Raw genomic sequence first — 72089 nt, 5'->3', positions numbered from 1 at the left:
AGCAAGAGAGACACTTCTTTCCACTCAGAGCACTAGGAATTGCAAAGCAATAATAGTTGTCATTCCAAAAATGCTCTCACTTACTAGCTGTAATTGGGACTGGAAACTCCGTCACTAAGCAACGTCGTCATAAGGCATCAGGTGATTGCACCGATGTACGACAGCAGTCCCAGTTGCCATAGTTAGGCGAATCTTGAGCAGTCACAGCGTCCCAGTCACATGATCTCCATTTCTTGTTGGCTTCCCCATTGAATTTGCTTGTCGGAAGCCAGCAGGGAAGGTTGCAAAGGGCGATCATGTGACCACGGGGATGCTGCAACAGCCGCAGTTATGAGGACCTGTCATAAGTACTCCCTGTTCAGTGTTGTCAGAACTTTGAACGGTCACTGAATGAGTGTGTGTTAAGCAAGGACTACCTGTTTGGACTAGGACATGTTTAAGTTCATGCTCAGTCATGGAAGTTCACCAGGTGACATTTTGAGCCAATCCTTTCCTCTTAGCAACCCTACCTCGCAGGACTGTTGGGGGAAAAATGAGGGGAATGAGATATAGGCCATGAGCTCCTGGAAGAATAGCAGTATATAATTCCAATTAATTAACAAACATTAATAAATCTGTTTTGGCATCTATTTCTCACTGTGCACATAAATGACACTGTACTGAATAGCCATTGTTCATCTCTCCTTGTTTCATAGGCGTATACACACTTCTGAGAAAAGACTCTGCACAAACAACTGCGTAGCTGACTTTGGACAGTCACTGGATTCTGAGCGGATCTTTTCTCAGCAACTGTTTCTCCATTGCTACATCAATGAACTTGAGAACATGGATAAAACCAAGCAGTGTCACAAAGTGCCAGTTATGGACAGTAGTATACATTTCCAAGAAGTAATTGAGAATGGTGGGCGACTGGAAGAGGAGCTGAACTGCCATACAAAATTCAACATTCCCAATTTTGTGAACTCTGATTCCCTGGGTGAAGAAGATGACTTGTTAATTTCTGAGCCATCTATCATTTTGGAGAACAAACCAGTGAGTCAAGTCTCTTGCCAGCTTCTTGACTAAAGAAACTTGAGCAAAATGTCTAAGCTTGCAGCTGGTAGCATCGCTTTCTTTGGATGTACATTAAAAGAAAATATTTTTCTTCTTGGATTCCCATCCTATCTGTCATGTTCACTGTTTCAATGTGCCTGGTACATCGTAACACTTCACATGTCATTTACTGATTGCGTGTTTGATTTACAGGGAAAGGAGGTTTCCATTGCCCGGACTGTTATCTCTGGGTTGAGGGAATGGAATGTGTTTGGGTTTTCTCAAATGTTCAAGGTTGCTTTCCCAGGATGGGTGAAGATGGTTACTGGCACCTGGGAGGGGGTGGTTGGAACGCCTGGGTGCGGGGAGGTCTTACGTTTGGAGCCGAGGGTTCTTAATTTGTATCTGGCGCGCTTTTGCTCATTCTCAGCTTTCTCTGTAGTTGCATACTAATCCTTCAATAAATCAGATTTCCTAAAGTTATACTTGTGAGTCTGGTTCAGTTAGGTTAGGCAACCATTACATAAAGCTGAGAATCCTTAAACCTTTACCGCTAACATCTATCCAGAGCAACCTGTGAAGAACTAAAGTTAGCGATGACTGAGCCTACTCCTTACTCGGGGGAAAGCGAGTATTCAGATGCTGGGGAGCCGGATTCCACGGCCAAGAGAAGTGGAAAAGTGCCCACTCCGGAGTCGGAGGACTTATCAGGGGTTTCGAGTCCCAGTCCTGCGAATGGGAAGGCTGTGAAATCGAAAGTGGTTAAGAAAGCAGAAGAAGCGCCGACTGAACAGGTGATGTGGGATGAGGAGCAGGGACCCCTACCAGGGACGTCTAAGACATCTTGGAAGCAGAGGTACCTGTTGTCCCCGAATGTAGCCAGGGCTGGTGTGAGAGGGTCGGAGGACTCTGGAACCCCTGTGAGAGCACAAGGGTGGGAAGCCAGGTTACAATCCCTAGAAGAAATGATGCTGAAGATATCATTGGCTTTGTGGGACCCACTCAGAGAGAGAGGGGAGCACCATTCCTGACAGTCGTCCCCCTCTCCTCCCCCTTCCCCGGGGGTGAGGATGAGAGATCGGAGAAGGCATCGGGCGGGTTCACCATCGGGCAGTCCCAGACGGTCGTCCCCATTGCCCCCTCGGCGTGCAGAGGACCAAGGAAGAAGAGTGGAAAGAGGGGAGAAGAGACATCCAAAGGTCAGGATTTCAGATCCCCCCCCCCCGACAGAAGATCGATGGGGTCCAAGAGGAAGGCTGGGCAGAAGGAGAGGAAGAAGAGCCCACTGGGTGCCAGATATAGGGAGTTTTCGGTCAAGTTTGATGGGGACCCCACGAAGTTGTCATTCTTCTTGACAAATGCTAAGAGCTATATGGAGGAGTTTGGGACGCTGTTCCCTTCTGAGAGAGCTAAGATAAATGCTGTGGCCACCAAGCTGGAAGGCAGGGCAGCTGATTGGTTCGTACAGTTAACTGAAATGGAGGCCCTAGAATTGGATGAGTTCGAGGAGTTCTTGTGGGCGCTCAAATTGCATTTTGCTGATCTGTTGGCAAAGGAGAAAGCCAAGGTGGCCCTGAGGGAGTTGATCCAGGGATCAAGGTCTGTTGCGGACTACGCCTTAGAGTTCCAAGCTTTAGCTGCAAAGGTGGACGATTGGTCGCAGACGACTCTGATAGAGATGTTCAAGGATGGTCTGCGACCCGAGTTGTTGAGGTGGTCGTTGGGGAGAGCAGATCCCACCACCCTATATGACTGGATACAGCTGGCAGGGAACGTGGAGCAAGCCCATGCAAAGTTTGCTCAAAGTAAGAGGGGTCCCAAGCAGATGGCCATGATGAGAGCTGCCAAGCCCATGGGCACCGCAGCCCGAGCAGGGCGAACGGCGTGGCAGGAAGAGAGGGAGAGCTGCTACGCGAAGGGGCAGTGCCTCCGATGTGGGAAGGAAGGTCACCGAGCGGCAGCATTCCCAAAAGGGAAACCTGAGGAGCGTCAGGGAAAATCATCGGGAAAGTCACCCTCCTTCCCCAGAAAGATGAAGGTGGCTGAGGGCGAAGAAGAAGGAGTCCTGTATTTTGGAGAGGAGGGGGAGCCCGAATTACTCCAGCCGGCAGGAAACGCCAGCCACCTGCTCTAAAGGGCGCCGCTGGGCAGGTGGTAGAGGGAGGGCGCGACTACCCCTCGGTGAGTGGAAACTTTCCTACGTTGTCAGTGAAAGTTAAGTTGGGCTCCCGAACAAGAACTGTCGAGGCATGGGCGTTGATCGATTCGGGGTGTTCCCGCTGCTTGATGCACCTGGACGTGGTGGATGCGCTGGAGTTACCCACGTTCCCCCTAAAACATCCTATGATTTTTACCCAGCTGGATGGTTCGACTGCGGGGGGGAAGCCAGTCACCCATTTTACAGGGATGGTGGCATTGCAGATGGGCAGCCACCAGGAAGGGCTGCCGTTTGTCGTGGCGCCTGTGGGAGGTCCTTTGGTCATTCTGGGGATGCCTTGGTTGGTCCAACAAAATCCATACATAAACTGGGTGCACCGGACTTTGACATTTGGGGATGGGTTCTATCAAATCCCCATAGAGGACGACGCTCCGCAGGCTGCGGTGGGGAGGGCGGCGGCGGCGACCCCACATTTCGTTGCCGCCCTCCTGGAGGGCCTGCGGGAGCAATACCAGAGTTTTGCAGATGTGTTTGGGGAGAAGGAGGCGGACCAACTCCCTCCTCACCGGAGAACTGACTGTGCAATAGAGTTGGTCCCTAATGCGCAACTGCCCAAACCGAAAATCTATGCCATGATGCAAAAGGAGCTGGCAGCGTTGCGGGAATTTGTGGACAAAAACTTAGAGAGGGGTTTTATTGAGCCAGCTAATTCGCCGGTGGGCGTCCCTGTCTTGTTCCGAGCAAAGAAGGATGGGACTCTGAGACTCTGTACAGATTACCGTGGGCAAAATGCGGTATCGATACTAAACAAATATCCTCTGCCAATCATAAAAGACATGCTAGCACATCTGTCTAAAGGGAAAATCTTCTCTAAGCTGGATTTGAGGGAAGCCTATTTCCGTATCCGTATACAGGAAGGGGATGAATGGAAAACTGCGTTCAATTGCCCTCTGGATTCCTTCCAGTACAAGGTTTTGCCGTTTGGGTTGGCAGGGGCACCTGGGGTGTTTATGCAGTTGATTAATGAGGTTTTACATGAACATCTGTTCAAGGGGGTCTTGGTATATCTGGACGATGTGTTGATTTACACTGAAACAATGGAAGAACATGAGCGTTTGGTGAAACAGGTGCTTAGCAAACTGAGAAAGGCTGAGCTGTATGCTAAACTCTCTAAATGTGAATTTCATAAGACACAACTTGACTACTTGGGGTACAGAATTTCTGATAAAGGGGTTGAGATGGACCCTGCCAAAATTCAAGCTATTTTGGAGTGGGAGCGCCCGCGCACGCGCAGGCAACTCCAAAGTTTCCTTGGGTTCTGCAACTATTATCGCCCATTCATCCATGGGTTCGCTGAGATTGCATTGCCTCTTACTGATCTATTGAAAACCAAGGGGCGGGGTGACACACGGAGGGTGAAGAACCCAGGGGCCGTGCTCAATTGGACGCCTCAATGCCAGTTAGCGTTTGACAAACTTAAGGCGTTGTTCACTGCTGAACCTATTCTGCAACATCCTGATCCCAATAAGCCTTTTGTGGTTCAGGTAGATGCATCCGATTTTTCCATTGGGGCTCTCTTGATGCAGGCTGATGCTGCCGGTTGCCTTAAGCCTTGTGCCTACTTGTCCCGGAAATTTTCTGAGATGGAAAGGCGCTGGCATGTTTGGGAGAAAGAGGCTTTTGCAGTAAAAGCAGCTTTAGACACTTGGCGCCACCTTTTAGAGGGGGCTAAATGTCCGTTTGAGGTGTGGACTGACCATAAGAATTTGGAAGCACTTAGCACGCCTCGCAAACTCAGCCCTAAGCAAGTTCGTTGGGCTCAATTCTTTAGTCATTTTGATTTTCAATTAAAGTTCATCCCAGGAAAGAAAAACTTCCTGGCCGATGCGCTTTCCCGTTTGCCTCAAGATTCAGCCCAGGCACCTGACGATGCTCTGGACAGAGCCCCAATTGGGGATGCAAGCTGTCACACGCAGCCGGACCCGTGGGCAGTTGCCCTCAGCGTCAGTTTCACTGGCTGCTAAAACGCCGGCTGTTCCTTCCAATTGCAACAAAAGTTTCTCTCTGAGCTGAAATCTGACACCTGGCTGCAAGCGAATAGAGACACTGTTACTTTTGACAAAGGCTTCGCTTGGAGGCAAAATTGCCTCTATGTGCCCGACAGTTTGAGAAAGGAAATCTTAAGGGGGTCTCATGATGATAAACTAGCAGGTCATTTTGGCTTTGTAAAGACCCTACACCTTGTCCGCAGGCAATTTTGGTGGCCCTCCTTAAGGTGTGATGTCAAAGACTATGTTGCTTCTTGTCCAGTTTGTGCCATGTCGAAACGAAAGGGGGGTAAGCCTCAGGGCTTGCTGCAGTCTGTTGCCAGTCCCTGCCGCCCTTGGGAGGAGGTCTCCATGGATTTTATCGTTGATTTGCCTCCCAGCCAGAGAAAGACTATGATTTGGGTGGTAAAGGACTATTTCTCTAAGCAAGCCCATTTCATTCCCTGTGCCTCCATTCCGTCTGCACAACAATTAGCCCGCCTTTTCCTAATCCACATATACAGAATCCACGGGAGCCCCTCCCGTTTGGTCACCAATTGCGGAACACAGTTTACTTCCCAGTTCTGGCGGGCATTTTTAAAACTGGTGGGCACCAAACAAGCCTTATCCACTGCGTGGCATCCTGAGACTGATGGAGCCACGGAGGCTCTTAATGCCACCCTTGAGCAGTTTCTCCACTCATTTGTGAACTACCAAAAGACAATTGGGTAGATCTCCTCCCCTTTGCTGAAGTGGCATACAACAACTCCGTTCATCAAAGCACAGGACGCACACCTTTCAGTACTGTGTTCAGGCGGGACTTTGTACCCATTCCTGATCTCCCTCAACCCACCATTCCACCTTCGTCTCCTTCGGATTGGGCTGCGCACTTGGCAGATTCCTGGCCAGTGATTCAACAGGCACTGGCTGATGCTCACTCCGCTTATAAGCTGCATGCTGACAAAAAACGTGCACCTCAACCTGCTTTTAAGGTGGGGGATAAGGTTTACCTGTCCACGAAATACATCAAATCTTCTCAGCCCTCAAAGAAGCTGGCCCCTAAATTTGTTGGTCCCTTTCCCATTGTAGGTGTTGTGAACCCTGTCACATTTTGGTTAGACCTGCCACACAATCTTAAATGTTTACATCCTGTTTTTCATTGCAGCTTGCTCAAACCCGTTACCCACTCCGATCGCTGGCATCCCCAGCCTACTCCTCCCGCGCCAATCATGATTGACGGGCAGCAGCACTTTGAGGTGAAGGAGATCCTGGATTCTCGTCGGCTTCGTGGCACGCTGCAGTACCTCCTCTGATGGAAGCATTTTTCCCGCCCTGAGTGGGTGGCTGCCCGCGATGTGCGCTCTCCCCTTTTAGTTACACGCTTTCATGCTGCTTATCCTTTGAAACCTGCGCCTTGATGCTTTTTGGGGGGGCGGTATGTCATGTTCACTGTTTCAATGTGCCTGGTACATTGTAACACTTCACATGTCATTTACTGATTGCACGTTTGATTTACAGGGAAAGGAGGTTTCCATTGCCCGGACTGTTATCTCTGGGTTGAGGGAATGGAATGTGTTTGGGTTTTCTCAAATGTTCAAGGTTGCTTTCCCAGGATGGGTGAAGACGGTTACTGGCACCTGGGAGGGGGTGGTTGGAACGCCTGGGTGGGGGGAGGTGTTACGTTTTGAGCTGAGGGTTCTTAATTTGTATTTGGCGCGCTTTTGCTCATTCTCAGCTTTCTCTGTAGTTGCATACTAATCCTTCAATAAATCAGATTTCCTAAAGTTATACTTGTGAGTCTGGTTCAGTTAGGTTAGGCAACCATTACACTATCTTACCTTTAAGGATTTCAGGACTTCGGCTGATTAAACATGCTTTAGTGTGTGACATGGGATTACTTTGGAATGCATTTCCTGTGGTTCTTAAGGCCCCATGTTTTTACATTATTTACATATTTTTGTTCTTTAGAAAAACAGGTTTGAAGTTGCAACCAGATTCTATTAAGCTGTATACAAACAAAAGCTCTCTATCAACTTCTATAGAATCTTTGAATTCCACAGTTCTCTTAGAACGTATGTGCTGATTTTAAGCAGGCTAACATCACAGTAAAAAAATCTAATGTAAAAGAAGCTGGGTGCAGCCATATTCTGAAATAAAGGACCTTGCCATTACCAATTTAAGCCCTGTGGAAAGTGCTTGCCTTCATTCTTTTGCACTGATGCAGGTAATGTTGCAGCAAGATCGCACTTACGAAGTATCGTGATGTGGTGCAGCCAAGCGTTTTTAAGAAATCCAGTTTTCAGTGTCTTAGGGTCATGTACATCATAGGAATAGATGGGTGTCTGTAACTGTGCTTAGCAATCATTGTACTGTACCAGAGATTCCCAACAAGAGAGTTAAACTGACAGCAATAAAACAAAGATTGTATTGATTCTGGAATACAGTGTTTGCCTTTTTTTTAAAGAAAAAAGAACAAGAAACCCTTCTAGATGCATAATTATAACTTACAGTATTTATAACCTCTTCCTTAAATCTGGTGGCTTCAAACATACTTGATTCTTAGTTATTTTGTAAGACTACACAAGCCAAGTAGTAGCTTAACGTAAAGTGGGCTTTGAGTTGCGTTGCATTTAGCAGTTCCTAAAACACCAAGGGCACCTCTGCTTGCCTCTGTTAACTATGCTTAAGCAATGCTTCAGCTCCCACGGGAGGACTTGAATAGACCTCAGCTTCCATCCCCAGCAGTGCGGTTCTATTCTACCAAGGCAACGCTCTCCTCCGACCGGTCGTTCTATGGGGTTGTCAGCCAACTCCTTCCTCCATGTCACTGGTCACCGTTTTGGGGATTCACTGGAGAGGAAAATGCTCATATAAAGCTTGAACCCCATTGTGTTTTGTGAGGCAGTTCTCAGACATTATTTATTTATTTATCAAATTTGTCACCGCCCATCTCCTCCGACTGGAGGGACCCTGGGCGGTTTACAATACAGAATAAATATACAATAAAATTCGAATAAATATACAATGAAATTTGAATAAAATCCCATGAAAACTAAAACCATTTCTTAACTACCCCAGCTTATAAAATCCAGATGGCTGTGATCTCCTTCAGTCATTATGTAGGAGGGGCACTTCAACGCACTAGCCAACCCCAAGTATGATGACTCTCCTCCCTGCCCTAAGCCCGGTGGCAGAGCCAGGTCTTCAACTTCCTCCGAAAGGCTAGGAGCGATGGGGCTAATCTCACCTCCGGGGGCAAGATGTTCCAAAGGGCGGGCACTACTGCTGAGAAGGCCCGCCTCCTGGACCCCGCCAGATGGAATTCTCTTATCGACAGGGTCCACAGCATGCCCTCTCTGCATGATCGGGTCGGACGGGCTGATGATACGGGGAAGAGGCGGTCCCACAGGTAACCCAGTCCCATGCCATGTAGGGCTTTAAAGGTGATAACCAACACCTTGAATTGGACCCGGAAGCAAACTGGTATCCAATGCAGCTCGTGTAAGCAAAGGTGTTATATGCACCCTTCTAGGGGCACCAAAAATAGCCCGCGCAGCCGCATTCTGGACCAGCTGAAGCTTCTGGATACTCTTCAAGGGTAGCCCCATGTAGAGCGCATTGCAGTAGTCTATATGGGAGATAACAAGGGCATGAGTGACTGTCCGAAGGGCTTCCCGATCCAGGAAAGGACACAACTGGTGCACAACACGAAGCTGTGCAAAGGCCCTTCCGGCCACGGCTGCCACCTGCTCTTTGAGCAGGAGCCGTGAGTCCATGAGGACCCCCAGATTACGCACCGGGTCTGTCTGGGGCAGTGCAACCCCATCCAGAACTAAAGATGACAAAGTCCCGGATACGGAGGGACCCTTAACCCACAGCCACTCCATCTTACCAGGGTTCAGCCGAAGCCTGTTGTTCCCCATCCAGACCCCTACAGCCCCCAGGCACCAAGAGAGGGCAGTCACAGCATCACTTACCTCACCTGGGATGGAGATATAAAATTGAGTATCATCGGCATATTGATGATACCTCATCCCATGGTGACGGATGATCTCGCCAAGCAGTTTCATGTAGATGTTAAATAGGAGAGGAGAGAGAACCAAACCCTGCGGCACCCCACAAAAGAGAGGTTGAGGGTCGGATCTCTCCCCCTCATCACCACCGACTGGGACTGGCCCTGGAGGAAGGAGGTGAACCAGTGCAGAACCACGCTACCCACCCCCAACTCCCTGAGCTGACCCAAAAGGATACCATGATCGATGGTATCGAAAGCCGCTGAGAGATCAAGGAGAGCAAGGATGGATGTATTGCCACCATCCCGCTCCCGCCAGAGATCATCCATAAGTGCGACCAATGCCGTTTCTGTCCCATATCTGGGCCTGAAACCTGACTGAAAGGGGTCTAGATAATCCATTTCCTCCAGAACCCTCTGGAGCTGTAATGCCACCACTTTCTCAACCACTTTCCCCAAAAAGGGGAGGTGGAAGACTGAACGAAAGTTATCCAGTACAGTAGGGTCCAACGATGGTTTCTTGAGGAGGGGTTGTACCAGCACCTCCTTAAAGGCAGCTGGAAACACCCCCTCCCTCAAGGATGTATTAACCATCGCCTGGACCCAACCACATGTCACCTCCCGAGCTGCTTTCACCAGCCAGGAGGGACATGGATCTAATTGGTAAGTGGTGGCATTTACTGTCTATAGAGGATCCTGTCCACTTCCTTGGATCCAACAGGATCAAACTGTTCCCAGATAACATGATAAATACGATCCCTTGGTATCTCCACAGACCCTGCCGCACGCTTGGAGTCTAGCGTGGATCAGACCTGAGCGATTTTGTCTTGCAGATGCTCCGAAAACAACTCTGCACGGCCCTGTAGGTGGGCCACTGCACCCACCTTTCCCAAAAGGGATTGAGTGATTTTAAACAGGGCCATTAGGCAGCATTCTGCAGATGCAATAAGGGCAAAGTATTGGCGCTTCGCCGCTCTTATCGCCACCAGGTAGGCCTTAATAGTGGCTCTAACTAGTGTTTGGTCGGATTCGATCTTTGACTTCCTCCAGCAGTGCTCTAGACGTCTCTTACGCCTCTTCAAAACCCTCAGCTCTTCTGTAAACCACGGGGAGCATTGAGTATGATGAGGCAAGAGAGGCATGAGGCAAGAGAGGCCGCACAGGCGCAATCCTGTCCAAGGCCCCAGCCGGCACCCTATTCCAGGTGGTGGCCAGGGCCTCCGCTGGACCATGCAGCAGATCCCTGGGTATAACCCCCAGCTCCCTCTGAAACCCTGCTGGGTCCATCAGTCACCAGGGGCAGACCAATCGAATGGGTCCTGCCTCCCTGCGGAGGGGGGCAGCATAAGAGAAACTTATTACATGGGTTTCTTCAACATCACTGATAAGCAGCACTGTGAAGCACTGGTTCTTTAACCCCACTGACAGACTGGTGAAATGTTGGCGTTTTTAACCATTCACTGGTAGACCAGTGAAACAGTGGTTGTTCGCTTGCTTGCTTCTTCATCTCCGGTTGGTTTGGAGCAGGAGTGGCTCATGGCTTGAAGAGCGCTGGTGTTCAAATGCCTGAATCATCAGCAAAACCCTTGAGGAACTCTATTACTGGCTGCTCCTGCCAGAGCTCCATTGGTGAAAATAACTGCTAGAGATGAACAATGACCTAAAAGCAAGGAAATGGAGTGGTGCGGGGTGGGGGGGAGGGCAGGGTTCTTTCTGTGTGTGTGTACAAGCCCTTGTGGAAAAGTACAGCAAGGAAGCAAGCAAACCCTAAACCTCTTCCTGACAATTGAAAAGAAGGAGACCACCCCCTGCCAATACCCTCCCTTCTCTCTCAGTGCAGATGGATCTTGGACTTCCAGATTAGAATCCAGTAATGTTTTTGGCTTGTGGACACTCTCTCAATGGGTCTTGCTAACCAAATGCTGGTAGAAGACATCTCTTTGGATGGAACTCAAGGGCTGGGTGAAATCTCTTCTGGCTTAAGTGACAACAATAATGGTGAGGGTGGCCCCCTCACCCCATCAATCCATTAAAGGGCCAGTGAACCATTTATAGTGATCAAGGAAGTCCTGTACTTAGCAGGAGGTTGGACAGATGACCTTGAAGGTCCCTCCCAACTGTGTGATTCTCTGACTGCTGGGGTTTGGTTGACTCATGCAGATGGAAATCATGTGTCTTCAAAATCCACCCGTGAAAGGGAAGTGATTGGTGCTTGCTTTCTGAGTGTCGGAGGTAAAGAAGCAGGGGTTCCAAGACTGGGGCCAAGGCAACTGCTGTCCAGACAGAAAACCTGGCTGGCATTGCAGCCAAAGCTTGGCATCCAGACGGTGCTTGCTTCGGCTGGTTTCATGTCCAGCTGGTATCAACCCAGGGGACAAGGAGCAAAATGCTGCAATGTGGAATTGCCCTAAGGTTACAAGCTAGTGGAAACCAATGGCACTGCCTTGGAAATGTGGCACTTACTTTGAGTAAATAATATGCCAAGGAACTCTGATCAATAAGGAAAGATGTCACATTTAGTCATTACAAAAAAGGAGTGTTGCTAGACCAGAAAGATGGCTCTCATCATCAAACTGGTCTGAATGCCAGAGCATTTTGGGGGGATACAATACCACATGCATTGGAAGGGCAAGGGCTCTATTGCAGATTAATTCAGATTTGCTCCTTGATTATGTGCCACTGAGTCGTTTTCAACCCCTAGTGGCCGCTTAGATTTTCTCCAAGATGAGCTATCCCTAAACGGTTCTTTCAAGTCTCCCAATGATGCACTCATCGCCACTGTAACTGAGTCCACTGACAAAACCTCTTTCAGCCGCTGGAGGTGTTCTGTGGACTACACCCCTTGTCACTGTCTGTGGCAGTCTCTAAGTCCTGGAAAGCCTTTGGGCTTACTTCCCACTTAATGTTAAGGCTGCATTGATGGCTGCTGCCTGTGTGCAAACAGCTGGATGAGCTTTCTTTATCAACACCATCTGGCCATGCTTCAGCCCTCATACCATTCTTTTCTCATATGATGGCAATGCTGCTTGCTGTTAGCATCACCTGGAAGCTCTTCCGTGAATCTCTCCCCTTCCCCTATGTTGCTTGGTCTCTCCTGCCAATGGGCCAAGAGGGGGGAGAAAAGAACAGAATTCTTCTTTTCTAAAGACAGATGCCATGTCCTCCCTGAAGGCCTCTCTCCCTCCTCCCCCGCCTCCTTCTCCACCACTGGAGCCAACAGGAGAGGGCTGCTCTTCTCTAGGAGGGAAGGCGCAGATTGAGGGAGGGGCTTCCTTCCAAAGGACCATGAAGGAATTCCAGGCTCAGCCTGGCTTTCTCATTTGAAGGAAAGCCAACTGGCAGCTGAGACAGAAAATGCTGTCATTAAACTAAGGAGAGAGCTATGAAATACCAGCATATGGAGGTACCATAATCAAAGTGGGAAAGAACTGCGAAGGGAAAATCAGTCTGTCAGGAGAGCAAGTAAAAAGAAAGTTGATGTTTTGTTATTGAACAACATAGCCAATACAGCAGTTTTTAAATCCAATCCAATCCAATTCATCCATCTGTCCATCCAAATCCAATCTAAAATCCAATGAATTATTCTTATGCTAACTATTCATTGCTGAATGCAATAAACAGTACCTTTATATGACACTTCAATATTATTTGACATTATATGACACTAATCTAAAAACTGTTTAGCCCTATTCAGTAGACTTTATTTGATTGCAACGATTGTTTCTACCTTGAATAAGCTGTAATAAGTTATGTAGTTTTAGGTAATTGGCCTTTGACCATAAAGTTCTGCGTCATGCAATTAAAAAGGGAAGAGATTATTATTCTGTATTCCCCTGTGTCCAGTCAGAATGCCATCATTAAGTGGCTTATGCTCTAATTGGGGATTAGGTGAGGCTACAACCAGCTACCCCAGCTTTGATATCAGGCATTTAGCACCACTTCATGGGACAAGAATCCAATAAGAGATTACAAAACGGAGTAGTTTTGTTTTACCTCATATTTTCACACATAAAAATGATGCCTCACAGATTTTACTGCAGTTGTTAGAAATAACTATCCTTTTTGCTGACTAAAATAAAGAAGCAAGACTTGTGAAAATAACCATTATGTTCTGTCCCTATGGCTACCAGTGCCTCATGTCCAATTGCTGAACAAACCTGCCTGTATCATCCAAGTTTCCTAGCAATCTTGTAAGGTTAAAAAACTGGCAACGTTTACAAAAATTTTCTATATACATCTAGTAAAATATATTTATTTTAAAATATGAATTTTAAAGGATAAAAGAAATCAGGTTTAAATTCTTGATTTAATTCCATTTATACAGCAGAAATTGACATAATCAAAAACACTAACCAGCAACCTTTACAGAATTTCAATTTACCTCTATTTTTATTAGAGCTCTCAGTCTCTGATTATCTCAGATGTTCAAATCTTCCAGTAGTTTTCTGGCATATTTGAGCTACCTGCTGGTATAACAACACCTTGTTTCTGCAACTGCCGTAGAACATCTAACATTGAATCTAGTTCAATGCGAAATTTCTCCAGTTCTTGATTCTTCAACAGAGCAAGTTTCCTCCATTTCTCCGTTTCCTGAATCTGTTCAACTTCTGCATTATATCGTGTTTGTTGTATTACCTGTACAGTATAAGAATTTTCTAATTTCAAAACACATGCTCATCAGTATTTCCAAGTCTATTTTATTATCAGAGCATTTACAGAAATAACGCTAAATATTTATTTTAGAAAATTCCCGCACTAAGGGAGATACCTCAGATAAACTAGCAGTACCAGTCCATGGGGCTTAAGGTAACCTCTGAGGTTAGGTTATTCATACACTTCTCTACAGGAAACTTCCTGGGGCTTGTAATAAGTTCAGTTCATGGGTGCTGAAGGGTATTATCCACCAGTATCTTTTAAAAGTGAGGAACATGGGATGGCCCGCTGATTCTAGAAGAATGGCCACCTGGCAACATGTGAAATGGCCTTGAGAAGCAATTCTGATGTAGGCTTCTTCCTGTAAAAACTGTATGAAATGCAGTCTCTGAACTGATTAAAAACCCTTAATTCTAAACTCTAAATTGTGAAGTGAACTTGCTGAAATTGGAAGGGGAAAGAAGTGCATTGACAAATTTGTGACAGTTTCTACAATTCATTTCTTTGCAGGAGCTGGAACTGACAGAAGACTGTTGTTCTCTAGAAGGCAGAGCCAACACTGGCAGGGAGCAGGTGGGTGGAAGGAGGGCTTTCTTTCCTGGGTTCTGACTTCTCACCTGGAAAGGCATTAATCCTTTCTTGTCTAGACCCTCACTCTAGTGACTGAGGAGGAGGTAGGACAGAATTAAGAAAACACCTTTTTGAAGCCTCAGTCCACCCTACTGCAAGGGAAGGTGTTGAATCTCAGGAGCTTGGGAACAATTTGGTCATTTGCACTTTCTGTTTCAGAATCCTGTGCTGCAGGCAATCCATAACTGAATATTTTAACACTGATATTAAATCACAGAATCAGAAGAGACTTGCAGCATTATCCATTCAAGCTGCATTTTTAAATAACCATCTGACTGTTTTTTACCATCTGGAAGTAGACTACAGACACTGAAGAAAAATGGAATGAAACTAGTCTTTCTTTATGTTCCATGGGAGTACTGATAAACTTCAATTTGTGTAACAGGATTTTCCCTTGATTTTTCCCCCAAGGCTGCCCTGGAGGTTCCCCAAATTCTCCAAAGCAGATTTAGAGATTATCTGGGAGATGGAGAATGGAAGTGGGAAGAACCCCTTTTCACTGCATTGATGGAAGGAATTCTACCAGTAAGAGGAGATTATTGGATATAACCTTAAACCCGTAATATTTATTATGACTTTTCAATGTACAAATTAATGATATCTGCATGCTTTCACAACAGGTTAGAATCCTGAAGACAGAAAATATTTACTGTGATTCTGAAAAGCCTCTAAAAATTCAAAATATTTACATTTTAACATTAAGAATTCCTTGTTTACTTACCTGCTGAAGTTCTTGCTCTCTCTGTTCATAACTGGTTTCCAGTTGTTTTATTTTTCGTTCCAGACACAAAAAGCGTTTCATCTCAGGACTCTGATGCTCTCTAGCTTCTTTGAGCTCTTCCAACAACTTTGCCATCTGAAAGGGCAATTTATGAAATGATCCAGCATTTGATTAAGCAGTATTAATTTGATTATTTAACTTCTACAAACATGCATCAACCATATAAAAGCATGATCTATTTCTGGCAGAGTAAAGGATGCAACATTTATAGTCTTTTGTGTGTTCTTCTATGTATCAGCATCACTGGGCATTACTGTACTTACCCAAGATACATATAGATAGTCCTCACTTAACAATGGTAATTGGGACCAACAACTCCATTGCTAAACGACACAGTCGTAAAGCAAAATGTCACATGACTGCTCCAACTTACCACAGTAGTTGTGGCAGTCCCAGTTGCCATTGTTAGGCAAATCCTGCATGGTCACAGTGTCCTGAGGTCACGTGACTGCCATTTGTGACTTGACTTTGCTTGTCAGAAGCTGGCAGTGAAGGTTGCAAATGGTGATCATGTGACTGCGGGATGCTGCAATGTTATAATTGAGAGCCAGTTGCCAAGTGCCTGAATCGTGATCACGTGACCATGGGGATGCTGCGACCGTTGCAACTATGAGGACCGGTCATAAGTCCCCCTTGTTAAGCGCCATCATGACTTTCAACGGTCGCTGAACGAATGGTTGTTCAATGAGGACTACCTGTATTTTTGGCAAGAATTTAGTTTCTCAACAAAAATTCATAATGCATATTATTTCTATTTCTATTTGAATCTTACGGTGTTTGCACCGTTTTTCCTTTAAAGTACTTAAAAGTGTGTACTATAATTTATAATTATTAATCATTTCCTACAGTTCTAAGAAGTATCTACACATTCACATATAAGTATTGCAATTTTATAGATGCATATTTAGAAATAAGTCTCACTGTTTTCAATAGGGCTTGCAGTCAGTTAAGTATGCATGAGATTGCAACTTATCTGATGGTACGACATTCCTGGGATTGACATGGGCTAAGATACATAATTCCTAAGGATTGTTCCAGACAACATGGGGCAGGCTGAATGTTTGACAAAGAGACAGAGAAAATCTCTCAAAATAAACACTCAATGCATACAGAAAAAAACCCCATTATTCCTAATACAGCTTTCTGTGCTGTGTTCCGTTTTTTTTTAAAGGACAATCAATCATGTATTTCCTATATGTGACTAAAGTGGTACTTTCCTAGGAATTATATCATAAATTAGCAAAGTAGATGAGTCTTGATTACTTTTTTGCCTGTCATGAAATATTTTAAAAGTATTCTTTTTATGTCATCTTGTCTGCCTCCTGAGGAATCTGTATAACGACCAAGTAGCAACGGTAAGAACAGACCACAGAACAACAGACTGGTTTAAGATTGGGAAAGGAGTACGGCAGGGCGGTATACTCTCACCCTACCTATTCAACTTGTACACAGAACACATCATGCGACATGCTGGGCTTGAGGAATCCAAGGCTGGAGTTAAAATCGCTGGAAGAAACATTAACAATCTCAGATATGCAGATGATACCACTTTGATGGCTGAAAGCGAAGAGGAACTGAGGAGCCTCATGACTAAGGTGAAAGAAGAAAGTGCAAAAGCTGGCTTGCAGCTAAACCTCAAAAAAACCAAGATTATGGCAACCAACTTGATTGATAACTGGCAAATAGAGGGAGAAAACGTAGAAGCAGTGAAAGACTTTGTATTTTTAGGTGCAAAGATTACTGCAGATGCTGACTGCAGTCAGGAAATCAGAAGATGTTTAATCCTTGGGAGAAGAGCAATGACAAATCTCAATAAAATAGTTAAGAGCAGAGACATCACACTGACAACAAAGGTCTGCATAGTTAAAGCAATGGTATTCCCCGTGGTAACATATGGCTGTGAGAGCTGGACCATAAGGAAGGCTGAGAGAAGGAAGATCGATGCTTTTGAACTGTGGTGTTGGAGGAAAATTCTGAGACTTCCTTGGACTGCCAGAAGATCAAACCAGTCCATCCTCCAGGAAATAAAGCCAGACCGCTCACTTGAGGGAATGACGTTAAAGGCAAAACTGAAATACTTTGGCCACATAATGAGAAGACAGGACACCCTGGAGAAGATGCTGATGCTAGGGAAAGTGGAAGGCAAAAGGAAGAGGGGCCGACCAAGGGCAAGATGGACAGATGATATTTTAGAGGTGACGGACTCGTCCCTGGGGGAGCTGGGGGTGTTGACGACCGACAGGAAGCTCTGGCGTGGGCTGGTCCATGAAGTCACGAAGAGTCAGAAGCGAATGAACGAATAAACAACACATTTCTTTTTAAATGATAAGAAATTCTTAACAAGAGCAGTGTCACAAAACTTCAATCCTTTTCTTTTCAAGAAATTCTGTTTCAAATCTAGTTATTTTTAAAATGAAAAGTTATCTATCATCTATCTATCTATCATCTATCTATCTATCTATCTATCTATCTATCTATCATCATCATCATCATCATCATCATCATCATCTTTCATCTGATGTTACTGGCATTCACTGAAGATAACAAATAAGCAACCCTCACTCTAGTTTGAGTTATTTCAATGTAACAACCCAGTGACACTCTTTCAGATGAAATGGGAGATTCTGGTTTAAAGTTATTCTGGCACAAATGCTGAAGGCAAGAACAGGTGGGTAAAAGTCAGAATGTAGGCATCACAATCATGATAAAATGCAATCATAACCTATTGTATAAAATGCAACAATTCACAGAGTGTTTCTAGAATCAAACTGCTGTAATAATTTTAAAACATTTTAGATTTCAATTTACCTCTTTCTGAAGAATGGCCTCCCTCTTTTGTGAAACTGCACGGGCTCCCTCCTCCTTTTGCAGTTCATGAACTTGCTGCTGAAGGTACTTAATAAGGATCTATGGGAAGACATAAATATTCTCAATGATCAGATTATTCTCAGTTTCCAACATGACATATTTCTTAAATCTTATCAAAAAGATGATGATGATGTGTGGCTCTTCCACTTTAATAACCAGAATTTGAACAAAAGCGAATTGCGTTGCCTTAGCTGTTCTAGTTAAAAAGCATATAACATACAAAGAATTGTTTCAACTGAGTATTCCTTTTTTTTAAATATAATTTTTATTGAAAAAAGTTTTAACAAGATAAAAACAATACAAATATTAGAAAAGAAACAAAGAAAATAAGAAACAGTGCATAAGAAATAAAGAAAGAAAACAGAAGCAGAAACAGAAAGAAAAGATTATAAAGAAGCAGCTTCTGATCTTTTTGACAGCTGTTGTGTGTGTGTTTAAACAAATTTATAAGGCTGCCCAATTCACACACAGTGATTTTACCCTCTCCCTCTAATGTTACATCATAATTTCCTTTTTTCCATAAAGTACCCTTTCTAATCCTTAAACCCATAAATCACAAGTTCATTTTTCTCATTTTCTGCAAAAAATCCATAAACGGTTTTCAGTCACTGATAAATGTAGCTATTGATCTTTCTCTAATCAAATAAGTTAATTTTGTCTTCTCTGCTAGTTCTGTCACCATCTCCAACCATTCCTCCATTCTGGGTATTTCAGAGTCTTTCCATTTTTGTACACATAATAGTCTCGCAGCAGTAATCATATATAAAAATAATATTCCACGGTTATTTTCTAATTGACTGTCCATTAATCCCAGCAAGTAAACTTCTGGTTTCAGTTGAATGTTGATTTTTAAAATTCTTTGTATCATTATAAGTATTTGAACCCAGAAATTTCTGGCTTTTTTACAAGTCCTCCAGCCATGATAAAACGACAAGCTTGTCAGTCAAAAAGAAGTACGTTTTGTTTGTGCAGTATTCTAATTGGAATTTCTTTAAGTACAATCACACCTGCGTTATTACTCTTCAGTCCAGTAGTGAAATGCTGCTGCAAAACTTGATCTCTGGTCTTCTTTCTGACAAAGTACACAAGAATATCCCTTGGTATATTTCTTAGTTTTGCAAATCGCATGTTGATTCTATAGACTTTGTCAATTTCTGCCTCCATGCATCTTCACCCCATTCCAAAAAATTTGTTAGAGATTGAACAATCTTTTCTCTAGTGTCTTCTCCAGGATCCTCTGGAACTGCTCTAAATCTCAGGAAGAATTCTTTTTCTCTCAATTTCAATAACGCCAAATTGTTAAGTCCTTTTTCATGTCTCTGTTTATTATTTGTTTTACTTTCTAAAATTTCCACTTTGTCATTAATTTAACATCTCCCATAAAATGCCCTACAGTTCCTTCAATTTGTTTTGTAACTTCTTTCATCTCCTCTTTCCTCTTTACGAACCTTTCTTCCATTCTCCCTTCAAAAGCAACCAGCTCACTTTTGAGAGATTTGACCGATTCAGAGACCCGCTTTCCCATTTCTTCAAACATTTTTTGTAATATTTCTGGGGTAATTCCTTTTTCTGTTGGTTGCTCTAATGAACCCCTCCTTCCCTCACCTTGTTTTGCAGCTTTTCTGGTGGTTGCCATTTTTTATTTATAATTCAAAAGTGAAAGCAAATTAATTACAAAAATGAAGGTAAAAAGCAGGCTTCTCTTTCACTTCCTCTATACCCTTAGGGCTTTAGTCCAATCTGTCCATAGTTTAGATGACACAATCCATCTCATATTACACTTATCTCCCTATTTTGTAACTTTCACAAATGTTTTTTTCCGTTTGTTGTCAAACAATCAACATTCCCAGGAAAGTCTAGTCTGTTTATTTAATTGATTCCGAGTAACGCCAAAAGCACTTTTGCCAAAATATTTATATTTCAGATTTATATCATCCCCTTTATCTGTTTATAGCTTTCTTGGTCAAAATCCTGATTAAGCTCTTGGCTGTTGTTTTAAAGTATTTTAAAAGTCGTATTTCCTCTTTGTTTTATTTTCTGTAATTTGGAACGAAGTCTAACTCACCCAGGGGCTGTTTCTTTGTCCCCCCGTTTTTAGAAACCTCTCTTCAATTGCAAATTGACTGCATCCACAAGCGACTGAGAAAGCCAGGGTTTGGTTGAACTTGGTTTCCTTAACAAAAGGCTGCGCTTGCGCGTGCGAGCACATGCTTCCTCCTTGGAGACCTGGCAGCTCTACTCATGAGAAAACCACAATCCAAATTCCCAAACCAAAACCAAATTCCATCCCGTGGCCTCCTCACAAGGAACAGACATCCAGGGTGCAGTTGGGCAATCTCTCGGTCTCTTGTTTATCCTCAAAGACTTCGCCAGCCAGAAATCACCAGAAGCCTCAGTTGCATATTTCAATTACTTTCAATTTTCTGTGCTAGATTTTTCTGCCGAGTTCCTTATTATTCAAACTCCACAGCAGCCCGAGAATGTTACTGATATAATGTAGGCTGGAAGCAGTTATGCCCTTCATGCATTTTTTAAAAAACATTCATATTGATACCTGCTCATGACATCCTGTTGTTCCTTGGTCCTAAGTCTTTAAAGCTGTAGCCAGTCGAGGTCCAGGAGGCAAAAGCAGTTGAACAACTCTCACGGCCAGGACGGCAGAGCCGGCAGGGTGAGCGGAGTGCAAGGCAGTGGGAGCGGCTGGGGCTTTGTGCTGTGGTGCTGGGGTGGCTGAGACTGCTGAAGACCCTGGGCCTCTACTTCGTCCCCAGCGCCACTGCTGCTGCGGAGCGCTGCTGTGCAGGGCGGCCAAAAGGGCAGAGAGGTGGGGGAGATAGCCAGGTGGGGGGAGATGAAGCGCCCCTGTGGTCGTAAGTGTGGATGGGCTGCCAAGCGCCCAAATTTTGATCACATGACCACAGGGGTGCTGCAATGGCTGTAACTTTGGAGACCGGGCATAAGTACCATTCTTTCAGTGCTGCCATAACTTTGACTGGTTGCTGAATGAATGGCCATAGCTTGAGGACTACCTGGAGTGAGAATGGAGAACAGTTACTTACAATTTATCATCATGTATCCCCAAACTGCTCCTTTTACGTTACTATTTATAATGTAAAGGTGTATTTTTGTGTATAGGACAATGAATGAGGAAGCTCTTATGCACAGCAAGCTGATTTATTTGGGGGAAGGAGGCTATTTCAAGTGGATGGAGCCCACAGAAAAGGCCTTTGGGCAGTTCAAATTAGTTGGCTTTGATAAGAGTGTGGGGAGACTGCTGGCTTTGCAAGTTGCAAAGATGGCTTTATAGAGAATAAAAGAATTGGAGTATCAGGAAAATCAGAGCCACCTGGGCAGTACAGGTGGTGTCAGAAGCGTGTCCTGAAGGGAAGCCAGATCAATCCTGAATGAGTTATACTCACAGCAGCTCCATGAGCTCAAGCAGGCATTTCCCCAGTCCTCTTCTCTGAGTTTTACAAACTAGAGATACTGGGAAACTGGGGAAGGACACTTGGAAAGTGTGTGCCCTATCACTAAGTTAAAAGCCCTCTCAGTATTTATGGCCATCATCCTATAGGAGAATAGAAGTCACACTGTGAACAGTGTTCTGGATAAGAGGAGGTGGGCTGGCAGGATCTTAGTACGAATGCATGATGACATACTTCTACTTCTTCTTTTATCAGCATACTAGTTTGAACCTTTCTCCTAGCTCTCCCTTCAAAGAGCCAAAAATTGGATTCAGAGTAGTAAGTAACACAGTGGTTTCCATGCCAGCTCATGGGATGGAAAAAAGTACTTGCTGTAATGGCAAGTATATCTGCCAGATACAATATACCATGGCATTTACGATAATGTTGATGCCTGTGTATGCCTGTTTTTGTTTCTGGGTCTATGTGCAGGGGTGTATCTCTCTCTCTCTCTCTCTCTCTCTCTCTCCAGCTTTACCTCCTGAGCTGAAATCTTGCTGTTCAGTTCTGCTGCTCTGGAAGTAGAATATTCCATTGCTTGCTGACAAAGAACCTTCTCCAGCTCCTTCTGGTGTGATACTTTAAGAGCAGCAATATGCTCTCGTGATTCTTCCTTTGCCCTATAAGCACAGTGAAAAAGAAACACTCCTTGCTGCAGTGGTAGTAACCTGCATATACCCAACTCTTCCCAAATAATATGAATGTTGTATCTGGCTCGTATCGACTATATTTTTCAAATGGTCCTGCAGCTGTAAACTCAACCACAGTGTTTCTCCCCGTTGTTCTTTTTTTATACCACTCTTACAATTGAGGTATAAGGAATGGGAAGGAGAAAAAGATGTCAATTTTAGGACCAAACTAAAGATGACAATATTTAAATCTTTAGCCCTGGAGACATACTTATTTTAAAATAATAAAACAAGCACAAGCATCATCATCAACATCAACATCAGTGGAGAAAGGACCAAGTCAGGGCCAAGAAAGAAATGTACTATGCCATTTCTGTGAACTGCAATTCAAATAAATAAGCATTATTTTGCAAAACACATTGGCAAAATATTTGAAATAGTTTGTCTACTAAACAAACATCTCAGGCAAAATTATGTATAGTATGAAAAACAATATATGATTTCTATTCCAATTACTGTAAATAGACCCCTTTAAAAGGGTTCTATGTAACACTGGCTGACAACAAAGTGCTTGTCTAATTTTTTTTCAAACACCTTTTATTTAAAAAAAAAATCTGTGTAAGTTTGTCCTGGTGGTCCAATTGGCTGCAAGTTGTATGTGTTAAACTCCATATATTTATTTAAGGCTAGAATGTAAACCATACTACAGTACTGTAGTTTAGACTATATTTGTAACTCATCTCATTACATGAAAATGAATGGGAAAAATTCAGCTGATGCCAATGGAAGCTTTACTTAAAATGCAAGGAAAAGCTTGATCTAGTCTGGCCCTGCCAGCTGTGTGAGGGGAGCTGCTTCTAATGAACAGAGACTGTCAGCTTTCAGGAATGCACACATGAGGAGGTAGGCAGCTTCAGATCAGCAATCATTACTACTCTACAGGAAGGAGCAACCCTTGATGACAGCATGTTAAAAACTGTAGACAATCAAAAGATTACCTTCTCAGAAGATCTTCAGAATTTGCCAGAGCTGCCTGAGATGTTATCGTTTCCTGCCTTAGTTCTAGTCTCAACTTTCCTAATTCTTCTTTCAAGTGGGTGTTTTCTTGTTGGACTTCTGAAATGTGATCATCAGCAAAAGTGCTGGGCTGGTATATTTTATCTTTGAGATTATCAGGAAAAAACCCTTGATTCCTGGGGTCCTTTTTCTCAGGACTCACACAATCTTTTTCTAGCATTCCTGAAGGTGTTCCTTTTTTATCTACTCTTCTTGCTGAATTTGTATTGGAGAGCATAATCCTCCTCTCTTTTTGAAGCCGTTCAACAGTTTTGGTGAGGTCTTGTATCTCCCGGTTTTTGGCAATAATTTCCTGATTGAGCCGGACCAACCGAGCTTTGGCGTGAGCCTGCTCTACCTGATATTCTAGGGACTGCAGATCTGCATCATCATCTCGTGGATTCTTCTGACATTCTAGCTGAGCTATGTGGCTTCGGAGGGAATTAATTTCAGCCTGAAGATTCTGAACAGTCTCTTGGTGGGCTTCATTGACCCTGCACAGTTCCTGATCAAGGCTGGATGACTTGTCTTGAAGCTTCTGAGGCTCATTCAGCAGTTTATATGCCAACAGTTGTTCAAGCTCCCCAATTCTTTTCTCATATTGAAGCTGTAAAGACAGTAAAGCTTCACCTATATTTGATTTTATTTGCATCCTAAACATCTTACGGTATTTTAACATTATATATAAAAGCAATATAAGGTGGTAGAAATGTGTAAAAATAAACAATGTTTAATAACCTTAAGTATACCAATAAATTAAGGAATTCTAATTTTACTACACAGATTTCTTTTCATCTTTCCATTTTCCCTTTTCATCTGAAAATGGACTGAAGAGTTTTGAGTACTCCTGCCAGCAATGGTAGAATAACCACATCATTCCTAAGTCTGCACAGTACACTTGGCAAGGCAGGAATCAGGGATGGGGGCACTTGATTTCCTCCCCCTCTATTGCCTCCAGTAGAAGGGAATGACTGCAGTTGTTCATATACCTCCTGGTATATATTTTTCTGGGGACTTGGAGAACAGCAGGGCCTCAATTATTCCAAACACGCTCTTGAATCATTCCCTTTTCATCCCTTGCCAGAAAAATGGCCATGGTTCCTGTCACTCTCTGAACTGGATCTCAAAGGACTGCAAGGGCACAATAGTTAATGGCTCCATAATGGTCTCCCAGGGAACACATGATTGTACCCTAAGCAATCACCCAGGGTGGATCCAGACTGAAATATCCAACTATGGAACTTTGCATACCAAGCTGAGAAGAGTATTATCTGTCAGGATAATGTTCTATCAGCTTTCCTAGATGCAATGCCATCAGACCATGCTCCCTTAAGGAGTGCCAATGGTATGAACAGAAATTCAGTGAAGTATGTATTTGGTGGACCACATTATTTTTCTCATTCACTTTGACAACTCTTATTTCAAAAAGGAAGGTTAAAAAAAAGACTCTGATACCAATAGCTGAATAGTGAAAATATTTTAAAAATGCAGCTTGCTGAGCAGCATAAATAACCCATGTACATACACTTGCACAATTATGGCTTCATTTCTATGAAAATTAAAGTCAACTTGTGATGCTACAGTGACAAGGTAGGCTCATTTACATGCATGGTTGAGCATTACATATATGTAAAATGAAACACAAATGTAGGACCTTGTGAAAAGGCACCACAGAGCTTAAGGAAACTTTGATAATTTTGAACAGCATGATGGACAAGAAGAATTTTGTAGGGATTCTGGAAAGCAATAACCTAGGTGTCAACCAGCAGTTTCCCAGCATTATTCTCTGGACATGGCCTGACAAGGAGGATTGGAATCATTGGAAGAAAAGGCCCAATCCTGCCAGACAATTCAGAAGGATACTACCATTTATTTATTTGCTTATTTGACTTAAATTCTGTCCAACTCCAATTGACTCTGGGCGGCTCATAGCATAAAAAACAAAACCACAAAGAGCAATTAAAAGAATAAAACATATAACGATAAACAACATGATGCATCCCATCAGCAACAACCTATCATGCATCCAGCAAGGGGCTCCATCCAACCTAATCCAAAGCCTGGGAGAAGAGCCATGTTTGTAAGGCCCTTCAGGATGCCATCAGAGTAACAAAAGCTGTTGACATAGATAGGAAAACCACGAGGGCCACAGCCCTCCAAGCCAGTTTCCAGCATAGATCATGGTCATCAAAGTGATCAAACAGTTTTAGAACCGTATCTTGCCTGAAAGACCAATTCAAATGGGTCCAGGTAATTAGTGCCCAGAGTTCTCAATCACCTTTCTCAAAATAGAATGTTTGAGACTGGTCTATAATTGCCAAGGTCTCTTGGATCAAAGAAAGCTTCTACTGAAGCCCTGGCTCATCTTCACCAGTCTTTGTAAAAGAACTACTGAATAGTACAGAAAAGCAATAGTCTGTTCTGTACAGATGAAATTGGGGCAAGTAATGTATTCTTTACCACTTCTACTAGTGCAGAGTAGATTGCAACCTACATTGACCTGATCTACTGTATACCAAGAGGTCTTTCACTTGCACTCCAATGGCCATCTTGACAGCTTCATCCTTGTCAGCTGTTTAGTAGATTTTAAAATGAGTATTTAAAAGTTTAGTAAAGTATGTCACCTTTATTTTTTGAAACTGCTGTTCCATAGCACGGAGACTTTTTTTAGCTTCATCGTCTTTACCCTCAAGTTCAGTTTCTAATTTTTTAACTCTTCTTTCAAGAAAATCCACTGTATTAATTTTTGATGAAGCATCACCATCTCCCTCAGAAGCTGCTGTAGCAGCAGCGTATATCAAAGCTGGCAAAGAATTAGGGTGTCTTCTCTTCAGAATCCCTTCCATTTCCTTAACCTTTCAAAAAAGATATAGTAAATTAAAGTGAAAAACCACTTAGGATATCAAGATTCAAAAGGTTTAGAGGAAAAGCATTTTAATTTTACTTTTTAGTGACAGAGAAAGTGTTGGATAGTATTTACAATGAAATCTTAAACATACCTAAGGACGCTTGTTTCATAGTTGAACAGTACAAATATGCAAACATTATAAAAAAAGGCAAAGGTAGAATCCAAAGAGTGTATTGAAAGTGTGTAAGGGCTTGAGCATAACTAGTGGGATTTATAATTGACAATTCAAATTGTAATTTATAATTAACAATTCAAAAATAATTAATAATTGAAAGCTGTCACAATGCTTTATCTCAAGACTCAGCTGTGAAAATGATTTACCAAATGAGACAAGAGAAAAAACCAGAACTCAGTGGCAGAGAAATCCTTTGCATGCAAAAAGTATCAGAATCAACCTCTAACATTTCCACCTAAACTTGGGGCAGATGGACACACACACACACACACTTTCCCAAAACCTGGAGGTAAAAAACAAACTTCAGGAGCCTAGGAAAGTATCAATTAAAAGAATGTGAAGTTTTGTCTTCAACATCTATTGAGTATTGATCCAGATCTGCTCCATATTTGGCAATATAGTCCTTAGCTTTTGGGATGGAATTTAATCTAAATCTCTGCTGTTGATAAGTAAAAATCACACCCTCCAACCTATCCCAATGAAATGGAACCTTTTTCTGTTTCAAAACATCTGTTAAAAAAGAATATTTTTTTTCCTTTTTCTTAAAATCCTGATAGGGATTTCTTTTAAAACAATTATATCAACATTATCAATTTTTAATCTCGAGTCAAAATGACATTGTAAAACTTGACCCCCTGTTCTTTTCGTTACAAATTGAACCAGAACATTGCTTGTTGTGTTTCTCAATGTGGCATAATGTGAATTTATATGAAAAACTTTATCCAATTCCTCTTCCATTTTCTCTTCCTCCCAAGTCAATAATTTTGCCAATGCTTGAGGTATCGTCTTCCTTATATCCTCATCCACCCTTTCTGGGACTGACCGCAATCTTAAACAGAACCCCTTTTCTCTGAGCTCAAGCATTGCAAGCTTATCCAGTTCTCTTTCAAAATGCACATCTCTGGTCTCCATCTTATTTATTTATTTCTCAAATTTGCACTACTGCCCATCTCCCCTCAAGGAGGGACTCTGAGCGGTTTATAGTAAGTTAATCAATTAAGCATTAAAAACAGTAATCATAATAAAGCATAAAATATAATACAATACAATAAAAAATAAAAATCCAGATGGCTACAAAAGATCGCAAAGATGAGGGGCGCACCCTAAGGTGCCAGCCATCACCAGGAATCACCAACCCCCTCCCCACCCCGGTACAGCCAGGTCTTCAGGGACTTCCGGAAGGTCAAGAGGGATAGAGCCTTTTTCTAAAAAGTCCACTCTGTCATTCACTTGTTTAGCATCCCCAACAATCTTTTCCAATTTATCATCCAGTTTTTTTTCAAGGGTTTCAAATTTGGCTTCTAAAGATTGAGTTAGTTTGGCTGTAAATTCCTGAAAGATGGATTTAAAGAACTCACTGTCACCCAATCCACGCCACTGCACTCTCCTTGTAGCCATAGTCTATAGCACCCTCTAGTGTCCAAAAATATAAAATGCAGGCAAGAAATCCTCACTGGAAATAACAATAGAAAAAATAGGATGAAGGAAAACTTCTCCAATTACTTGTGTTGATAAATCCAAGCCAGTCAGCACATTGATAGATTGTGGGAAGAGGCAACTTTCCCACACAAAACTGCAATCCAAAAGCCTAAGCTCTGACACCACCAACATAGATTCGCCAAAAGGTAAAATTTTTATATTCCATAATAAATTCCAAATAAAATTTGCTTCTTAAAAAAAAAGCTCATAATCTAAACTTCCGTCTCTTTGCTAAATATGAAAATCACACAATCCAAGTCAAACAGTTTAAAAAACAAGTCCCAAAAATAATGAAAATCACCAAGAGTGTAGCTATCTCTGTATCTGAAGAAAGCCTATTTTTAATTAAGAAGTAATAAACAAAAAAAAGTGTCTTAGAAATGGGGAGATTGGTTTTAGTGTCCGTTTCTATCCGGCTTTGGCACAGCCTTGAGCCTGGTAGCAGCCCCGCCTCCCAGCTGCTCTACTCACCAGCCTATTGCAAAATCTCCTGTTTTGCGAGCTACCTGCGAGGAACAGCTGTCTGGAGGACAAGTGGGTTAATTTCCAGGATTCTCCTTAATTCTGGAGAATTCCTCAGGCTCTAAGGATCCTGCCCGAGCCCAGAAGAGCTGTGCCGTTGGCTCCGCTTTGGAAGGAGCCGCTCAAGCTATCATTTTTCCCATCGGAAGTCCAGTTAAACCACAAGCCAGTCAGCACATTGATAGATTGTGGGAAGAGGCAACTTTCCCACACAAAACTGTTCTATTTTTCTTGACGTATTTGGATCACCATTGGTTCTAATGCTAATAAAAATAAAGAGAGACATCCTTGTCTTCTTCCCTCAATGCACTACTGTGAAGTAAGCCTGTTCTGAATATTAATAAATGTACATACTAATATAATACAGGAAAAAGGACTACATTACATACCTGCCGCTCAAGATCTTGAATTCGTTTAGCATCTGCTGCCCTATTTTTTAGCCGTGTCCTTTGTTGGGCAGATTGATTCCCAGCTTCACTTCTAAGTTTTTCAACCTGTACAGTACAAGTAAAAGTACACTGAAGAGTGGTCTAAACAATCCATTTATTACTGTAGCACAAAACATTTTCATTTTTCCCCCCGATGGAAGACTTCTAAATGAAAACAGGGAGACTGAGACCTAGAATTGACTTTCTCAGTAGTAGCTTGTCCCTCTGGAACAGCTTGCTTCCCCCTGAGGTTAGGTGCGCCCTACTCTGATGAAGCATCAGGAGACAATGAAAGCAATCCTCTCTATGATAGCATTCAGACTGGTGAATAATTTTTCTTGAATAGATCTTTGTTTTTAAAAAATCCTAGATATTTGACCTTTTTAGCAATAATTTTAAAGCATGTTGTTGTTTATTCGTTTAGTCGCTTCCGACTCTTCGTGACTTCATGGACCAGCCCACGCCAGAGCTTCCTGTCGGTCGTCAACACCCCCAGCTCCCCCAGGGACGAGTCCGTCACCTCTAGAATATCATCCATCCATCTTGCCCTTGGTCGGCCCCTCTTCATTTTGCCCTCCACTCTCCCTAGCATCAGCATCTTCTCCAGGGTGTCCTGTCTTCTCATTATGTGGCCAAAGTAGTTCAGTTTTGCCTTTAATATCATTCCCTCAAGTGAGCAGTCTGGCTTTATTTCCTGGAGGATGGACTGGTTGGATCTTCTTGCAGTCCAAGGCACTCTCAGAATTTTCCTCCAACACCACAGTTCAAACGCATCGATCTTCCTTCGCTCAGCCTTCCTTATGGTCCAGCTCTCGCAGCCATATGTTACTACACCTGAGTTTTTTTTTTATTGATTTGATAGCCTGATACCAACCATATTTCTCTACGTGTTCCATCAAAGTTTTTAAGGAGACTCTAGGTTGGATTGTTAGTACAATATCACCAGCAAATAATTTCAACTTATGTTCTTGCGCAGCTAATTTGACTCCTAGAATTCTATTTTCTTGACGTATTTGGATCACCATTGGTTCTAATGCTAATAAAAATAAAGAGAGACATCCTTGCTAGTTCCTTCAATGCACTACTGCAAAGTAAGCCTGTTAGCAATAAAATTAGCTTTTGTTTTATTATTTATTTATTTATTTTACAGGTGGATTTTATGATTTTAAGAATGTTTAATTTTGTATACTGCAAACCACCTAGTATTGGAGGAACTGGCAGCATATAAATTTTGGAAGCAAGCAAGCAAGCAAATAGAAACAGAGAAGTTGATATCAATAGTGAACCTGAAATTCTACCTTGCCTTTTATTGGACTAACTAGTGAGTTAAACATGACAGAGAAATCAACACAAACATGGCAAATGAAAAAATAATTTACTTTGATTTCATTTTCTGTGTGCATGAATGTTGTAACCTGACATTCTTGAACTATAACAATTTCAACATATTTAGGGCATGGACACTGATTGTGCAGTGGCCATATTCCTGGCCTGCTATAAAGTAAAAGAGACTCAGCATTCTAGCTGGAGTAAGCTTACACTCCAGGCCTCCAACTAACCATTTTTTGGGCTACTTCTCAAAAGAGAAATCTAAAACTCTAGAACACAAGCAGAAGAGTTTTATGTCAGGGTGCAAACCTACAGTGGCTCTTGAACCTAAGACCTAGGGATGTCAAGGCAGAAATCCTGGCTGACTCCATCGCCTAGTTCTGGTTAATAGAGAAAGTCCAGCAAAGCTAGCCACCACTGTTCATATGCCAACAGACCAGCACAGTTCCACTGAAACTCCCTGATTTGCAATCAATCAATCAGTCAAGTTTATTACAGCCCTAAGGCCTGATTTGCATATCTAGGGCCCATCTCCCTTCCTTGCTTGTTTTAGCAGCAAGTGGCCAGACTACTCTGGTGTAAGACATTCTCATTACAGAGAAGCAAGATCTGACCATTACTTCTGCACACCAAGAAAGCAGACAATATGTGTTTTCCCCTAAACACATGAACTTTAGGCTGTGCGTTACTCTGTCTAGTGGGCAATTAGGAGATCTGGCGCCTGTCTCTTGCAACAAAAAGCTTCTGCTTTGCATTTGTTTAGTTCTAGTGAGGTTTGATACTATAATCATCTTTGAGCTGTTTGCAGACACAGTTCCAAAGACAGCAGAAAGCTTCTGTTTGTTGAGCACTGGGGAGAAAGGTTTCGGTTACAAGGGATCATGTTTTCACAGAGTAATTCCTGGATTCATGTGTCAGGGTGGCGACTTTACCCGCCACAATGAAACAGGTGGTAAATCTATTTATGGTGAGAAGTTTGCCAATGAGAACTTCATACTCAAGCACACAGGCCCTGGCATTTTATCTATGGCAAATGCTGGTCCCAATACAAACGGGTCTCAGTTCTTCATCTGCACTGAGAAAACTGAGTGGCTGGATGGGAAACATGTGGTCTTTGGCCAAGTCAGAGAGGGAATGGACATTGTGAGGAAAATAGAGAGTTTTGGGTCAAAGAATGGCAAGCCGAGCAAGAAGATCACCGTCACTGAGTGTGGAGATCTGAAATAACGTTCTGTTGTCTTAACAAATTCACCATTAGTCCCCTCTAAATCTTTATGCTCCTGACTTACTGCTGGGTTTCTACTGGGTTTCAAATTCTGCTCCCTCACAAGTCCAGCTGGACTGAAGACAAATTTGTTTGCAAAATGAAATAAAACAAGTTAAACAAAAAAAAAATACTATAATCACCTCTACTTTCAGCTTATCGATTTCTTCTTTTGCTCCTCTAAGGCGAGCTGCATCTTTATCCAAGAGTTCCTGATTTTCTGCATACCACTGGAGTCTTCTTTGTAAGCGATTAATTTCACCTTTGTAGGACTCTTCCATAATCTTAATTTCATACGATTTCTCAGCTAGGAGGTAAATTTGTGACCAGGTATATCTGACTCATGCATAATCTTTTTATAAACACCACTGTTACTTTTCTTCTTTACTGTTGTTTCAAAGCATCAGCTAATTTTGAATATGAAAACTTTCCACAAAACATGGATCAGTGAAGGCCATGTACTAGATGCAACTTGCCTTCCTCCAAATGAAATAGTGATATTCATTGAGTTTCTTTTTCATGATGAAAAGAAAGCAAAGGAGGTGCTTTGCAATGCACGGGAACTCAAATGAACACATTCTTAACCAATTCTGAAAGCAGCTGCATGTTTTGCCAAGCTGTTTCTGATGCAGCCATATAAGCCTTACAAAAGCAGTGGCTGCTTTAACGTTTTGTTCACACTCCAATATCTTGCACAGTATCTCCTTTAAATGTTGTACACATCGATAGAAAATACATAGAAAAGACTCATGTATAAAAACATAAAGAGAGCAAATGACAAGAAAGTTTTTCTGGGCAATTACTGTCCTTCATTCCAATCCTTCACAATGTAGTAATAAAATATATTAATAATATAATATATTGCATTCATGCAGGATTATCTAATCTCTTCTGAAATATAAAGAACCTGTGGCTTGCAACCAATGTTTTTATTTGTACTTGTATTTTTTTTGTAAGATTTCTACCCTGCTTTTCTTTCAGATGCTCAAAGCAGCATACAAATAGGGCTGGGCTGCACAAACTACTCCAAGGGGTGCTATGCTTGTGACATTCTGGCTAGCAAAATGCCTCTCAACAAAATGCTAAAGTTGCTGCATCCTCTTGAAGACTCCGTGTGGCTGTTCTACATATCTCCATGCATGTATGCATGGAAGACGCTTAGGCTGGGACTGCACTGTTTCTCAAAGGTATCACTTGCACAAACACACTGAATATTAAACAGGTGCAATATTTTCCATTTGTAAGAACATATGCAAAGAGCAATCTTATTCATCGAGACATAGTCTCCATAGAACAGGATGTCACCTGAGGCAGAAGCAATTTGGGCTCTTGCCAGATCTCGCTCCTTCTTCATTTGTGCCAAATCAACTTCAAGGGCTTGCTTATCTTGCTTTAGATGCTTTCTCTCTTCAAGCAAATTGGTTTCTGTAGCCTTCATTCCCCCAGTACAGAGACAGAGAAAAAAAAAGACATACAAAACACATTATGAACCACTGCACTGAGCATTCCATGTGGCTGGGATAGTGGCGGATCTATTCAGAGGTCTATGCCAGGGACACTGTGCAAGGAAATATTCTCCATACTGAGAAACCAGTCTGTCCAAGTGCCCAGGTAGAATTGTCACTTGACCATTTACAGCTGCCACTCCCAACAAAGACAACATAGTGTAGATTGTGTGGTTTAGTTCTGTGGTAGGAAACCAAACAACAAATTAATTTGCAACTTCAGCTCATGATTGAGCAAGTCATTATGGCTCTATTTCATAAGAGTTACATGGAAAATAAAATGTATCTCCTCATATGAGCTCTGTGAAGGAGCAAGAAAGCAAATGAAACAGTACAAACCGGAATTATGAAATCTGTCAGAAAATCGCCCAATTATTAGGAGCGTCAGCAAGAAAAAACTGGTGCCCAGTCACTAAGCAAAGTTCTATTTTTGTAAAGAAGGCTCCTGTAATTTGCAGGCTTGTTGGAAAGATGATGCACACTTTGAATGGAAAAGGATGGTAACCCAGTCACAAAGGAACAGGAAAGTATTGAACAGGAAATTTCCTGTGTTGATCTGTTAATCAGAGTAATATATTTTACCAGTTCAATCTGTTGCTTATTTAGAAGGAGAATTAGAATAGAGGTATTACAAAAATACTTACATATCTACATATTGAGGGTAGGATCTTGCTGGCAATATTTTAAAATATTTAAGCAAAGAAATTGCAAAAGCCCTACCTTGGCTGCTCGAAGTTCTGAAATCAAGTCTGTGAAATTCTGATTCTCAGATGGTTTATCGTTCTGCACTCCACATGACAAAATATTATTTTTCTCCAGCTTCTCCCTATTTTAAATTAAAAGATTACCACTTTTGTACAGTTTTATATTTAAGATAGAAAGTGTCTTTATTTTGGATACTTCCTGCAACTGAATCTAACTTCCATGTGTATATATACACTCCATTGCTGTCTCCTTTCTGGTGCCAGTTTATTGTAAATGACAAGAATATCTCAGAATGCTTGACTTACATGGTACTCCTTCAGAGCAGAATGGGGCTTCTGAACTTCTAAACTGGGATTTCTTGAGTAGCTTCCTTATGGAAGCTATTCAATTTGAATAGCAAGAAGATGAGATTCAGAACTTTATTATTATGTGGCTTATTCAGAAACTTAATAAGAAATCTGTCTTGACTCCAGCTATCTATCTGAAATGCCTTTTCTGCAGAAACTTTTCAAAAGGAAACCTCTGCATGGACTAAGTTAAAAAAACCATCTATCAACATAATCTCACCCACTTAATACAGTTTTAGAAGTGAGGCAGTATTTAAAAGGCAACTCTTATCTATCTATCAACTAATATTAAGACAGTCTTCAGATTAAACCCACTGATTTTGGTGGGAATGGCTACAACTGACTTGCTAGCTAAAAATCAATTAAACACAGAGCACAATTATAAGCATGCTTCTTTGGAAATAAGCCCTACTATGTTCAATAGGAATTACATGTCCAGATAAATGGGTACATTACTCTATTCACTTTATTGCATAAATAATAATGTATGCAAACTTATCATAGGTTTTACCATACAGTTAAATAAACTCACTGTAAAGATGCTAATTGGGTCATCAAACGGTGATTCTCTTTAAACATAATTTCCTCATTTTTCTTGTTATTTAGCTGAAGCTCCTTAACTTGCTTATATAATCGTTCATTCTCCTTAATTAAAAAGTAATAATTATTTAATTACTATGGGTTCATGTGAAAAGATGTGCATTGTTATCTATACTTTTCAATTCAGACAGATAATAGTTTGTTATATAAAATTGGAGAGACTTTATTCTTGATAGATCTCATACAACATTCTCCTTGGCTCAGAAAGTTTATACCACAATAAACATATTAGGCTGCAGCCTGGTCTACAATTTCCTATGAGTAAATCGTATTTCTGAGTAAATGTGTACCACATGGCAGAATTTGTCTTTTAAAATAATTCAAATCTGACAATTTCCTGTTACTTTATGGGACAAAAGTGAAATGTTTCAGGATTTGAATGAGAACCTAATAAATGAATAATTTTGCTTGGAAAGCAGCATAGAACCTATGAACCATATAATTAAAACAGGTAGGTTAAGGTGGTACATTCCATTGAAAATTTGTTGTGTGTATCATTTTTACTTTTAAAATGGGTATACAGTATGTTAATTATGTTAAGTAAGATGATACATGGGGCAGAGGGGACAAAACTATTCCTTAAGCCTCATTTCAAATGGTGTTTCAATGCAAGAACATGTGCTAGTTGAGCATCTGGAGAAACAGAATCTTATGGTGGGGAAATAATTTTTTAAAAATCTCCTAGATGCACTTATATATGTTGGAAATGTCTCCGCTGCGCATAAAAGCTCTCCATTGTAGTAATGCATTCTTTTGTTTAACATTCTGAAAGCAGTGTATGAAAACACAAAGTATAAAATTAAATAATATTTAAAGCAGTACTTCAATAAAATAAAAGCATTTCATATAAACCGAATCATTTTAAAATGGGATGGAAGAGGGAAAAAGGATACCGCATGAGCTCTTGCTAAATTACAATTTATTTTTATTCTTTAACCAGCTTACGTTACTACAGAAGTAAAATAGAGAGAATTAAAAGAAGAAAAAAATTAACTGAACCCTCAAAGCCAAAAACAATTGCCTATTGTAGGGAGCGGACCTGCCATGACTGCTATCTTCAAAGCTAGTGCTACATACCCCTTCCTCATATACAGATCAAATACATTTCATATGCACATAAAAGCTTGAGTGAGAAGTGGGTAAGTTGTGCAAGGTCGTAAGCACTGTTTTTTTATCTCTAGATATTAAATAAAATAAAATGGCGTCTAAGAGAAATGGATGAACTAATAATTCTGACAAGGAAAGCTTGGTAACTGCTGTGATGAGGAAGGCTGAGGGAGGTTTCTCTGGCCATAAGTGAGGAACTTTTGGGTTGGATGCTTAATCTCTGCTCAACGAGAGGATTATCAACAGAGTGGGAATGATCAGAACCTGTCACAGTCAAAAATTGGCAGCAGGATATACTCATTTATTTTCTGATACAAATTATGCAAATGTTGTCTTCACCTATGAGACTATGACATGAAGGAACATACTAAGAATTTTCACTTTTGAAAATTAAAATATTTAGATTTGACTTGCCATACTAAGTACTCACACAAACTTAATGTAGATTGCTGTATGCAAACTTATTTATTCTAAAGAACCAAATTAATTTACCATCAGTTATCGATTTGAAATATGAACAAGACTCCTACGTGAAAAGGTATCCCTATTCTCTCACAAATAGGACATCAGAAAGCCAGTGGGGTATTAATATATTGAACTAGGACTGAGGACACTGAGTTCAAATCAACCTTTAGCTATAGAAAAGCACCAGGTGACTTTGGATTGGTGATACTTTCTCAGCCCAAAACTACTTCACAAGCTCTCATTTGCCTGGAGAAAAATCTGATTATAAATCTAACAAATAACAAACAAACACATGTTAGGCTTCAAAGTGAATTTTCCAAAAATAATTTATTTGCTTCAGATTTCTCTAGCTTCTTGTTCTGCCAAGACAACTATTTGTTGTGTTGACTGATGAGCTGCAGTGGCAACTGCAGTCTTAACACATCTGAAAGGCAGGATAGGAAGTCCAGAGTCACAATATTGAATGATGTTTACCTGGTGGTATCCTTGGAGAAGAGTCTCTTGATTCTGGACTTCTTTTTGGATTTCTTTCAACATTTCTCCATCATTAGGATTTTTTTCCTGAATATTTGACCACTTTGTTCCTTTTTTCATGTCTTTTCTATTATTTAGCTATGAAGAAAATGCCTAAGTGTTAAGTGCATCTTACAAAATTGCTAGGGAAAAGAATTTTACTTGTAAGTAGAATACAGATACGATTAATTGAGAAGCACAATATAGATATGACTATTCAAGTAAATAGCATTCAGTCATTGAAATGTTATTAACTTGAATAATTATTTTTGCTAAAATAAAATGTATGATCAGAACAGAACAGAATAATTATATCTATATTCTGCTTTTCCTCCAAGTAGCTTATGATATTGGATATGAGTTCATCTGATTTTATAAAACCACCTCAAATTCCTGTAATTATTAGGAAGTCCACAGTAGTTCCGGTTTAATAATACGCATTCTAATACATAAAAACTGGGTAAGAGTAGAAACATAATCTTGCTTGACAACCAGCTGAGTTGCACCCTCAAAAAAAAGGGTAGGGCAGGTAGCTTTGTGGACATTTTTATCAAATGTAAGATAAATGTTGTTTTAGTGGAATATATCAAAAGAGATGCTATTTATTAAACACAAAAGAATATGGAATGGTACCTGTGTTTGAAGTACATAATTTTCTTGGCTTAACTGAGAAAGCTTTTTATCTTGCTGCACTTTCCTTTCCAGAATTTTTGCCTCCATTTCCTTCTCTTTTTGCACAGATGTGGCTTTCAGACGTTCAATCAAAATATTGGCTACAGTCAATTTTTCTTCTGCTTCTTGAACTCTTTTTAGTAAATAAAGCTCTCTTTCGCTGCGAAATGAAGAAGCATTTGGGGCTACCTGATGACAGCCAGGAAATATATACAATATGGAACATTAATCACAGAATCAAATTCAACTGCTAGTTTTCTTTTCATTTTTTTCTCGTAAAATGAGATTTTTAATATTTTCAAAGCCTAGTATGCAAAGTATTCCAATATTGTAGAGAGGAATTAAAACACTGCTGTTCATTAGGAAAATGCAACATTAGCAGCACAGAAGCAAACTAATTGCTTACATAAATACATATGTAGTAAGTGCTACGCTTGAGGAAGCATTTGAGCACATCCAAACCTATTATAATTATAATGAATAAGCACAAAGATGGGAAAACAGTAGAGCTAGTCTAGGCTTCCTGAAGCAAGGATGGGGAACCTGTATCCCTCCAGATATTGCACAATTCCCGGAATTCCTCATCGATAATCATAATGGCTGAGGCTGCTGGGAATCTAATTTAACATTTCCCAAAGCTATCTTACAAAGAGTAGGATATAAATGAGATACACAATATTACTATGGATTGGATTCAACATATCTCTTCTTCAGACAAGCCTCCTATGATAGAATTCCAATCTGTCCTGTTCGCAGGATGGACCATGTACAAATTGAGACTTCCACAAAAGAGGCAGAGCAGAGGAAGGTGGGGAGGTTGCCAGTTTCCTCTCCCTCCTCCTTCTGCCTCCTGTATTACCTCACATCCTGTTTCTGAAGATCCTCAGTGTCCTAGATAAGGTACTGAGTAATGTGAGGGACTGCAGAGTAGGGAAAGTGAAAATTACCTCTTCCCCTTTCCTTGAATTTATGAGTTCTGTGAATGGAACCCAGTTCACAGAATATGAATCCAATGATATGTAATTGTCAATGGTAGCACAAGAGTTATATAAACCAAACCAAACCAAACCAAACCAAACCAAACCAAACCAAACCAAACCAAACCAAACCAAACCAAACCAAACCAAACCAAACCAAACCAAACCAAACCAAACCAAACCAAACCAAACCAAACCAAACCAAACCAAACCAAACCAAACCAAACCAAACCAAACCAAACCAAACCAAACCAAACCAAACCAAACCAAACCAAACCAAACCAAACCAAACCAAACCAAACCAAACCAAACCAAACCAAACCAAACCAAACCAAACCCATACATGTACTTATTGTGCTAGATGGTTTGGGCTCAGTGTGTATCTGCATTTACTAGATCATATCAGATGAGGGAATGCCAAACTGAGTGTTCATTCTCCTTTCTCACATCTGAGAAGAGAATACAGGTAGTCCTCATTTAATGACCACAATTGGGACTAGCAACTCAGTCATTAAGCGAAGCAGTCACTAAGTGAAACCACAACTGTGCTTACAATCTTACTTCAGCTTTCCTTTGCTTTACAGACATGAGAAGGTCATAAACGTGAGGACTGGTCATAAAGTTACTTTTTCATCACTGTCGTAACTGTGAACAGTTGATAAATGAGGCAGTTCCTAAATGAGGACTACTTGTATGTGGGTGACATTAAGAATACTTGGAACAGAGGACCTTCCTAATATTCTGCATTTCTAATTTCTTGAGCATTCTCCTTTTAAAAAAGTACCCATCTAAGAATAGAGTTTTTGTAACTTACCTTGTGACCTTGGATATCATTTTCTTTAGCTTCCTCTGGAAATCCACTTGGAGATGGTTGTCCAGGGATAACAGAATCAATTATTTTTGGAGAACGTGCATGGGGTTTTGTCTGAATTATTTTAGTCACTGAAGTGCCTTTGAAAGGAAAACAGTGAATTATGTATTTTTTTTTTAAAAATTGCATCAAGGACTATACAACTTTTATATAGATACCTTATATTTCTTGGAATAAATATTATATGCCAAAAATATCTGTTATCATGACTCTTAATAGCTTCTTTATACATTTATATTATATTATTTTAAACATTTTATATTTTAAGTAAATACCTTTCTGTCTTGGAGGAGATTTGACTTTCAGAAGTGGTTTTTTGATGCTTTCCTTTAATGTCTTCTCATTAACTGTGGGAGAGTGCTTTAATGAAGAATTGGATTTCCCATATCCAGAGCTTCTAACAGAGCTATGCGATCCACTCAAATGTTTCTTTCTATGTATAACCATTGTGTTTTTACTATTCTTATTCATTACTTGTTTACTTGCTACTAAATTTGGATTCTCTTCATTCAAAGCGTTGGGTTGATGCATCTATGGACAACACATACATGCATTTTATTGACTAGTTTGGTTTCGGAATGTAAAATAAAGGCATAATGTTTAAAATAAGGTTATGAAACCACTGAATTATATTTCTATAGACGAGGAAGATAAACTTTTAATTCTACCAAGCAACTCCATCCAAAATTATACTATTTGCGTGATTTTTTTTTTGCGTCAGAAGCACCTACCAAGGTGCTCCTGTATTGAAAGGATTTGCCGGTGACGTCACCATTGCCCGTATGAAGAACCCAAACATCATATATAAAATCATGTGAACAAGTAGATACTCAGCTGCCTAACCAGAGGTAGCCTAATCACAGTGGTCAACATGCTTGTCTTCAAAGCCACATTTCAGAGTCCTAGAAATCAGCTAATTTCTTCAAGAAAAGTGAAGAAAGTGGAGGATAAGTAGGAAGTAGGGAGCGTAGGTTAGAGGAATAGGATCAGAGTTTCAACCAGTGACGTTCTTAGTGGATGTACCCAAATTCTAAACTCTGTTACCCAGCAGACTCATTTTGGGTCCTCTCTGATGACTTGTTCTTTAATCTTTGGGTCATTAAGCAGATTTGTCCTTCTGCTGATGATTGGTTCTTTTTTCGTAAAGTCCACTTTTGTTTAATGGTTTATTTTGGATTGGGTTTAGTTACAGAAGAGTAAAACTCTTGCCTTTCCTACTTCCTTGTGCCTTAAGTATCACATGTAAAAGCTGCTCACCTGTCCAGGCTTCCTTTCTTGATGTGGTGTTGAACAATTTGACAGAGTGGTTAATTTCATGACATCATGTTTAGTTTTATCAGCTAATTTCTCCTTACTAACTTTCCACTGAGGACTATCTTCACTACCTTCATTTGCAGCTTCTACAACAGAAAACTTTTCTTGTTCACCATGATGGTTTAAAAGACAGCCAATATTTTGGGATTCCATAGGACTGTCATTCTGATGTTCTTTAGATGGTTTCATTAATTCATCTGTGTGGTCTTGTGTGACTTTCACAGGTCTATGAGGTGGGGGGAAAGAAAGCCATATATGAGTAATCTGTTGTTTTTATTAATAGGAGCTTATCAAAACAACCCTATGTACATTTGATACTGGATTGCACACCACTATTATATAATTGTTCATGAAGTGCAGTAAAACAATTACCTGATCCTGCAGGATAGGACTAAGCAATAATGGCACTATCAACAGATCACATGGCAGCAGTTAAATAGAAGTATCTCATATCTGGCCTAGTAGGCCAGAAATGTTGATTCCCATATGCTCAAAAACTCCTTGACTGTAAAAAAAAACCTATGCCCAGTAGAGTAAAAATGAACACCACTTATTTATTTTACAGTTTTGTATATAGCCCCAGTCCAGACTCTGTGAAGCATACAACAGAATAGAAAAATCAAATAACATTAAGAAAAAAAAAATTCTCCATCTCCTCCAATGAATGTGACAAATTATTAAACTAAGCTGGTTGACTACCTTATAGAAAGCTGGGGGAGGGAGTGGGCAGGGAGTTCCAAAGAAGGCATTAGTATTTGTTACTTTATCAGAACTAAGACTGAGTCCAATATTTATCATATTTTTCCCATTTATAGACCACCTTTCTATCAAGAAACAATAAACCAAAATTATATTATAGCCTTTAAACCCATTAAAATTCATCAAATAGAAACACAGCAGTAATAAGAACTGTATCAACCAGATCAAAAGCTGAGTGAAATAGCAAAAGCATTATGATGAGTTGCTCATTCACGCTATAAAAAATACCCCATCTTAGAGATGGGAGCTCCTGGACTTCAAAGATCTTATCTACTTTTGTGATGAACATTTGTAAGTTAAGCTTGGGCTTCTAGATCTGTTTGGATTTCACCAAATATGCACTCAAAGCTATATTCTATCCAGCTAAAGGTAATTTTTATATTTTATTATGTAAGTCTTTTTATTTTTTGATCTTTTCTACTAACTTGCACTTTTAGAATACACCTATGTTTCTATGATTCCTCTTTCTGGCAACTTAGTGGCAGTTATCTAATTACCTTGGTCAGAAATTAAATCTTCCAGTGTCTTTTTTGGGTCAACATGTTCAATTCATCGAGAAGAGAAATAACTTTTCTTGTTTATGTCCATGGTTAATTATACTCAGTACTCTTTTTAAACTGGTCACAAACATTAGCCCATCATGATAATGTGTAATAGAGGGTAGGGGAACAACTCAGATGCGCCTTTATCAGTTCATGATTTATGGACATGCACTATTAAGGGAACGTATTTTAGATAGGTTATTGTTGGGTCCATAAGCACCCCTGTGAAGCTCAGTCAAGGTTTGCCTTCTGAGTATGGGGACCTTGATCGAGGGATTCTTCCCAGTGCACTCCTTATGTCTTCTGTTTACTACGTTCAGCCAGCTGTCAGACTGAGCAAACAGATTCCATTTTAAGTCTGCAAGCTTCCAGCTTAAATTCTCCTGTCCAATTATTTATTAAACAGGTGTTAGCAGCAAAGATATATTTTCAGGATTAAATCTTATGAATAATATACCCAAGGAACAAATATAGACTCTGATATCCTAGTAACATCCTCACTTTAAAAAGGGTTAAAGAAGAAAAAAAACATGAAATATTCCATTGGCTATGTCATGCATTTTCCAGAATGAATACCTAGCAGGCTCCAGTTCAAATCCCCTGACAAAAGATGAATCCAGTCGGATAGGTTTCATCAGTTCTTCTATGGTGGCCAATTCTAGATAGAAAGAAAAGAACACACTTATTATTTATTTCAGTAGCAAAAATATTTTCAAATAAAACACCTTTTTTTTTGGTCAGAAATCTCTGAAAGACTGGCATAAATAATATCTACTTATATTGGGACTGGTTTATTTTGTTCATCTCATAACACGATGCAGTGATTAATGCAGTGCATTAATTGTTGATTTTAAATTGTTTTGAACAGCTATGGTTTTACATTTTATTGTACATTTATGGAGGAGGTTGGCTATCAACACTACAGTAGGGATAATAAACAAAACAAACAATAAGCATGAATTTCAGCTTTTCTTGAGATAATTTGTGACCTCCCAATTACAACAATGAAGCTACTGAAGCTTTATTTTTACTATACCCACAGTTTACTTCAATCTTTAATGCATTTATTTCCTACAGTTGCCTTCCTATTCTTTACTATTTTGCATTGGAAAGCCAGAATATTAAGAGAAAACAGCAAGACCAAATTTCAGCTGCAGAGAATATTGGGTGATATAGGGCAATTTTTATTTCTGTGCCCAATCTTCCTCACAGTTGTGAGAATAAAATTAGAGATTTCATGAGTGTTATCTTGTACTCCTGGAGGAAAGGAAGGATATAAACATAATAATAACAAGTTTGAGATAATTCTCCAAAGTATGACTCTTTAGTGATTATAGAGTTGGTTACTAAAGAATTCCACTGCATGGTGTTAGACTGAAGTTATTTATTAAATATATTTAATTAACTAATTCATAATACCTTTTATTCAGGGTCTTATGGTGGTATATGTACAGCTTCTATTTTTCCCTACAGTAACAACCCTGCATGGCAGGTTGAGCTGAGAGACAGCAACTGGCCACAAATCATGCAGTGAGCTTCTGTACACTAGAATCCAGGTCTCAACACCTTAACTAATATAGCATATTGGCTCTATTTTGTTAAAAAAATCAACTTAAGAGATCAACCAAATATATAAGGTACCAAATTTATTAAAACGCTATGCCAATACCAGATCACACTGAATAACTGGGTAATCACCGCTGCCACTGAGAGAGCCAGTTTGGTCTAGTGGTTAAGGCAATGGGCTAGAAACCAGGAGACTATGAGTTCTAGTCCCGCCTTAGACATGAAAGCCAGCTGGGTGACCTTGGGCCAGTCACTCTCTCTCAGCCCAACTCACCTCACAGGGTTGTTGTGGGGAAAACAGGAGGAGGAAAGAGTATTAGGTATGTTTGCTGCCTTGAGTTATTGATAAAGAAATAATAAAGGCCAGAAAGTACATAAATGAATAAATCCTATGGCCGACTAAGTAAATGAAGAATTACTCATTTCCTCGGAAGTCAAATAAATAAATTAAATCCTGAAAGCTGGGGAAAGAACTCACAATCATCAGACAGGAAAATTAATTGGGATAAGCAATCAAGATATAATGGGTAGCTTTCAATATAAATACATTTCCTCAGACGCCAAGACAGTGCTTCTAAAGCCTTTCCATGTGCTAGAAGATTCTAACATAAGGTCTGGTCTGCATAAGAATACATCCATGTTTAACTGGCTTCTAGATTGATGCTAATACAATCACAAAATACAAAAGGTGACTACTGAAGATGGAGGGACTGGAAAGGAAGCATGAATGAACTGTCACCAGGTTTTAAGCAGCATTGTTAGTTTAGTTCTGTTTCTTAATTTCTTGAAGTTTATATACAGTCTTAATTTTCTTACCAATAGGCTGATATGTTAAAACTCCTTTGATGTATTTCTTTTTAAAAAACCTAAAAGGCATTTTTTAAAATTTCATGTTTATATTTGTAAAATGTTTCGCCTTCTACAAGAAGAACAAGTTTCTTCTTTGAGAAGTTTCAGAGTTTTGTAGCATGCAGTGAAAGAGACAATCTTCACAATGGCTACAGTTCAAGGGAATGAATTACCCATCCCATTCACAGACAGCTTAACAGGGTGGGGAAACGCATGACATTGTCCCTTGAGCACAAATAATGAAACTACACTTGCAGAAGTCAGAACCAATCACACAAAACTCTTTCCCATATAATAACTGCCTACCCTCCTTTCCAGCAGAATGATAGTCTGATAGGACTCATGTAATTAGCCTTAGTATCACAATTTGAGATCAGCAACATAGTGCAACCATGTGGGATCACAATTCCCAGAGGTGGGTTTTGCACTTCCTCTGGTACAACAATGGTATAATCAGAAATAAAGCAGAATAAGCAGTAGCAATGGAAATTTTAGTATTAATATGGAAGGACCTATTTATGTCTTCTTTTGAGGGAAGGTGACTGAGAACACTTCTTTTGAGGGAAGGTGACTGAGAACACCCTCCAGTGGTCAGAATGTATGTTTTATTTAACCATGCCTTATTAAACAATATTGGGAAGTATCAGAATTTACCAGAATTAGTAATGGAAGTATTTTGGGGGCAGCTTTCTTTATTCTGTGAAGTGTCATTGACTAAGCTCTCTTCTACTTCCATTTTATCATCATGAGCATTCTGTTCATCTGTAGCTCCTAAAGACTGTTCAACATGACGGTAAGCTTGATGCAAAGCTTCAATGTCGCTGTTTGTTTGCCCACTGGAAATACCTGAAAGGGGAAAAGTTAAATAATTCCAGATACAGTAGACTGAAAAGAAATATTCATGAGGAATATAAAATTCATGAGAAAAATAACAGCACTAGTAACCTAACGTGACATGGAGAAAATTCCAGTGTCACACAGGGCCAAAGCTCAGTCAGGCAACAGGACTTTTAACTCCTTGCAGGCACTAAATTCTGCTCCGGATTTTCTCAGGCTCAGAGTAGATTTTATGAATGAGCAAAGGGAAGGGGAAATGCCTCTGATTCTTTCCATTAGAAACTTCTGACAAAAGAAGTTGTGTCCGTGGCCACAGCCTATTGGACCCTTTCATTGCAATCCCATCTATATTTCTATTATAAAGCATGTTTCTCCGAGATTTAAATACAAACATATCTGGGAATAAGTTTCATCAAGTTCAACAGGTATTATTTCCAAATAAATACATTTAGGATTGAAATGTAATTGTGTCATATTGTAACACTAGATCCTAACCAACTGGTAAGCACTGTTGTAAAAAAAAATGTAGATTATATCTGCAGACATTAACTAAAACTCAGTAACTAATAAGATCAACAAACAGAAAAACAGAGCATTCCATGCCTTTTCTTGTGTTTTCCTTCATCTCAAAACTAAATTCAGCACAGAGGGCTTGTCTATATGATCATTTGGGAAAAAAATTAAACAATGTTCAAGTTACAGTTACATATTTTAAGTCCCTTTGATTTTAAATGCCACTGAAGTAAATGGGAACTCAAGGAGTTTTGCTTTGCTTGGATAGAATCCTAAATACTTGCATGATCAAACAGTAATTTTAATGAACCAAAATGGAATGAGACAGATTGTTCCTGCTTCACATCAGTTTAGAGCAGGATTAATAGAAGAAATAATTCTCAAATAAAGCAGGCTTACCTGTTCCATTCATTTCTTCTGCAGTAACTTCTTGAGCTATATGATGTTCTGCCACAGCTGCATGTTCATTGGCTTTTGGAGTTTCTAAAACTGAGTCCTGGGAATCTAGAAGAACTACAAAGGAAGAAGAATTGTGTCTTCTCTATACTAGCCTAGCTGAAAAACTGTAATTCCAATTTTGTGGTCTTTCATTATTCATACCCCGTAATCCCAGAGAGGACAACATGCAGTGAAGTTTAATTTAATATGTACAAATACTGAAAATTGTTTAAATAAGATACTTTAAGGTAATTATTGTGGCTAACACCAAATATATTTCAAAAACGGAAAAGGCATTAAATAAGAGAATAGAAAAGATAAAATGATGGAGGCTTCATAATAACTAATTCATGGCCATAAACTATTTGCAACAAAATGTTAAAGTACAAACCATGGTTCTTGATTATGCAGCAATAGGATCTAATCATGTCTAGATTAGACTTGCTTGCAACAGAAAGCTGGGGAAAAGGCTGCAATACCACGTACTCTAGCTGGGAAGAAAGCTGCATCACGCAGCGGCACTTCCTTTAAGTAAGTATCTACAAAGGGACAGCACTTTTCCCCAGCTAGAAGTATAATGTTTGTTTTTGTAGAGAGACTGATGGGTGCTGTACTGCAGCTTGCCTCTAATATTAAAGTATACAGCTTGAATATATACTCATCAATATATTGCTATTATTTTAAACTTTAAATTATTTTCAAAGTTAATAAATGCTGATGGTAATTGTTCACTTACCATTTTTATCTTTGACTAATCTTTGAAAATGACTCCTAGATAAAGTCAGCTGTACAGCAGAAATCTGTAAAATCTTTCTTTTTCAATTATAGTGATTGGTATGGATACTATTGACATCAAGCTATTCCCTGTAATCTTTTCTAATAAAATTGAGGATTAATAATAATAAACACTGATTGCTTTCATTCCACAGGGAAGCTAGCTCTATAATAAGCAGAATAAAAGGAAAGCTATTCATTTTTTCATACATCCATAAAGCAATTCTAAAGGCAGTTTTGCCAACATATTTACATATTGCCACTGAAACCAGTTTAAAAATGTGGGCCTATTATGTCTGACTATTTACCTCCCAAATTCCAGAAGACCAAACTCATTTTATAATGTATCTTTTATATTATTTGAATTTGGTACCTTTAGCCAGCATGCCTGTCCTTTCTTCCTATAAAGTAAAAAAATACTTATATAAATCTCATACATGTGAAAAAAATATTTTGGTTGTGAAATAGGAAACCTTCTTGAAGTAACTTACCATTTTACAACTGTAAAATTCTGATGCACTATAAAACTAATATTTCACTTGCATAAAGTTTAAGGAGCATCAAGTCAAAGGATGCACACTACTGAAAATCACAGCTGCAATTCTGAGTGTAGAAAATAAGCAAAATAAGCACTATTTTTTTAAAAAGTAAGTTAAAATCTGAATAATATATGAAAAAAAATATTTGGAGCATTTAATACACACAGAGATTATTCCAATCACTGTGCCTTCCTCCTCTAAACTCTGTTCTGGGCATAAGAATTCTAATGTATGCATTATTTCCACTAGCCAAATTATTTCTTCATTGATTTTGGTGAAGAGAATTGATTGATACATTCAGTTTTTTTAAACAAGCCAACTGGTCCTCTTATTGAAAAGAATGCTTCATCTATGCTGGAAATACATGTTTACATCAGAGTACACATGAAAATCCAAACCAGAGAAAATGGCTATGAATACAAGAAAATTTAGATTGTAATATTTTATACTATATGGGTCTGTTACTACACCTGTTGGATTAGGAGGCATTTATTTATTAGCAATCCTATACATGCCCATTTGGTCATTTTTTTTAGAAGTTTCATTCATGAAGTTTAATGTTATTCATATTGATAATTCCATTATTATATCATTCTAATATTACAATCTTGATTCAGCTTTTATTAAATCAAGAACATATGCCTTTGGAAAATAATATTCCTTGTTCTACTGTTATAGGATCCTGTGATTCCCAAATCCGTTTTAAAAATATATTAAAAACAGTATGTTTGGCATCAAGATCTTTAATTATATCATTATTGTTATTTGCTTTTGGCATTGATGCTGAACCCTTGTTGCTCTTTTATCTTTCTGATTGTTTTGCATTATAGTGATAATCTATCTTTTTTATGATTCCAGAAGTATAAACTGCCTGAAAAGTCCTGAACATAACTGAAGGCTAGCTATGAAATGTTATAAACAACATATATCCCCAGGAGCAAAGCTAATAAATGCACTAAAATTCAATTGTATGCCACATTACCATCTCTGAACTGGGACATTTGGGATTTCAGTGCATACAAAAGACAAGTTTTAGACGGTACTGTAAATAACCAGGTAAGTCGGATAAAACTTTAAACACACAAAATTTAGAATGTTTGAAATAGAAAGTGATTATACAATCACAAATGCTTACAGTAGCTTCAGACATGACCACCTGTTCAACTTTGTTGTCTTCATTACAGTCTGAATTGTCTTCAAAATCCTCACTATAATCACCTGAGTGTTTGGAGTAAAGTCTGTGGTTAGTTCTTCAAAAGAAATAGGAAGAAACAACACTATTTTCCTCTACAAAGATCTGTTTAACATTTTTATTGGATCAGATGAAAGAGATGGGAAAATCTTGATTTAAGTTACAGCCTAATGCTCTTCTGTCAGCAGATTAGCCAGCTATGTAATTGTGTTTCTCAGTTGAATAATATTACTGGAGCCAGAAAAAGGTGTTCTGTTTCTCATGGAAAGAATTGTAACGGTGCAACCAACCATCAAGGCATAAATCCTTTCTATTTAACATATGTCCAGTTCTGTTTTAAAGTATACAGTACATGCTGATACTGAAAACAAAAACAAGAACCAAAACGAAAACTCAATCCTTTTCTACAGTCGTTGGTTGCATAAAGCCTTCACATTCTGTTGCAATGTAGCAGATTCCCTGGATCAGACCCAATGCCCTAATGGTAACGATAATTTCCTATTTGTCTCAATTAACTTTTGACTTACGGGGAACTGCCCTTTAAATTAATGTAACATCCCATGACTATCTTCCATGAATCTCTATGATGAAATACTGAATTGACAACTTCCTTTGGAAATCAATGCCATGTCAGTAACTAGTCATTAAATGTTGGTTACAAAGCAAATGATTTGAAATTACCAGATTTTTCATGACTCTTACATTCATCGTCATTTTCTTCTTTTGTTGGTTTCACTTGAGGCTGGTTGCTGCAAAATATTAGAGTATTAGTAATGACAAAATATTCTTGTCTTTACACTTGATTGGGGATATTTATCCTACTGCTCTGCTGTTCTAACAACAAGAACATTATTTCTTTCAAAAAACCCCACAATGTTACTGCATATAATTTTCCTAGGCAAATAAAGGCAGGCAGGATGGGTGGAAATAGTCTGTGAACATCCATATCCAAAGATTTTAGTATCCAGAATCTATAATTTTTTTAAAAAAAAAGAAGCTATAACCAGCAATTTTGCTTTAGTTGTATTTACGGATATACATTTGAAAAATATTTTGGCCTATTAATGCCTTAATAATGAGAATTCCTTTGCTAATAAAGACTAAATCTCCATTCAGTCCAGTATTCAATTACTTAACAATAGCCAACTATTGTTTTGCTCCTAGATTGTATCTGCACTAATCCTAGATTAGACATAAGAAAAATACTGTAAAAACATGGATGGCCTCTGAACATGCTTTTTTAAAAAACTTATTTATGTTTTTACTTACTTATGTTAACACTGAGTGGTAAACATTTTCATAAAAGAACAAAATCACAGATGGTCTGGAAGAAATCTTTCTAGCCTATGTATAAATATCTGCTTGTTCCCAATTCCCAATCTCACTTTCCAGTTCTTATTCCTTCTCTTATCCATAAAGTGTCATTTTCTACTCGGCAGCATCCATCCTAATTTTCAGTGCTACAATGCAGCATGAATATTCATTTAGCACAATTTATTTTCACCACAAAGGTTCATTATTTCCAAACTACTGCAATTCAATATATGACTACCATTTTTTATCTTTGTTTACTTTACCGTAAAAATGTGTGCAATATTTCAGAATTATTAGAATCTAGCTCCTTATTTAATTTTGAATAGTCTATAGTAGAGGATGCTCCTTTTTCAAGGTCAGCAAAAAACTTCTCTTTTTCTTCTTCTTCTTCCAAAGTATCCAATCCATCTCCCAAAATATTCTCACTAGGTCCCAAAGCCACAACTGAATCTAAATGATAAAAGCATCAGAATACATATAACCATATGAGTTTATACCTTAGTACCATAAGTGCCACATGACATTCAGACAATGTTTTAAATAAGAAAACAAGAATATTAGCATATGGTTCTGTATTCCCATTTGTTTAAACAGAGGAAGTAAATCCAAGACTACAAAGGAATGTGTGGGCAGACTGGTTCCCAGTGGGGGGAAAAAAAGAAGAAAAAAGAAACAGGCTTTGTTTTTGTATAGCAGGATAGTTTTGTGAGCTCATATGGTTTGAATGAACTATTGGACTGGGGCAATTATACAGCTAGCAGAGGAACCTAAAGCCCATGTATTTTCTAGAGCTGAGTTGTAAAATACTCCTTGAATCAATCACAATGCATTTTAAATTGTGGCACCAGTGTAAAAATAAACACGTAACATTATTTTGAAGTGACCATTTCATTATTCAGAACTATGCAACATAAAACCCACTTTTTTTCACTAGTCTATACTTGCAATATGTTAGCAAATTCTTAAAACACAGTATAGTGAAAGAGAAGTTTAACGTCAGAAGCACTTTTACCATTTGATTCCAAACTATCTTTGCTTAAAGAGACAGAAACACTATGAAGCTGTGGGAGCTGAATGCCTTCTCCAAAATCTTCATCTACTTCCACAATAGAAGGAGAAAGCCTTCGTGATTTCAGAAAGCTACTGCTGGTGTCACGTAGTCCTTAAAACAAAGGCAGGGGGAAGGGGAATGGATATAGATAAATCTATACTGGAACATAGATATATATTGAATAATGGGTTCAAGTACTCTGCCTACTTAAGTTCTCAATTGTCAGAACAGATTATATTTTGTATTTGGTCTAAAAAGCTACCTGAGAATTGTGACATGAAAAGAAAAAGTAATACCCCCAATGTATGTTCTCCACAGAACACTTTGGATTTTTCCATGGCAATTAAAGCCATTACCACAATAAACTGGTAATTTATTGTGTAACTTCATTTTCCAGATTACTGCTTATAAAAGAATACTTCGTTCTCATTTGTTCCACTCTGCCAACTCCCCCTTATTGCTGATAATTAGATATTTCTAATTCTATTAACAAATGGTTGATACATTAACAATTGAAAATTTACAAAACAAAAACCCAGATTCACAGTCCAGGACTAGGATCTATTTACTGTATCTTATAAAGCTTACTTAATTGTATTTATGGATAAGGATAAATCATGTTATTAAGCTGAAAAATACTTAATATTTAAATAGTTTCATACTACAAATTTAACTATAAAAACAGAAAAATATGTAGCTGTCTGGTTAAGCTTTTTAAGGTAGGATTATATATATTGTTTTGAACTGAAAAGGAATTCAACTGAACTATGGAGAGGTTAAATCTTCAGCTGCTCAATGAATCATAAATACAGAAATGAATAAGTAACTTTTATAAATATAAGTGCCCTATAATACTGCTAAAGATCACACAGTATATTCACCAATAATATTTCAACAGAACTCAATAAATTTTGCAACAGAATATCAGTGGTTCAGATGAAGAACCAACATCAGCTTATACATCTATATATTATACATAGCTTCTTTATAGGACTAGTGTAAAATGTAGTCTTCACAATGTGGACTCTCACTTTATTGCTTGGCCAGTCAAAGAAATCAGATTTCTCATATTCTGGTCATTAGCTTCATTTGAATCACAGTAGGTTTGTTGTGATTTTTCAGAATGGTACATCTAAAAATAACACATCTTACATCTTAAATCACATGGAATGGTCTTTTAACCCTGACATATGTACATGGCTTATGGTTCAAGAGAACAGAATTAAATATTTCACAGAAACACAGAAACTGTCCACCTAATTCTTTACTGACTGGTGCTTAAGGCTTAAAAAAGACTCACCTAAAAGGCAGCCCAGAAGTAAATACGATTAAATACCTTGGCTTACAATGGTTCAATAGATTTTCAGATAAAAATATTTTCAATTCTGCTTGGAGATGACATGGGCTAAATAAGGAACTTCTATATGCAAGATAACATCATCATTTTAGCAAATTCACTCCTATTAAGATTATAATTGGCAACAGCACACATGATCAGAAAACTTAGTTACAAGGTAAAAGCATTATTATTTGAAATATATTAATTCTGAGTTACCACATCACAGCTAACATCAAGTATGGCATCTATAAACAGGAAATTTAATCCAGTACCAGGCTCATTATCTGAAAATGATATCCTCTTTTCACAATCTTCAGCCACTGCATCTTTTCTCCCAGTAAGTTTCTTCTCATTCCCTTGTTTGATAAACTTGCTTTTCTTTGGAACTTTGGAAATCCAAGGAAATAGAAGAAAAGATTGCAACAGTGAGCCAAAAGCAAAATCAAACCACAGAAGAAAAAAAGAAGGATAAAAGAAGCAGAATAAAGATAGTGTCTATTCCTAGACATGCCAAGTGTAAAAATCTGGGACTAGAAACAATTTTCATTTAAGAATAATAGTATCCAAGAGTACTATCATAAAAATCGCATGTTCTTACTGACATGTGAAAAAAATTCCTCAACAGGAGAAAATGCTGCTAAATAGGAGAGAAATTCCTATGCACTAGTGTGTATGTATGTGAATGATTTGGCTTGTTTCATTTAGAGTTTCATTTTCAGTTAAATGTTGCAAATCTAACTTTTCTCAAATAATAACAAAAATAATAATTTCTCACTTCTAAGTATGATTTCATTTGACTGCATTTTTTGGATGGTTTACTTTCTATTTGCTATAACTGGGGTAACTTCTCACCAGACATTTCAAGAAAAACAAATTATTCTGAATTACACACAGATTATATTTCACCTTCCTATGGTTGAAATTGCTGCAAGAAAAGTGTCATGCTTCTCATATAATGATAGTAAGAGCATTTAGTTCTTCAGCAAAAAACCCCAGAAGCATTAATATTAAACAAAGGTTTTGATTCTCAGACTCTATGTTCCAAAAACCTTAATAACTATAATTGAATTAATGTAACATTGAAAATCTCAGTTTACAAATCATATACTCATAACAGTCCAAAATCTAAGATTATATAAACTTACACAGTGGGATTCAGGAGTCTGGTGAGGTAAGTCCTGCTGCCCCTAGCAGAAGTATAATAATTTCTCCTTCCCTCTCTAGTTCCCCGTTCTCCCAAGATGTCTGGACTTATGGGGAAAAGGACATTTGATGAAAATAATCTCTCCTTATGGTGGATCAGAGAGTCCTTCCATTTGCAGGAGAGCAAATCTAGATCCTGATTACTAAAAATAAGGCTAAACAATAGAATTCACTTTTATCATCTCATTACTAAATATTTTTTCTTGCACTGTTCATCAGAAAGAAGCATACTTCGAAGTATCTGTTTTTAAATTGTAGCTTAAGAGCTATAAATATTTTTTTTTTCTTTTACAAGTGTTTTATATTAAAAACAGGGCACTGAATTAAGAATTTTTATTGCAAACTTAACTCTTCCCAAAACTGAAATACTGTACAGTTCATTCTTTACTCCCCCAACTGAAAAATACGTTTAGCAGATGTTACAAAAAATCAATAGCGCAGTATCTTTTTTTTTTAAAATCCGTTCAATCGTGTCCAATTCTCGGAGACTTCCTGGACAAGTCCCTGCAGTTTTCTTGGCAGGTTTTTTTAGAAGTGGTTTGCCACTGCCTCCTTCCTAGGGCTGAGAGAGAGCAACTGGCCCAAGTTGACTGTGATTGTGCGAATGCTTGAATGATCAGGTGCTGACAGTCACCCAGCTGGTTTTGTGCCTAAGGCAGGACTAGAACTCATGGTCTCCCAGTTTCTAGCCCGGTGCCTTAACCACTACACCAAACCGACTCTCTGTATAGTATCTACTCACTACCAAATTCCATCCAATGGTTGTTATCCTTGTGATCATATCATTTGATTTTCACCCATTCCAGAAAGTATATTGATCTTCATGTTGCTTCTTCCAATTAAGTTTCATTAGAGGACAGGCTACAGAATCAACGATTTATGATTAAAGTTCAGTGTTATATAAAAATCCCAAACTGTATTATTGTAAGACAATGCCATATGACAGATAATATAAAGGAGATTTGCCAGATCCACCATCTGGGTACTAAGTTGGAAAGAGTATTCTAAGTGTTCCTGTACAAAGTGCTTTAAAGCATGCTAGTTCATTTCTCAATGAATCTATGAAACACATTAACAGTATGATCCTTTGAATATTAACTTGGAATGGTACTTGACCTCTAATATATATAATTAAGAATGTAAGTTTGACCTCCAATATCTACTTCTTTTGAAACATATTTAAGTAAATATGGAGACAATGCCAAACTGCTATGAAGTGCTATAAAAGGAAGAATGAACTTACTTAGAGTTACTCATATATTCATGCAGCTTTTAAAAATGATTGGCAAAAAGAAAAAGTAGAAGTAGAATATAGCACAGAATACAAATATAGCTTTGGCTTAATCTGCCAATTTCACTTGAATCATATGTCTAACTTAAGTATGTTTGCAGAAGGAACTTTTCTCTTCTTCAGTGCATCCCACAGCACTTTGACATCCCATGCTACTGGGGGGTTTAATTTCTCAAACTTCAAAACAACCTTTTTGAAGGCCACGGGCAGCTGCAAGTAAAACAATGGCAAAGCAGAGATCTTTCTTTTTGTGAACCCACTAGTATCCAGGATACTGATCCAGAAAAAGTCTTTGAAGGAACTTCCTCTTGTAAAGTAGCTAACTTATTGAAACAAATGGTTTCTGCAAAGACTGTGCACAAATAAAGCCAGATGATTCAGAACATCTATTATGCTTACAGACACATCATTGCACATACCATTTCTGCACAGACTTGCTTCTGTGTTTTGCATTTTTCCAAATCTGAAAATACTTTGTACATGAAAATGTGTGTTTTGTCTATACACAGACACACATTAGCACTAGGCACGTCCTGGTGCTTCAAACTGCATGGAGTACACATGAAATACTTCTTTTTGAACTGTTGAAGCAGCCACATCTTTTTCCTAGGCTCAGGTGTCTGTTTCAGAAACTGCTCCCAAATGTCTTTGCCATTTTGGTTTTCATTTATTCCAGGTGTGCAAGCAGATGCATTGCAGACTCAGCCACAAATAACTTCTGAAACAGCTGCCCAAGCTCAGAAAAAGACACTATGTTTAACCCTGTTAAGCACCTTTTTCAAAGAATTTGCGGTCCAAAAATTTCTATGTCATTCTTTTCTCTCTCTCACTCACACACACACCTATATACATATGAATAAAAATCAGCCCGCATCAGGCCATTTCAAGTTGAAGCCCTCTTCACCGAAGGTAATTTACCATGCATGTCTAGTGTGAGTTGGTAGATGTTTTCCAACTTCCCAGTCTAGGCCTGAGAGACAATTACTGGCCCAAAGTTTACACATACACACACTCTCAGACACACTCTCACTCATGTATCTCCATATAGATAGATAAGAGTACAAAAGTGGTTCACTGACACCTTGTGGCAGAGATGTTACATAGAACAAATTTCAGTACAGTACCATCATCTGAATCATCTTCTGTTATCCACCATGGCATAGGATGCTTTATATTTCTAGCCAGCTCAGCTGATTCAGGAATACTAAATTTTTGATTTGCTTCATTTCCAAGTGAATCATCTGAAAGAGACTGAATGAAAAGAGAGTCAATTTGCTATTACTATTTACTTTTATTGCATCATAAATTTTTTATGAGCAGCCAAGTTTAAGCATGCTTAAGTGTCACTGATTTCAAGGAGAGTTAGCCATGTGCTTAAAATGCAGTGGTTCTTAAAATAAAATTTTGCACTGAATACATCCATAATAATTTGTTGAACAAGCAGGTCACATTTTTTATGATGAAGTGCAGTATTTGTGCTATGCTACTAGCTATTCCTCCAGTATGATTTGGCCTTCTAGTCACACTATTTTAATACTCTTATCATTGCTAACTTGATTTATATGCTCCTTTTCTGTTCAGATTTTCTAGCTCAGGCGTCCTATAACTGAAAAGAAGATGCAAAAAAAAAAATCTTTACAGATTTTCTAGAGTAGACACCATGCATAACAGCCTGGGAGCACAGCAGATGAAATTGGAGGGCAGAAGAGGTATTATAACTGAAAATTATGTTAGAGTACATCTGCATAAATTCAACAGTTTGTGGCAATTTATATTTTTATTACTGCATACATTTTGTCAATTTTATTAAATTAACGCAATATCCTCATTTCGCAGTTATGTATATGTACATGTACATGTACAATTATCAGCCTTCCTGGAGTTCTGTAAGCGCATAGGATACCCTTACAGAATCCTTACAGATCTCTATGTTCACATCATGAAGATTAATGTACCCAGACCATAAAATGAGTGAATTTTTTATTACCATTAAGATAAGCCATTTCAAATAATGTACAAGCTTTAATGTATCAAGACAATAAACCAATATGTAGTAAAACAGGTAATAAGAAAGCAATGGAGATTATATGCTACAATTGTTGAATGTACCAATTTTGCTAGGGACTACACCCTCCTCATTTAGTGACCGCATTCCGCTCCAGCAACCAGGTTAAGCAATATGATTACTAAGTGAACTCATGACTGAAAGAGAGAGAGAGAGAGTGAGAAGATCACTGGTTGCTGCTGTCTCATTCAGATAAAGTTCTCTTGTACAACTATGCCAGTGTTACTTTCACTCCAGTGAAATCGGTTATAAATTGGTGCACTGGTCAGAAAATAATTTTTTTATTACCATTTATTACCTTCGTATTTGCAAATGGTTGCTAACCAAGGAGTGGCTGTACTCATTTATTTGCTGGTAGCCAAATAAGGTTCAAATGGAAGAACCTTAAGGTACTGCAGCATTCTGGTGTTGCTGTGAGTGATCCAATTCCTGACCTTAAGGCTTTTGGCAAATACTACGTATGATCTTTGTTTTCTTATAATTGGAATGAGATTATTAGTACAACACAGAGTAATAAGCCTCCATGCTGTCCTGAGATCACATGGTATCTGTGATAAAATCACATCATCACTTGCATATTAGTAAACTTTTATCAGCTATCTTATGATGGTAGAAGTCCAGATCTTGCAAGGATCTGACTGGAGTTTTAATGCAGAGGTTAAAAAGTAAGATGGCTAAAAAAACAGTCCTGCTTAACCCCTTTCTTTGTTGGGATACATTTTGCCCTGACAGTTATAGGAGCAACCTTTTGTTCACATATATCACATAAATATACAGGAGCAAGGGTTTATCTCTGGTGGAGGCCTTAAGCTTATCCCACAAGATTTGTCTGGAGATGGAATTAAAGGCATACTTAAAACTGACAAATGCCTAAGAGAACACTGCTCTGGGCTTACTAGAGTATGGTTTCTAAGATTTACGCCAGTAGGTACTGCAAATTGGTTGGGGTACAAAGAATGGAAGAGTCAGAAATTAAATATTTATCCATATTATTTTTAGGGGTGTTTTTCTTTTTCTTTTCTTTTTTTTTCAATCTTTATAAATAACAATATAGATTTTGGCATTAAACCCAAAAATTTAGATTTCTTTTTTATATCATGAAAACAACTCAATATACTTGGCTTGGAATCTTCTCTGAACATTATATTGAGCATTAATTGCGTAACTTCAGTAATTATTTGTCCATTTATAGACATTATCTTTTTTTCAAAATACACATCTGTTTTAAATCATTTTTTAAAAAAAATATCATTGAAGTCAGTCCAAATAAAATGTACATTGTTGACTAAAAAATTACACGGACATGTCCAGGTGGTCACCAGTAGCTGAGCTGGATTTGAAATAGTTTTACCTTTATTAATATATAAGTTAATGCAGAACATTAATTATAAATAAACCTAATAGCAACATTTTAATATGAACAAAATTCATATTAGTAAATTCTCATAAAAATGTAACATTCTTTTTCTTGCAATGCATAGGTTAGCATTAAAATCTCTGAAATATCTTAAGTGTATGGACACTAACTGTTCAAAAGGAAAGGAGAGAAATAGTAGCCAGGCTGCTTCAAGACACAAAAACCTCCTGCTCTGCGCAAAAGGAAAATTCCTTCATTATCTTCCACACAGAAAACTGTGATGGTGTCCAGATATTATCCTAAGTTATCCTAAGGGCTGTCTAAGAATACAGTATGAGCTCAGCCACTGCTGTTTGTAAATTATGTTTTCTGGCTTACTATAGTGTATAATCTCATTCACTGTGTGTTTATAACATAAAGGAATTTTCATTTATATGCCATTCATGTAAAAAGAAAAAGTGTTTTAAATGTGAAACTGGGTTGTATGTTTTACTCAACCAATATCCAATGACAGAGGCATCGTACATGATGCTAAGCATATTGACCAGTTAATATAAATCTGTGTTGATGTCCGGACAAGACATTTAACAAGACTTTAGAATGGGGGACAATACTTTGCTGTTACACTGAAAATAGACAAATAAAAATATATTCGTACCTCTTTCAAAAACTGCTCAAACTTCTCATCTACATCTTTATTTGAAAACCGGTGAGCCATAGTTAGCAACAGGGTTTAAATTCCCAAATCACTGGAATGATCAAGTAGATGCTGAAATGAAAAAGGAGCATGTAATTACTGTAGCCAGAATTTTAAATTTATTACTTTCTAATTTACATTCTAAAACTTCACTTGGCCTATAATGAGGGTGGATAACCTACATCCCTCCAAATGCATCACCAAATTTAAGTTCCTTTTGCTTTGGGGCAAGGAATGCAAAAACCATGCTATAAGATTAAAACAGCCTTAGACTAAACCACAATTGCTTCAATACCTCCACAGAAACACCCTAATTTAAATTGGTATTTTGTTCACATACATGATGAGGCACTTTGCACTGGTGGCCCTTCCACTATAGCTCTCAATTCATCTATTAAAAGTACTTATTATTCATCTCCCTCTCTCTCTCTCTCTCCATATAGATAACCCCTATAGGTAGATACAGATAGCCATTTTGTATATTGTTATATATTCAGTGTTACTTGAAAACAGCCTTCAAATCTGCCTTTGGGGAGCTATGAATACAATGGTTCCCACATTCTAATTCTGCAGTAATTGAGTAGATCTTCTTCTGCAGCAGCCCCTCCCCATTTCTCCTCTAAAACTGTTCTGTATTGTTGAGATGCCTTCAAAATGGGGTGGTAGTGGTGATAAGGCTGCAGGAGGAGATGAAATCAGTATCCTTTCTGTCATCAGCTGATGAAGAAAAGCACTAGATTCCATCTGTTTACTTACAAGCATTTATGCAAGAGACACAACCATTAAATTACTACCAATTCACAAAGGCCTTAGCCCTGAGATAGATTATAAGGTCCTAGAGATGTGGACATGTATTTTATTAACTTTATTCACTCAAGCATGCTGATAGGCTCAAATAAACTGAGAAAACTATTTAAAACCAGAAAATCATTTGCTCCAATAAATATTTCAAAAATATTCCTTAAGCTGACATATTTCAAAATGCCATTATTTCAAAATATTATACTACTTATTTTATTTATTTATTTATTTTATTTATTAAATTTCTCTGCTGCCCATCTTGCACACAATGACTGGGTGGCTTACAAATACTATTTGTCTATCTCCTTATTTTTTAAGCACACAATTTTCATATATCTTTGCACAGACATTGATTAATAATGTAAATATTATTTTTACACCAAATCCAAATGAAAATATATTAATGACACACTAACCAGACAATGATCCAATACTATTTTCCTGATTCAACACAATTGGATAGCCACATTACAATTCCTTGAAATAATTCAAAATTCATGAATATGTAGTATGTTAATGAAAAGAATGGATTTCCAGAGTAGTTTCTAATATAAATGTTAACCTCTTTAGGTACAGCAACCAACTGCACAAAATATTCACTAAAATAGTAATTTCAGTACTAAGAACAGTTTCCATTTCTAATTACTCATATCAAATCTATACAGAATAATATCTATAAAATTATATAAAACAACAATGGATGCAAAAAATTGAATTTAATAAAACATCCCAATGGAAAAAGTCTCAGAACGTAAGATTATGACAAATCCATTTCCCAGGACACATATTTAATCTACCTTTTTAAAGGTACAAAAATGACATTACTTTACTGAGAATGTATATAATAAAGTACAGTAAGAACATTTTATTACATTTTTTAAAAAAAAATCAACCTGTTTTATTCATTAAATAATGTGCCTTGCTGAAATCATTTTGAAAATTTCAGCTGTATGAACCCAATCCTTGGCAAGCAGGCAGGCAGGCAGGCAGGCAGGCAGGGATGGATAGATAGATATGATTAATATTAACCATGGATGATAATTGCTTTGCTTGATCAGATCAAAGACCATCTAGTGTAGTCCAACAGTAGACAGTCAGATGCCTCTTGGTAATTTATAAGCAGGACAGAAAGTGGAGGGCTATGTTGTCTCTCACTGGTACTTATTTTTCAAAACAGCTTTTCTAACTACACTCCAGGAAGAGAACAATTTCTATTTTTTTGTATTATCATGTAGCACGATAGCAAACTCCCTAAGCAACTCATTATATAGCTTCCTTTTCCTGTTCTGAATCAACAGTAGAGGAAACAGAAAACATATTCTATTCACTATTTCTAGAAACCATTTTAGAAAATTAAACACCATTTCTTAAATCACAATTATGTCTGTATTTATATATTTGCCACTTTATATTTATCTCAGGTCTTTCTAATGTTTTGAATTCAAAATACCACAGAGAATACATAGTTCAGTATATTTAAATGCTATATTACAGTATTTATTATTTATCTTTAATTATTTCTTAGTAATTCCTAACATGCAGTTAACCCATGTGCTGATCTACCATCTCTGTGATCTTTCTGTCATAGGGTATCCAACAACTGTACCTAATGTAATCTTCAGCATGGAAAAACTAAGCAAGGTCAGGCCTGATTAGTATAGTAGTTGGATGGAAGACCACCAGGAAATACCAGGGATGACGGCTACACTGGGAAGATGGCTATAGTATTGTTCCGTACTGTTGCAAAGAAATCTTAGATGAATCCCAGGAGTCAATCTCAACTGGAGTAAGACTTTATCTTAATATATTTCAATAGATTTGTATCCTGCCTTTTGTAAAGGAGCTCAAGGTAGCATATAGAGTGCTTCCTCCTTCTATTTTACCTCACAACAACCACACTGTGAGGTAGGTTGGGCTTAGAGAGAGTAACTGGCTCAAAGTCACCCAGGAAGCTTGCATGGCTGAGTGTGATATAGAACCTGGGTCTCCCAAGTGACAATCCAACACTTTATCAGCTTTGTTACGCATGTTGTTGTTTATTCGTTTAGTCGCTTCCGACTCTTCGTGACTTCATGGACCAGCCCACGCCAGAGCTTCCTGTCGGTCGTCAACACCCCCAGCTCCCCCAGGGACGAGTCTGTCACCTCTAGAATATCATCCATCCATCTTGCCCTTGGTCGGCCCCTCTTCCTTTTGCCTTCCACTCTCCCTAGCATCAGCATCTTCTCCAGGGTGTCCTGTCTTCTCATTATGTGGCCAAAGTATTTCAGTTTTGCCTTTAATATCAACTTCAAAATTACCTATGTCTGATTGCAACTGAAATACACTAAGGAGCAAGACATACATACATACATACAAACATACATCCCGCCTTTATTATTTTTATAAATAACTCAAGGCGGGGAACATGCCTAATACTCCTTCCTCCTATTTTCCCCATGACAACAACCCTGTGAGGTGGGTTGAGCTGAGAGTGACTGGCCCAAGGTTACCCAGCCGGCTTTCATGCCTAAGGCAGGACTAGAACTCACAGTCTCCTGGTTTCTAGCCCAGCACTTTAACCACTAGACCAAACTGGCTAACTCAGCAGTATTTAATATGTACAGTTTGGATCACATTGTGAATTCAGTTTGCCTTTCCTATTTTCCATCAGTTTAGAGAGATTCTTTCAGAGCTCTTCAATGGGCCTTGGGCTTTAGCATTCCAAGTGCGAACCGGTACCATGTGGTTAGACTGTTGGTCCACAGTCTTCAGGACACATATTAAAATACTTTCCCAGCCACAAAGCTCAATAGATAATAATGAACCGTTCACTACCTTTCAGCCTATAAACCCCACACAGTTTTAAGGACCTTTGCAGAGGGCTTAACCACTTTACATAACACAACCTACACACAGGCACTGCCATTCATCAGTATGCTCAAATAGAGGCAAGAGCTGCAAAATAAGGATCAGCGATGGAGACAGCCAATTTCATATCGCTTTTCTGTTGACTCAACGGCATTTCAAATCAGCCCTGGAGAAAGGCTCTCTGCTCAGGTAGGGAGGCAAAAATCGATCTCTAGGTGGTAGCAAAGAGTTGGAGGTCTCTCTTCTCTTTTCGTTGCTGCCACCTGGTGCTCGTCTGCTCTGGCTCAGGCCTTTTTGTCTTTCCACAGACGCCTATCAACAGCGGCTTGGTCCCGCGCCACCCAAGGACATCCGCTGCCTTTGGTGGCTCCCCTTTTATGAGTAGGAGATGTGCGAGCGCCCCACGACTACCCTCCCCACGCGCCGTTCACCCGAGCGCAAGCTATGCCCGACCTACTACACTCCTGCGCGCCAATTTCTCCCGGGAGCATCTAGACGCGCGGGAAATCGCTTGGGAGTTGGGATCTGGCCAGAAACGTGGAAGCAAAGCTGAATCTTGTTTCGGGAAAGCGGGGATTGCAACTGCAGGGAACATCTCGACCAGCTCTGCAGGCCTTTCTGCCAAGGACAGAAGGGACATAGAGCCATGCTGCTCCGGGCCCACGCAGCTGCTGCGCCACCCCTCCCGCGCCTCAGGAGGAAATGAGGAAAAGGAGGTCAGGCCGGCTCCTAACTTCACCTGCGGAGGAGGAATTTCTGAAGGGAGAAGCCGCAGCGGAAAGTTCTGGGCATCAGCGGAGGGGTAGCCTAGGCAACAAACTGAATCCGTGGGGCCGCCGTAGCGAAAGCAAGCGCTCAATGCCGTAATAGGTTATGTGCCAGTGACGTGAGACACAGAACGCCAAGAAGAGGATTAAAAAAAAAAACGCTTTTCCGTCTCTCCGCTGTCATGTGACGCATAGAACCTCTGCACCTAAAGGCGGGAGGGAAGTTTGGTTTGGCGCCGGTGGGGGGAATTACAGTAGGTTTTCTTTCAGCCCGGTGATTTTGTGCGTTGATACTTTTCCTTTGAAGGAAAAAACGTCTCTGAGCTTCATTGGCTTTTCCAGGCGGCAGGCGACCTTCTCTGGGCCGCACAGCAGCGGTGCCGGGACGCGCGGCGGTGCATCTCCCCAAATGCAGAGCAGCTGCTTTTGCTGCTTCATCGTCCTCGCTCTCTGGGCAGCTCAGCATCAAGAGGCTGGCCCTAAGGACGAGAAAGCCGCCCTATCTTAACCCTGGGAATGTTCCCAAAAGTGGCCTGCAAAAATCCGGACGATCACTAGATAATAGCAAAGAGACGCTGGGAAACCTCCTCTTGGCTATCTAGTAGACGTTCAGATTTTTACATCTGGGTACGGTTACATCTGAGATTGTTCTACTGATAAAATAGCTACCAATGAAATGATGCCTTGTCCTGAATATCTTGGCTCTGTTCAGGATTTTGCTTGTGTGGAAAAGGTGGTGTAAATCATAGTTGGAAAGAACCATTTGAAGCACTGACTCTGATTCCTCAGTGCCAGAATCCAGTTTAAAGCATCCCTGACAGATGGTTTGGGAACAAGCAGTAACCAGCTTTATGGATATGGGAGCTAAAACTTCAGTTCACAGAAGCTTTCAATAATGCAAGTGATCTGCCTAAGAGAAAAGCTTGGAAACCAATGGCTTGGTGTAGTGTATGAATCCCACCATTGTAAATAATTCATTGTTCAATGTGCCATTAGTTTGAAGGCTTAAGATGCACTTTCTTTCCCTGGCCAAATTCAGAGGCAAAGTGCCACTGAAGTTTTGCAATTTTGGCAGACATCCTGGGGCCTAGAATAAAGTGGCTCAGGATTGTTTGCAAGATTTGTGTTGGTTAGGGTTTCCCTTGACATTAAGTCCAGTCGTGTCCGACTCTAGGGGGCGGTGCTCATCTCCGTTTCAAAGTCGAAGAGCTGGCGTTTGTCCGTAGACACTTCCGTGGTCATGTGGCCGGCATGACTGAACGGAACGCCGTTACCTGCCCGCCGAAGCGGTACCTATTAATCTACTCACATTTGCATGTTTTCGAACTGCTAGGTTGGCAGGAGCTGGGACTAGCAACGGGAGCTCACCCTGTCACGCAGATTCGAACCGCCAATCAGCAAGCTCAGCAGCTCAGTGGTTTAACCCGCAGCGCCACCGCGTCCCCCTGTTGGTTACTCCTCAAATAAAGTGAAAGAAGTTGCCTGTATCTGCTTGCTTGCTGTCTTTGCTGGATGATGTAACAGAGTTGGTCATGAAAAGAGAATTTTGAGTTTAGCATGTCTAGTCAGAGAGAGGAAGAGAGCATGAATTGGAAGTGAACAAAATACAACTGTTCTTTGAAAGTTCAGTGGGCATGTCAGTTGCATTTTGTCACTGGGTGTTCCAGAGGCTGATAGTTGGGTTTGGATAATGTTTATTACATGTCTTTACCACTTCCCACTATTACACTATTCAGAGGCACAGACAAGCAAATGCAGGAATGAGATACTTTTTGCTGCATTGCATATTAAGCAGATATAGGCAGCTGCATGTATCTTCTGCCTGTAGCACAATGGATCCAGAGAACAATACAGAAGGTAGAGGAAACTACTGTCTTACCTTCCTTGCATGTTTTCCCATTCATTCTTAAAAACAGCAGAAATGAGAGAAGGAACAGGTACTGGGGAAGAGGTCCAAATATTTCTTTTGCTCTTTTCTAGTTCCTTTTGAAGAGCAGGGCAAAGGGGAGAAAACTGGTATTTACCATCTGATCACTTAAAATCACCAACCAGCTGCTTTTTCTTCTTTAGAAAAATGGTACTCTAAAAGAAAACTTCAGCAAAGGATCGTTACCTTGTCGTGGTGCTGGAGCTTGAGCACCTCAATGATGCCATGAGCTAAACCGTGAAGGGCCACCCAAGACGGGAAGGTCATGACAGAGAGGTCAGACTAAATGCGATCCCTGGGGAAGGTAATGGCAACCCACCTCAGTATTCTTGCCGCGAAAACTAAATGGATCAGTACAACCAGAGATATGTCGGTATACCATCGGAAGGTGAGACCCCCAGGTCGGAAGATGGTCAAAATGCTACTGGGGAGGAACAGAGGATGAGCTCAACTAGCCCCAGACGTGATGACGCAGCTAGCTCAAAGCCGAAAGGACGGCTAGCGGCCGACGGTGCTGGTGGTGAACGGCGAATCCGATGTTCTAAGGATCAACACACCATCGGAACCTGGAATGTAAGATCTATGAGCCAGGGCAAATTGGATGTGGTTATTGGTGAGATGTCAAGATTAAAGATAGACATTCTGGGCGTCAGTGAACTGAAATGGACTGGAATGGGCCACTTCACATCAAATGACCACCAGATCTACTACTGCGGACAAGAGGACCACAGAAGAAATGGAGTAGCCTTCATAATTAATAGTAAAGTGGCTAAAGCAGTGCTTGGATACAACCCAAAAAACGACAGAATGATCTCAATTCGAATTCAGGGCAAGCCATCTAACATCACAGTGATCCAAATATACGCCCCAACCACAAATGCTGAAGAAGCTGAAGTAGAGCAGTTCTATGAGGATCTGCAGCACCTACTGGACAACACGCCTAAAAGAGATGTCATTTTCATCACAGGAGACTGGAATGCTAAGGTGGGCAGTCAAATGACACCTCGAATTACAGGTAAGTATGGCCTGGGAGAACAAAACGAAGCAGGACACAGGCTGATAGAATTTTGCCAAGACAATTCACTCTGCATAACAAACACTCTCTTCCAACAACCTAAGAGACGGCTTTATACATGGACTTCACCAGATGGACAACACCGAAATCAGATTGATTACATCCTTTGCAGCCAAAGGTGGCGGACATCTGTACAGTCGGTAAAAACAAGGCCTGGAGCTGACTGTAGTTCAGATCACGAACTTCTTCTTGCACAATTTAGGATCAGACTAAAGAGATTAGGGAAGACCCACAGATCAGCTAGATATGAGCTCACTAATATTCCTAAGGAATATGCAGTGGAGGTGAAGAATAGATTTAAGGGACTGGACTTAGTAGATAGGGTCCCGGAAGAACTCTGGACAGAAGTTGGCAGCATTGTTCAGGAGGCGGCAACAAAATACATCCCAAAGAAAGAGAAAAGCAAGAAGGCAAAATGGCTGTCTGCTGAGACACTAGAAGTAGCCCAAGAAAGAAGGAAAGCAAAAGGCAACAGTGATAGGGGGAGATATGCCCAATTAAATGCAAAATTCCAGAGGTTAGCCAGAAGAGATAAGGAATTATTTTTAAACAAGCAATGCGCGGAAGTGGAAAAAGACAATAGAATAGGAAGGACAAGAGACCTCTTCCAGAAAATTAGAAACATTGGAGGTAAATTCCAGGCCAAAATGGGTATGATCAAAAACAAAGATGGCAAGGACCTAACAGAAGAAGAAGAGATCAAGAAAAGGTGGCAAGAATATACAGAAAACCTGTATAGGAAGGATAACAATATCGGGGATAGCTTTGACAGTGTGGTCGGTGAGCTAGAGCCAGACATCCTGAAGAGTGAGGTTGAGTGGGCCTTAAGAAGCATTGCTAATAACAAGGCAACAGGAGACGACGGCATCCCAGCTGAACTGTTCAAAATCTTGCAAGATGATGCTGTCAAGGTAATGCATGCTATATGCCAGCAAATTTGGAAAACACAAGAATGGCCATCAGACTGGAAAAAATCAACTTATATCCCCATACCAAAAAAGGGAAACACGAAAGAATGTTCAAACTATCGAACAGTGGCACTCATTTCACATGCCAGTAAGGTAATGCTCAAGATCCTGCAAGGTAGACTTCAGCAGTTCATGGAGCGAGAATTGCCAGATGTACAAGCTGGGTTTAGAAAAGGCAGAGGAACTAGAGACCAAATTGCCAATATCCGCTGGATAATGGAAAAAGCCAGGGAGTTTCAGAAAAACATCTATTTCTGTTTTATTGACTATTCTAAAGCCTTTGACTGTGTGGACCATAACAAATTGTGGCAAGTTCTTAGTGGTATGGGGATACCAAGTCATCTTGTATGCCTCCTGAAGAATCTGTATAACGACCAAGTAGCAACAGTAAGAACAGACCACGGAACAACAGACTGGTTTAAGATTGGGAAAGGAGTACGGCAGGGCTGTATACTCTCACCCTACCTATTCAACTTGTATGCAGAACACATCATGCGACAAGCTGGGCTTGAGGAATCCAAGGCTGGAGTTAAAATCTCTGGAAGAAACATTAACAATCTCAGATATGCAGATGATACCACTTTGATGGCTGAAAGTGAAGAGGAACTGAGGAGCCTTATGATGAAGGTGAAAGAAGAAAGTGCAAAAGCTGGTTTGCAGCTAAACCTCAAAAAAACCAAGATTATGGCAACCAGCTTGATTGATAACTGGCAAATAGAGGGAGAAAATGTAGAAGCAGTGAAAGACTTTGTATTCCTAGGTGCAAAGATTACTGCAGATGCTGACTGCAGTCAGGAAATCAGAAGACGCTTAATCCTTGGAAGAAGAGCAATGACAAATCTCGATAAAATAGTTAAGAGCAGAGACATCACACTGACAACAAAGGCCCGCATAGTTAAAGCAATGGTGTTCCCTGTAGTAACATATGGCTGCGAGAGCTGGACCATAAGGAAGGCTGAGCGAAGGAAGATCGATGCTTTTGAACTGTGGTGTTGGAGGAAAATTCTGAGAGTGCCTTGGACTGCAAGAAGATCCAACCAGTCCATCCTCCAGGAAATCAAGCCAGACTGCTCACTTGAGGGAATGATATTAAAGGCAAAACTGAAATACTTTGGCCACATCATGAGAAGACAGGACACCCTGGAGAAGATGCTGATGCTAGGGAGAGTGGAAGGCAAAAGGAAGAGGGGCCGACCAAGGGCAAGATGGATGGATGATATTCTAGAGGTGACGGACTCGTCCCTGGGGGAGCTGGGGGTGTTGACGACCGACAGGAAGCTCTGGCGTAGGCTGGTCCATGAAGTCACGAAGAGTCGGAAGCGACTAAACGAATAAACAACAACAACAAAAGAAAACTGTCTCTGTAGAAGGCCTGAAATGATACATGCATTAAATAAGGAAACCTGTTGAAAATGCTTATTTAACAACTTGTGTACTTCAGGCCAAATACTGTATAAATAGGAACAAATGACACAAAAGCAATGGAGTTGCATAACATTTCTCTCTATCCTCAGCTTAAAACAAAAAATGTACTCTGTCTTAATTGTGCCATTCTGGCCTCAAGCTTTTGGAGCTAGAAGGTTGCTGGGGCTTTGAGCAATTCCTTAAAGATTCCAGGACAGTACTGGTTATGGGTTAGGTTGTTTACCTGGTTATCTTTACTAAAACAAATTAACAACATGGCTGCATCCTAAATGGCTCAGGAGAGGCAGTCAGAACAAAGTGGAAGGATCTGGCAAAGTCCTTGGGAGGAAGGTTCAACTTGCCTTAGCATCTTTCTCCACTTACACTTAATCACAGTACAAACCCTGGAAACATCTTTTTTTCTGCCACATTCCTGTGACATTGCTTTCATCTCAACCTAATCTCAAGACCAAAGTAAGGACTGAGTCATCCTTAGTTGTACCAGTGTCAAAGCAGTATTTTCCCCCTTAAACTGAGCACCCAGTGACAGATGCAAAATGTGTAAAATCTATTATACTTCCTCCATTATGTCAGGGAATATCCAGTGGCCAGTGGTAGGTAGGATCAGAATGGTGCTTATGGACTGTTCTAGGCTGAAGTTCTTGGTTCCTGAGCATTGTTATCTGCTGCTATTTTGCTATTGTTTCCTTAAGGAGCTGGATTACTTGCCAGAGTTTGAAATAGTATAACAAGCCTAAATATTAGAACCGTCCCCCACACTTCTTGAAGAGGGTATGTTCATCTGGAAGCCATCAGGCCTATATAAAGAAAGAAAAAGGAAGGGAGGGAAATCAGAACTGTTGCTTCTGACTAAGCTCTCCTTGTAACTCGAATCTGTGTTTTTTTTTATAGGTTACTGTATTCAGTTTGGGCAACTATAGAATGGGATACAGAAAGAAAAGGACAGGAAGGAACCTAGAGATGACAGACAAAGTCCTACGGCCAGATCTGCAACCATTCCTCCTGCAGTGCCATGTTTGAAGTTCAGAAGATAGAGGGCAGCAATACTGGAGGAATCAACCAGCTGCTGTTTATCATTCACTACACAAGCAAATTCAGGACAGCACCATTGGCAGTGAGTCAAAATAGAGGCCATAAAGGCAAGATAGGGATCAGCGGTGGGGGCAGCATTTTTCATACTGGTATCATTTTCTGCTGATGGGTGGTTAAAACTTTGCCACAGGCAAAATCTCTTGGTATGTGCATTAGGGATTTGTTGTCTCTTGCAACAAACAGGAGGATACATTAAGCAGCAAGCAATAAGAAGAGATTACAGCCAATGTATGAATATCTTGTTCGTTTCTGGGCCTGATGCAGATGGCATGGGTTTTTCAGAAAGGGGACGATTTAGAACTCTGCATGTGGGGTACTACAGGTTCGTCCACCCTTAAAAAAATTCTCCTTTCAGTTTAATGCAGCTGGCGTTTCAGGTCTTCTATACAGACTCTCCCCCCACCCCCCCGTTAACATTCTGGAACTTCAGAAATGCCTTCTGAAATTGATTTCTTAGATATATTTTGACTGTAGGACTCTTTAGCACACAAACTATTGGGTGTTCTAAATGTCAAATTTATTCTGAAAAGATAAAATTATGAGAACTAAATATATAGAAAATAAATGAATTTCCTTGCCCATGGCTACTCTGTACTGTCCTGGCTTGTGGATGGTAGATTATAAAGTGAAAGTAAGTGTGTCTGTGTGTGTGTGTGTGAGAGAGAGAGGATTTTTTCTCCTAAAGATCCCAAAGATGATAACCATCTGTTGCCACTACACTCCCATTTTTAAACTAAATCTCTTGATCTTTTGATGTGTTATTTCTGAGTGCAAGAAGTGATAGCACCTAGCCAACCTTGACTAATTTTGAAAAAAAGTTAAGAAGGGTTGAATTTGGCTAATATTTGGATGGGAGATCTCCAGGCAATCTCAGGGCTGAAGGCTAGATTGGGAAGTCAGCAAAACAGCCTGCAAGAAGAGAATGGCAGACCATTTCCAATTGCTGCCAATATCAATATGCCTATACAGTCATCAAGAGTTAAGCTTAACTCAAGGGGTCTTTACTTTTTTATGAATACATTTTAATATTTATTCACAGCATTTCAGTGCAAAGAAAATAAAGATCCTAGCCTCCCTGGTCATAGCAGCTTTCAGCTATTTTCAGAACAAAAGCAGAGTATGTGTGTTACCTGGCAAAGAATTTGTTATGAGGGTCATGTGGCTTTAGGAGTTTTGCACCACTGTTCAATAAAACTATTTTGCTGAAGAAAACAAGTTCTTGTTTACGTTCCTGAATCCTTGGTTTTCTCATATGAAAATATCAAGACATTTTGTAAGTTAATCAAACTACGCTTGGTTTTGAAGATTTTTTTAAAAAAAATTCCTTGTCTAATTGGTTAAGGTTTTCATTGGTCCCCAATTTTACTTATTAAAGTATCTACATTAGTAGTTTTTTAAAAAAAATAGCAGGAACATATGTAGAATCAAAGGGCAAAATATGATTTATATATTATACGGTCCAAGTTTGAGCCATCTTCAAAGCGGCATTAGCCCAACTGCCAGATGTGAATCTGCCCCCCCCATCAGACTTTGCATTAACTAGATTACACTGAAAAAACCCCATACTTAATATATGCTACATATTGACTATATTATAAAATTGGTGGATCCAGGAGCAACGAAATAATTCAAAACTCAGTGACAAGGGAACTGCCTGTATGATCCTTACGGTCCTCTGCCTATGTAGTATCCTGAATAAATGAGGGTGGAAAGTTCAAGAACAGCCTTTCATTCTATTCATTCATACGCAATACAAGACATACCAAGCAACTATTAAATTTGTTTTTTTAAAATCTCTAATAGTAAAGCTTTTGAATGCAAGAGCTCACCGTATAAATTGTCCCATCCTGTCCATCTTCCCAGATGTCCTCCAGATGTGCTGGACAACAATTCTCATCATCCCCTTCCAGAATTCTATGCTAGATGGGTATAATAATTTAAAGCAGATGCCTCTTACTCTTTTAGCTGGTCGGCATATTTGGATATAGTTTTTAAAATTATTAAGAATTTTGATTACAACAGTAAAAACAAATACAAACTAAACTTAAAGAAAAAAGACTAGTAAGAAAGAATAAAAAGTGCAAGAAAAAAGAAAAAAAGATGGTAAAGAAAAAGATGTATGTATGTATGTATGTATGCATGTATGCCTTCAACCTTAATCACGACAAGTATAGACAAATTTAGTAACTCTTCACCCCCTATAAGGTTACAAACAGGTATGTCTTCATCCCATATCCCATCCCTTATCCACAAGCAAATCCATAAAGCATCAACTTTTTGTAAATCCAATAAGAAAACAATTTCCAGGTTTTTCTCTTGGTTTGTCATTTGTATTTCCCCTTTAATTTTTAAAACATCAGCCAGTTT

General features: G+C 39.5%; 3 protein-coding genes across 3 annotated transcripts in view; 2 read left to right on the top strand and 1 right to left on the bottom strand.

The window, feature by feature from the left end:
- Positions 1–1114, top strand: part of MRAP2 (melanocortin 2 receptor accessory protein 2) — a 10203-nt gene extending 9089 nt beyond the window's left edge. Inside the window, exon 3 of the mRNA XM_063291118.1 lies at positions 696–1114. Coding sequence (XP_063147188.1) covers positions 696–1065 — 370 coding nt within the window. The 3' untranslated portion in view covers positions 1066–1114. The remainder of the gene's footprint in view (positions 1–695) is intronic.
- A 12351-nt stretch (positions 1115–13465) lies between these two features.
- On the bottom strand, positions 13466–63300 carry CEP162 (centrosomal protein 162). The gene is made up of 28 exons (XM_063297563.1): positions 63208–63300; positions 58779–58889; positions 55823–55949; positions 52477–52590; positions 50827–50976; positions 50078–50264; positions 49182–49249; positions 48444–48526; positions 47143–47170; positions 45957–46070; positions 44862–45053; positions 42369–42450; positions 40435–40717; positions 39453–39708; positions 39121–39257; positions 37291–37518; positions 36619–36756; positions 34505–34617; positions 33641–33746; positions 32721–32847; positions 31559–31722; positions 28784–28888; positions 25935–26165; positions 23253–23917; positions 22104–22245; positions 18102–18200; positions 15234–15368; positions 13466–13864 (listed from the first exon to the last, which is right to left on the bottom strand). The coding sequence occupies exons 2-28, from the start codon at positions 58836–58838 to the stop codon at positions 13655–13657; spliced, it is 4344 nt and encodes a 1447-aa protein (XP_063153633.1). The 5' UTR covers positions 58839–58889; positions 63208–63300; the 3' UTR covers positions 13466–13654.
- Positions 30818–31546, top strand: LOC134488576 (peptidyl-prolyl cis-trans isomerase A-like). The gene has a single exon (XM_063291050.1). It carries the CDS (start codon positions 30818–30820, stop codon positions 31376–31378), a length of 561 nt encoding a protein of 186 aa, XP_063147120.1. The 3' UTR covers positions 31379–31546.
- Positions 63301–72089: the final 8789 nt, after the last annotated feature.

Source organism: Candoia aspera, chromosome 1 (assembly GCF_035149785.1).
Source record: "Candoia aspera isolate rCanAsp1 chromosome 1, rCanAsp1.hap2, whole genome shotgun sequence".
In the NCBI taxonomy this organism is placed as follows: domain Eukaryota; kingdom Metazoa; phylum Chordata; class Lepidosauria; order Squamata; family Boidae; genus Candoia; species Candoia aspera.
This window is presented reverse-complemented; position numbering and strand designations above follow the sequence as displayed.

What these genes read in the sequence shown, in the direction of transcription:
- LOC134488576 (XM_063291050.1), top strand. Translation starts at nt 30,818, where the DNA reads ATGAACTTTAGGCTGTGCGTTACTCTGTCTAGTGGGCAATTAGGAGAT.
- CEP162 (XM_063297563.1), bottom strand. Translation starts at nt 58,838, where the DNA reads ATGGCTCACCGGTTTTCAAATAAAGATGTAGATGAGAAGTTTGAGCAG. An exon ending in ATTATGTACTTCAAACACAG is followed by an intron (nt 36,757 to 37,290) that starts GTACCATTCCAT and finishes TTTTCTTCATAG; the next exon opens with CTAAATAATAGAAAAGACAT. An exon ending in AGCAGTTTCAAAAAATAAAG is followed by an intron (nt 23,918 to 25,934) that starts GTGACATACTTT and finishes CTGTCTTTACAG; the next exon opens with CTTCAATATGAGAAAAGAAT.